At 50.6% G+C, this 60,948-nt stretch overlaps 1 protein-coding gene across 1 annotated transcript; it reads left to right on the top strand.

Moving 5' to 3' along the window:
* The first annotated feature begins 522 nt into the window (after window positions 1–522).
* Window positions 523–41,040, top strand: CD6 (CD6 molecule). The gene is made up of 13 exons (XM_060104588.1): window positions 523–583; window positions 28,997–29,065; window positions 29,983–30,333; window positions 30,978–31,289; window positions 32,034–32,336; window positions 33,511–33,576; window positions 36,060–36,200; window positions 36,541–36,639; window positions 37,723–37,845; window positions 39,526–39,597; window positions 39,816–40,076; window positions 40,368–40,472; window positions 40,976–41,040. Exons 1-13 carry the CDS (start codon window positions 523–525, stop codon window positions 41,038–41,040), a joined length of 2,028 nt encoding a protein of 675 aa, XP_059960571.1.
* The last annotated feature ends 19,908 nt before the right edge of the window (window positions 41,041–60,948 follow it).

The raw sequence follows: 60,948 nt of genomic DNA, 5'->3' as shown, positions 1-60,948 counted from the left end.
GCACCTGAGAACAAGGTAAAGCTTGGGATTCAATCCCATGAGAGCCAGATCCCATGGACTAGGACAGAAATGGGTCACTCATTCACCCTTCTAATATGTACTGATGGAGCGTTCTACTTACTATGTACCAGGTCTCCAGAAATGAGGCATGCCCCCCCTGCTTCCCTCTTCCTTAGGAGACCCTTGAGGCCCCTGTGTGTGTCTGTGTGTGTGTGTCTCACTCTGCGACCCTTGGGGTTCAGCCAGGCTTGGGGGGCTCACAGTCGAGGCAGCTGGGTTCTCACCTATATTACCAGCCTTGCTTCCTGGAGACCAAAACCACAAGTAGAGCACAGAGGCGTGAGAGACACTCACAGGCTGGGTTTGGCCGCATGCGTGCAAAGGGGAGCTGTCTCCTGCAGAGAGAGATACACAAACGGGAGCAGCTAAGGGCAGAGCAGCTGCGAGGGGCACTTGGTAGCCTGCCCACCTTCTGGCCCTAGGATGGTGCTTCCCACTGGCGGGCATGCATAGCGGTCGGAGATGACACCAGACATAATGCTCTTCTTCGTGGTTGCTGGATTGCTGACGGCAGCTCTCTCAGGTAGCCCTCTCCCCACCTCCTGTGGCTCCTGTAGGAGCGCCTGGGACCTGCCCTCCTGGCCCCTTTTCTGCTTGTTTTCTCACGCTCACCTGTCTGGAGCCTTTTAGCCAAGACTATACTCTGGTACCAGGATGGTCCCAGCTGTGTCAACAGCATTAGGGGCCCAGAGAGGGTACAGGGACCCCCGTGAGGGGCTGAGGCTGTGCCTGGGCAGTGCTAAGAGGACCCTGAGGGTCAGATAATGTGGGTCGCATGTCGGGTGTCTTACCAACGGGCTCCCAGGCTCGGAGGAGGGAGACACCTCCCACCCACAGGCTCAGGAACCCCTGCATCCCTATTTCTTGCCAACTCTCAGGAAGGAACCGTTTGCCTTCCAGAGAACTAGGACCACTGACGATCGTATTTTCAACCCCAAAGCTGAGGCCCTGGGTTCACCAAGCTTGTACCGCTCACAGCAGAGCTGTCCTGAAACAGAATTCGGGAAGCTAAGCAGAGCTGGGGACAGCTGGCCGCTGGTTGCTCCACTGGGGGTAGTTTAGGTCACAAATGAACAGAAAGGCTCTTGAGGCTCCGATCCTTCCTGATCTTGAGCTCCGCCTGGGTGCCAAAACACCCTTGAAACCTGGGCCAGGCATCGGGTGGCAAGAAGTTTTGGGCGCTGGGCTGTGCTCATCGGATGCTTGTTGGCCCCTGTGGAGTGCAGGGTCCAAAGTGGCAGAAGCTGAGCAGGAGATGCTGTTGCTCTGGGCCCTCCTACTGGGGGATAAGGAGGTGGGTACTGAAACAGAATCCTGGGCCTGGGGGTCTGGGTCCACCTGGCAGCAGAGATGCTAAATGCTTTGAGTGTGGTGTTAGGGAGACCCAGGAAGGCCCCATCAGGAAGGCTGGAGCATTCGGGGAGCCATGGGGGGCTCTTCTCCCTGCCTCTGTCTATCTAGAGGCACGTGCTCCCAACCTCCTGAGCTCACACTGGTTCAAGGAAAGCCGTTTAGCTCTGGGATCAGGAATAGGTGCTCCTTCGGCCCCATAGGGGCCCCGGAAGAGAGGCTTTGCCTGTCTCACTCTACCAGGAGCCCCTGGAGCTTGGCCACTTTCTGCCCCCGAGCTGAACAGACAGATGGTCCGAGAGTGGGGCCGTCGCTCTGCGTCTCCATCCTCTGTTCTCCATGAGCTGCTGGCCTCGGCTCAGAATTAAGTCTGGGTCTGAGAGGTCTGCGGACCGGCCCCTGGGCCCTGGGATCTGGCCTTGAACAGTGCCTGAGGGAGGTGGGAACCTGGGCTGGGCAGAGCCCAGGAAGATGAAGCGGAGGGTCCCTTGGGGCCCAGTTCCTCACACATCACCTTGTCCCTGCCCGGCCCACTCCACTCTCAGGATAGTTATTTACTTACTTCGTGTTTTCAAAACTGTACTTATAGTCAGTTGACTCACTTGTTACGAATACAAGTTCAGTTTTGAAAGGAAACTTTATGTCGCAATTATAAATGGAAAACTGACATCATTTGCCACAAATAAGAGGTAAAGGTAAGCATAAAAATAAATGGCGGTGAGGGCTTCCCTGGTGGCGCAGTGGTTGAGAGTCCGCCTGCCGATGCAGGTGACACGGGTTCGTGCCCCGGTCTGGCAGGATCCCACATGCCGCAGAGCGGCTGGGCCCGTGAGCCATGGCCGCTGAGCCTGCGCGTCCGGAGCCTGTGCTCCACAAAGGGAGAGGCCACAGCAGTGAGAGGCCTGCGTACCGCAAAAAAATAAATAAATAAATAAATAAATGGCAGTGAAAACCAGTTCCTCTGATGTGTTAGTGAAAAGTTAAAAGAATGTAACAGCCCTTGAGCCTGAAGCCTTTGCCAGCCCTCTTTGTTAAAGGGAAGATGAGGGGATGATAAAGACATCCTGCCTCCAAATTGTTATTTTCTTCTTGACTTTTCAGGGAGTCTGAAAGCCCTTTGGGCGGGAATAGTCTCCTCGCTATACGATTTAATGGCATTAAACGCTGCTCCCTTCGACCCTCCTGAGGGTGCGCAGTGGTATAGGTCCTAGTGCTGGGAAATAGGGCCTGGCAGGAGGGGCACTCCAGGCAGAAGGGAACGTGAGAAAAGAAAAGGAAAGAAAAACAACGGGGAAGAGGGGGGAAGGAAAGGGAGCTGGGAGAATGAGGTCCCTAAGGGAGCTCCAGGGCATCACCCCGAGGGCTGAACGTGGCCTGCGCGGGTTACCAGGCTGTGCCCTCAGACCACAGGCACGTGGAGTCTGGCCCTCCTGGGTCCTGGTAGACCCGGCCTCCCCTTTCCTACTTCCCTTTGCAGTCCCACCTCCAGGCTCCATCCTGGGCCTCACACAGCTGTTTCTCTGGCCAGGCTGGTCTGGATTCTGGGCCGGCTTCTCGGCAGGCCTTGGTTTGTGCTGATGAATGACCAGGGCCTAGAGAGCCATGCTTCCGAATGCTCTGCTGGTGCTCCATGGAGGCCTGGGTCCAGGACCTCTTTGTCCACTTATCCTCCAGTTCTGCCTCAGTTTTCAGATCAGCCAAGTGGTGATGGAGAGGTGGAGAGAATGAACTAGAAGTCCCTGACCGGGGAGGTTGGAGGAGAGGGGAGTCAGGAGACCAGCCGATTGCTGCCACCCTGCCTTTAATTCACCTTGTGACGGTGCTTCTCGGCTCTGGACCTCAGTTTGGGTGGAATGGGGCTCTTTGGGCAGATGAGCCTTAAGAGCTTGGTCAGATCTGACACTCTGCATTAGATGCAGGAACAAAAGACCCGGCCATGCCCACCAGGGCTGAGCAGAGGTCAGTGACTCAAATTCCACCCGGACCATGGTTGGCGAGGTCCTCAAGGGCTGCTGTTGTGCACTTGAAAAGGCTATTTGTGGTTTTACTTTAAAAAATAGTTTCTTTTTTTTTTTTTGCGGTACGCGGGCCTCTCATTGTTGTGGTCTCTCCCGTTGCGGAGCACAGGCTCCGGACGTGCAGGCTCAGCGGCCATGGCCGCTCCGCGGCACGTGGGATCTTCCCGTCCTGGGGCACGAACCCGTGTCCCCTGCATCGGCAGGCAGACTCTCAACCACTGCGCCACCAGGGAAACCCCTAAAAAATAGTTTCTTAAATTAACACATTTAAAAATCTATTTTTCCTTACCTTGTAAATTCAATACACAGATCTCATATTTTTTGCAAGTCCAGTAGTTTTTAACAATGGCTCTCAAGGGGCCTTTGTTTAATATTTCAGCAAGTCAGGTTAACAGAGTAAGCCTCCTTAAATAATAAATACCACTGACAAATGTAGCTAATTGAGTTCCCTTAGGTCTGTGATGTCTAATCTAGCTGCTATTAGAATGTGCCATTTGGAATGTGTTCGTCTGAATGGAGATGTGTTAGGAATATAAAATACACAGCAGAGTTTAAAGATGTGTTCAAAAAACGAATTGTAAAATATCTCATTAGTAACTTTTATATGATTACATTGAAATGATAATATTTTGGATATGTTGGGTTAAATAAGTGTTACTGTTACAATTAAGTTTACCTATTCCTTTTTCCTTCTTAAAAATGTGCCTCCTAGAAAATTTAAAATGACATATGGAGCTCACCTTACATTTATACTGGCTAGCACCACCTTAGATACTCTACACTACATTTATAAATTTAATGAATTTGATTTTCTTATAAATGCTTCAAATACCTCTAAGAAACACAACCTTCCCAAGGATTTAAAAGAATGCTTATAGATCTGAAAAAATAACTTATTAAGAAAGTGAATATTAAGTTCTCTTAAGTAGTCTAATCAAGTTTACAGATTTCAACTTAAGTCAGTTACTCAGTCACAAACATGAGAAACTCTATGGCCAAAAGTTCTTAAACATTAAAATACAGGATTTTATACACCAACATACAGAACTTGACCCAACATAAACTTAACAGAAAGGTACAGATACTATGGGTTTTTGTTTATTTCACACCTCTATTTTTTAAATTCTAATATTCCTGGGCTTAAAAATCACTTACCAAGGAGAAAAGAATCATACCATTGCATGTAACTTGGCTTATCCCGAGCAGGTTGGAGTTTCCATCTCAGTGGACTGAGATGAGGATAGCTTTTTTGTTGTTTTGCCAAAATATAAGATATGATTCTCTTGTGCTGCTGATGGATAGCCCATGACCTCTGATTGGGCTGGTTGCTCGACCCACAATCCAGGTTTCAAAATCCTAGTTCTCTCTGTCTCCCCCCAGCCCAGGGAGTTTTACCACTTGGTTGGATTAAATTAAACAAATGTTTACTATTCTTTTTTCCCCCCCATGTTCTTCCTGCCTGGCAAGACTCCAATTCATAGATCTATAAATAACATATGACAGACATCTGCATACTTCTCCTAGCTTAGTCTGGCTCTCTGGTCATATGACTGGTGGGGACAGTTAGCATGGCCGTGACCATGGTGGTAATGTGAGACAAGGCAGCTCCTAGGGCGTTGGGTCTGGCATATTTAGCCAAACATAGATGATTCCAGAGGGATCTAGAATGAGTGAGAAACGCTGCCTACAGCCTCCTTCGTTCAGCTCGCATTTATTGAGGCCTGCTCCGAGCCAGCCTCATTTCTCACAGGAATGCTCGAAAATTAAATTGGGCCCCCAGCTGTCAGATTCTGAGGCTGAAGCATCAGCCGTCCCCCTGGGACAGGGAGGGGTAAGCAGGTGGCTCCAGCTGAGGCTTTGGGACAGGGACCTGGAGGAAAATACCCCCCTGGCATGGGGCCCACCCTCCCCCTGCCTGGATCACAACTAAATCCCATGCCAGATGCTCAGCCCTGCGCTGAACAGACGCTGGTGGGGCTGGAATGCCTGGGTCGCTTGCCTGCCCCAGTCTCAGTGTCCTCCAGACCATCCATCCCACCCTCAGCACTGGCCTCCCATCGGCCAGGTCAGGGCGAGGTGTGTCCGAGGAGCAGCATTTCCTGGGGGCCCTCATTCCTTCCCTTCCCGGTGATTCCTAAGGCTGCCATCCTACCTGACAATTTGCTTGATACTCTTAATGGATGTTTTAAAGTAAAAGGACATTTATTTTTAGAAAAATCTTTATATTGCTGCCTTCAATATAAAGCCATTGTAAATCACCTAATGGTAACAATGGTGAAAATAAACATCATGGAAACAATGTTATTCATTTCTGGCCAGACATGTGGCATTTAATACCCTGTCAGTGACCACCTAAATGTGAGCTTATAAATGTTACCCAGACAGGACAAAGATCTCTTATACGTAAATACAGGATTTAGGGGTTAACATGATGCCATTTGCACAATAAACTCATTTACCCAAGTGACAACTCCATGGTGTAGGTGAGGAAACCGGGGGTTAGCAAGGCTGAGGCCTGTCCAGAGTCTGGAGCTAAGATGTGCCAACGCTTGAGCTGAGGTGTCCTGACGGGAAAGAGTGGCCCGGCCTGTCTCCTGGCTGGCTGCCCTCGGGGTTCCCTCTGAGGATGAGGCATCTCCCCAAGGTGTTGTACCCTCCCGGGTTTGCAGCCTCAACATTGCATCCAGGGACAGCCCCAAGGGGCCTCTGGGGTCCTGGGACCCCATGGAAGACTTCTCAGGATCGGATGGGAGCAAATGGGCTGCCTCTTTCAGCAAAGCCCAGCCTTCATGGGTTTGCTGTGTACTTACCCTGCCCACCCAGGCCAGGAATGAATGAAGTGAAGCTGAAGAGACACAGTGAGCCAAAGGAAAGATTGCCTGGCAGGGGCTCCATCTACCCACAATTTATTTAACACCTGCTATGTGCCAGGTCCGGGGCTGGCACTGAGAATATGAAGGTTTGACCTTGAACATATTAAATGTTGAGGAAGGTGGCAAAACATACAAGGGTCATTCTGGGATAGATGTGACAACAGGTGCAATCCGATGACAGCCATAACCACCATCCACTGCAGGGGACTTACATTCTCCAAGCGCCAGCCATGCTTATCCTGTCCTACATTGACACTGGGGCACTCGTCTCCATTTTACAGGTGGGGAAATGGAGGCTCAGAAAGTTCTGTATTTTAGCCCAAGCTACTGTCTGATGCTGAGTTTAAATCCATGTCTGTAGATCTCCAACACCCATGTTCTCCATCACTGGGCTGCACTATTTCTGGGAGCCAGGAGTCAGAACAGGGAGAGCTTGAGCTTCCCAGAGAGGGGGACATCACTGTCCCAGAGGGGCTGGACACGGGGGATAAGAAGGCTTTTGCATACAAAAGAAAGATGGCAAAAACATCCTAGGCACGAAGACATTTTTTTAAATGTGTTCATGCAAAGGCTCGTGAGATAGTCGTGTTGTGCCAGTATCAACTTCCTGGTTTTGGTAATTTACTGTAGTTACGGAATAGGTCACTGTCAGGGGAAGCTGGAAGACGAGTGCATGGGACTTCTCTGTGCTATTTTGGCAACTTCTTGTGAGTCTATCATTTCAAAATAAAAAGTTAAAGGGGAAAAAAAGGCATTTCAGGCAAAAGGGCCCATTTGAGCAGAATCTGGAGAGCATGGTCTAAGGCCTATTGGGTAGGTAGGGCCCCAATTCCCAGAGGAGCTGGGCTCCAGGCTCTTTTTCTGCTGACTCATCCAGACTGCTGTGCCATGAGGATGCAGTGAGCATGCCAGGCACAGACACCGGCCCAGAGAAGGCCCACACAAACCGTACATTTACATTTACATTCGCCAGGCCAACAGATGTAAATTCATATACCTGTCTTCTCCTCATCACAGCCCTGTGAAGTATGAGTTATTGCCCCCATTTTACTGATTAAGCAACTGAGGCTCAGAGAGGTGAAGTGACTTTTCCTGGATGGCACAGTAAATAGACTGTTAAAAGATAAACTGAGGCATATTAAAATTCTTAAACTGAGCAAAAATCGATTCAAAAAGGCGGCATACGATCTAGCAGATAGAAAGGACAGGTATAAAAGGGGACTTTTATACGCAGAAGGGAGTAGGAACAAGAAAGTTATACTAGGCACAAAAGCAGACTGGTTACTGCAAAGTTACTTTGTTTTTGTCGTTTATCGTTATTTTAATTTTATTTTTTTTAATTGAAGTATAGTTGATTTACAATCTTGAATTAGTTTCAGGTGTACAGCAGAGTGATTTAGTTATACATACATATATATTTATTTTTTTTCAGATTCTTTTCCCTTATAGGTTGTTACAAAATATTGAGTATAGTTCCCTGTGCTGTCCTTGCTGGTTATCTCAAAGTTACCTTCTTTTAGGGGATGGCGGGGTCTAGCAGGCAGATGACCTAACTAGTGCTGGTCAGGTGATTCCTGATTGACTGGTTTAAGATTCCATTTCTGGGAGAGCTGAAACCATAATTAAGTCTCGGCTTGGTGATGTGGGGCTTTAGCATAAACAACTCCACTTGGGGCCTGTTGTCTTGTTTTTTGTTTTATGGTTTTTTTTGCGGTACGCGGGCCTCTCACCGTTGTGGCCTCTCCCGTGGTGGAGCACAGGCTCCGGACACACAGGCTCAGCGGCCATGGCTCACGGGCCCAGCCGCTCCGCGGCATGTGGGATCCTCCCGGACCGGGGCACAAACCCGTGTCCCCTGCATCAGCAGGCGGACTCTCAACCACTGCGCCACCAGGGAAGCCCTGTTGTCTTGTTTTTAACAAGACCCACAGCTAACTAATAGGCGCCAGATCTTTAACTTGACTTTATGACTCCAAATCCACTGTTCCCCAGCCCTGGAAGATGGGCGGGGTTTGGAACTCCAGCCACCTCAAGATTTTTATAGGAAAGGTCCCCCATTCTCTGGGGAGTTTTCACCTCAGCTACCAACAGCTGGGCTGTCATGGAACTTGGGTGAAAAAACCCGTGAAGGAACTTATGTGTCAGAAGCCACTTCCTGGCCAAGCTTCCACTCAGCCTCAGTTTCCCCAGCCATAAAGTGGGGTCAGTGGCAACCTCCAGAGCCCAGGGCTGGGATGAGGCTCCATGAGACAATGGCTGTGAAGTACTTGGGGAAACACGGGGCTTCTTGGGCGCCAAAGAGCCCCATGGCCACAGCTACTGTCAGGCCTGGGGACAGGGCAGGAGCTCGCGGAGGGAAGCCCGGGTTTCCGCCCACCATTTTGTAGACTCCTGTGGCCCAGCTGCCTCTGCCTGAAAGTGGCAGCTGAGACAGCCTCCAAGAAGCTGGGCAGGGAGGCAGGGCTGAGGGGCTGAGGAGGCGGCTGCGGAGCCCTTGGGAGATGCTGGATTAGGGTACCATAATGGGAAAGTGACCCCCTTACTTTCCCCTGCAAGGGGGTTGCCCCCGGATCTCCACTGAGTGTTAGAAGATGGCAGGGCACATTAGAAGTTCCAGCCTGTAAGTTTCCAGGACACCCCCGACCGCTCTATCATGACCCTGAGCTGGGCTGGGCTTTCCTGGCAGGGCCAGCAGAGCCCAGGGAGTCTGCACCCGGAGCTGGGGGCCAGGGCTGTGCAGGGACACAGGCTGTGTGAGTGAGGGGGGATCCTCAGAGCTGAGAGCTTCTCAAGGTGTCCTGGCGATCCCATCTGTGTGCCCCACTTCCAGTTTGGAAGTCACCTACTGAGCCCCGAGCCAGGGAGAGCACAGAGGTGAAATCACTGTGTCATCAGCCGTGTGCAAAGCCAAGCACAGCTCTGTCCATCTTGCAGAAGCACAAAGTGATGCTTGGAAAGCTGGAGCCACACAGCGAGTTGCCAACAGAACTGGGACCAGAGTCACTTTCTGGGCACCAACCAACCCATCCCCGCCAGCTGCCTCTGCCTAAATGGCGCTTGGGGAAAGATTTTCTCTACACTTCAATAAAATGTTTGCTAGGATGTTCATCTTTTCCAGAAGGGGTGCCTGGGACCTGGGCTGGGGCGGGGGCAGAGGTGGAGAAGCATGTCCCGGACAGGGAGGACATCTGCTCCCCATTCTGCTCAGCGAGACCACCTTCCTCTCTTTCCTTCAGCTAAACTAAGTAAACACACTTGCCAAATGAATCAAACTCCTTGGAGAGATGTGCTGCACTCTCCAGATGAGGTTCTAGAAATACCGCAGCAGTATCTGAGCTGGAAGACTCCATCCCCAGAGGGCTGCCAGTCATTGACATCTACCCATTTGTCAGAGGAGGAAACTGAGGTGCAAAATGGGGAGTGAGGCACCCAAGGTCAGGAGCAGGGGTGAGAAGGGTCTGCAGGCTCTGCCCGGGGCCCCTTCCCCACATTACCCAGAGGGTGTGGCGCTGGCCTGTGCCCACAGATGCGTCCTCAGCGCCCCCCGCCTCGATGTGGAGACGGCAGGAGAGGGCTGTGGTCTGACGTGGGTCTGAGGTGAGCACAGCTGACCCTGGGCTCTGATATATCAGCTCTGTGAGGCGAGGAGCTGGCTTCCTGCAGCCACTTTGCCTCCACCATCTCAACGGCTCCCCGACTGTTTTGTTTAGTTTTATTTAAAAAAAAATTATTTCAGCACAGTTTTAGACTTACTGAGAAGTTGCAAAAATATACAAAGATTTTCCATATGCTCTTTACTCAGATTCCAGACTAGTAATATTTTTATCATTTTCTCTATTTTTCTGTCTATTACATTTTTCTTGAACCATTTCAGAGTAGGTTGTAGACGTAACTTCCCTTTCTCCTAAATACTTCAACATGTCTTAAAAAAAAAATAAGGTCATTCCCTTATGTAACCACCGTACACATATCAAAATCAGATGATGAACATTGCTACAAAAATAATCTGTAGAACTTTTTCAGATTTTGCCAATTGTTCCAAAACAATTTGCCTTAGAGGCAAAAGAAAATTCCATTGAATGTGTTGCATTTCATTCTCTTTATTTTCCTTTAATCTAGACCAATTGCTCAGATTTTTTTCTTTCAAGATATTGATCACTTTGAAGAGTACAGGCCAGTTATTCTGTAAAATGTTCCTCAGCGGGGCTTGTCTGATGATTCCTCATGATTAGTTGGGTTGTTTCTAGCAGCAGTATCACAGAAGTGAAGTTGTGTCCTTCTCAGACATGGTATCAGCTTGTCCCATTACCCACGGTCTAACTCTGATTGCTTGGCTAAGGTGACGTCTGCTAGGTAAAGTCACTCTTCTCCTTTGTAATAAATATGTCTCTTGTGGGCAGATTCTTTGAGAATACGTAAATTTTTTGGTTCCCTTCAAACCTTTACCCACTCATAGTATTATGGCTGATTCTGGCCTGAATCAGTTATTATCATGATAGTTTCTTGATGGTGATGTTGTGACGCCATCATTGTTTTACAGATACAGTGGCCGACTCAGCTTTCTCTGCTGGCTCAGTGAGTGGGAACCAGCTGGCTCAGTGTCTTGAAGGCTGGTGCTGATAGGGCCAAGAGTGAGCTCTCAGGCTGAGCCTCTGACGGCCGCCATCTTGCCTTGCTTCCTTGTGGAGCCTGGCGGGGCTCCTCCCTGCTCCCCGGCCCGTCCTCCCTCCACCTTCACAGCTTCCTGCCATTCATTTGTGGAGCTCCTATTACGTGCTGGGCACTGTTTTTAGCCACTGAGAATGTAAGACAGAGTCCCAGAATTCAAGGAGCTTATATTCTAGTGGAGAAAACAGACAAATGAATAAACGTTTAAAAAATAGTATCGTTTCAAAGCAGAAATAGAGACACAGACGTAGAAGACAAATGTATGGATACCAAGGGGGAAAGGCCGGGGGGAATGGGAGGAATTGGGAGATTGGGATTGACACCTATACACTATTGATACTATGTATAAAATAGATAACTAATGAGAACCTACTGTATAGCACAGGGAACTCTACTTAACGCACTCTGGTGACCTAAATGGGAAGGAAATCCAAAAAAGAGGGGAAATATGTACATGCATAGCTGATTCATTTTGCCATACAGTAGGAACTAACACAACATTGTAAAGCAACTATCCTCCAATAAAAATTAATTTAAAAAAATGACTACCAAAAAAATATAGTATCATTTCAGAGAGGAATATGTGCAACAAGGGATATAGAGCAAAGGAAGGAAGACAGAGAGACTGGAATGGGGATCCAGGTAAGGCCTCTGATGACACGTGAGCAGAGATCTGATTGATGGGATGAGCTGGGTGTGCCAAGATCAGGGAGCAGGACATTCCAGGCAGAGGGCATGGCAGGTGCAAAGGCCCTGAAGCAGGAGTGAATTTCACATGCTGGAGGAGATTACAGAGGGAAGGGGAGAGTGGAGGAGATGGAGATGGAGAGGTTGACACGTGTCAGGGAAAACAGATCACGTACGGGCTTGGAATTAATCCAAAGGAAATGGGAAATCATCAGAGAGTTTTAAGTATAAAAGGATGTGATTTGATTTGCCCTTATGTATATACAATTATTTAACAAATATTTTTTTATAAAATCAACTTTGTATGTAAGCCTAAGTAAGTTTATTTAAACCTAGACATCTTCTAGGTTTCATATATCTCAGACCAGTGTTGCTTCAATAAATTGAATATATCTATATAAACAGATAAGACACTCAGAACAACTGCGTCATTCATTAGCCTGACAGCCAAACCCAAGTCAGCTCTCCCTTTGTTAAAGGCTTGTAATCCCCAGGACTGAAGAATTGGAAAAGGAATCATCTGCTTACTGTGTGATTCAATACTATTTAATCTTGGATCTTAAATTGGTCTGGTGTGGGATATACTGCGTTAACTGGTGGAAAGAGCAGTTTGGGGGGGGCAGTGGGGAGAGCGGGGCTGTGTTGTGAGGGAGGGAAGCAAGGTCTTCTTGGCAACCTCACATCAGGGGCTGTCGGAGGAGGGCAGAGGGGACAGGGACTCACCCAAGGTCATAGCAATGGCTGGTCTCAATTCTACCATCTCTCCTTGTCACTCCCACCTGGTTCCAGCTGAAAATTCAGACACGATGTAAACATTAGTCATCCTTACTGTAAGAATGTTATAACAGCCACATTAAAAGAGATCTCACCCAGCACGCGCACACAGTGAGGCCTTTCGTTCCTGAGGGAGGGAGTGTGTAGGTCTCTGTAGCGTCGTGGGCGTTTAGTCGCATCAGCGCAGAGGTGGGTGTGCTGAAGGGCACTGTGTTGGTTATGATGAATATTTGTCAGAACGGCTGTGAGAACGTGGATTCTGGGGTCTCGGAGACCAGCATGGGATCCCAGGCCGCACCACCTTCTCTGTGACTTTGGGCAAGTTTCCAAACCTCTCTGAGGGGAAATGGGTACAACCGGAACGTCAACTCCCCAATTCTCGCTCTCTAGATAGACTCTAGAGCCCCCCCGTGAAGATCTTTAGAGACCATTTTTCATCACCTGCATCTGTGGGGGCTGGCTCAGTTCCAGCCACGTGTCCATGTAGCCATGAAACTCAGTCCCACAAAGCACTTGTGGATTTTTTGACTCTGGCGATCTGGAAGTGAAGGCCAGCACATCGATCCGTCCTGCGGGTTCCCCTCCTCCTCTCTCCCAAGACTCCCTAGAAGCAGCTGTGGGCTCTTGCCAGCTTTTGCCTCCCAGAGGTGACCTTTGTTGCAGGTACGTGTGTGACTTAGTTTCCTAGGGCTGCAAAGTACTACAAAGGGGTGCATGAACAACAGAAATGTATTGTCTCACAATTCTGGAGGCTGAAAGTTCAAGATCAAGGTGTCAGCAGGGTGGGTTCCTTCTGAGGCTGTGAGGGAGAATCTGTTCCACGCCTCTCTCCTAGCTTCTGGTGGTTTGCTGACAATCTTTGGCATTTCTTGGCTTCTAGAAACAAATCCCCATCTCTGCCCTCCTATGTGCATACGTCTGCCTCCAAATTTCCCCTTTTTATGAGGACACCAGTCATACTGGATTAGAGCCCACACTAGTGACCTTATTTTAACTCTGGGAAGACCTGATCTCCAAACAAGGTTGCATTCTGAGGTGCTGGGAGGTATGGACTCCAACATATCTGTTTTGCTGGGACACGATTCAGCCCATAGTAGTGCACGCGCGTGTGTGTGTGTGTGTGTGCACATGACTCAGGAGTGGAATTTCTGGGTCACGACTATGGAAATGCTTTCTAGAGTGGTTGTGACGGCTTTGTTCCACGCACCCCCCCCAGCAATGTACAGAGTCCCTACTGTTCCCCATTCTCACCAACTCTCCATATTACCACCCTTCTTAATTGTCGACAATCTAGTGCCTGTGCAAGAGTCTCTCCCTGTGGCCTGACGTTGCTTTCCTCTGCGGCTGTGTGGCTGGGTGTTTTTCATATGTTCAAGGGCTCTGTGTGTTTCTTCTTCTGTGAAGGGCCTCTTCCTGCCTTTTGCCCATTATTCTATTGCTTGCCTTTTCCTCACTGGTTAATGGAAGAAGATTCTTTTCTGAGGAGGGTTTCCACTGGGGAAGGTGAGGAAAGGAGAAGATAAAGGGGGAAGTTAGGTCATCATTTCTGGCCTTAAATTTCAAGAACTCATCCACACAGCTGCTCCTTCAAGGGAAAGACAGGAAACCATTTCAGGCCCTGAGTCTCTTTCTGGAATCTCTGGGGCCAGGTTCAAATCAGAATCTAGAATGTTAGGATTTTAGAGAGGTGACATGTTTATGTTATGTAATGTCTCAGCAGGGGCCTGAGCAGCCCCTGTAACCAAATACCTTAACATTTCTGCAACAAAATATATGATTTTTCACACCATGTAGAATAAATAAAGACCACGGACAAGCCGGCATCATTTCAGGTCAGGAAGGCCACCCACAGAGTTATGAAAAATCCAGGGGTATCTGGGGCTTCAGAATTGCATTAAAGATTGTGCAAGCGTGTTGCCAAATAGCTATTAAGAGTCAGGCCCCATGACGATCATTTTCTCTTTTAATCTCCCAATAGCCCCAGGAGGTGGCTATGAACATCACCGCTTACGTGGACAAAGGTCACTGATGATACTAGAGTTTAGGAAAAAGAGTGCATATATGTATATGTAAAACTGATTCACTTTGCTGTACACCTTAAACTAACACAACATTGTAAATCAACTATATGCCAATAAAAATTTTTTTAAAAAGAAAAGAAATCCAGATCCTGGTATTAAGAGGAAGAGATGGGATTCAAACTCACATCTGTCTGACTCCAAAGCCCACCTGCTTCCAGCTCTGCCGTGCTGCCCCCAACCCTATGGAGGTGGCTGGCTTCTTGACTTCTCTGCTCCCCAGGACTCTGGAGTTTAGAAGCAGAGTCACCAGCCAGAGGGGTGGATTGGGAGGGCAGGATGCGGCAGGGAGGGAGTAGGTGGAAGGTCTGTTGGCTGAGCCAGACCCTCACCCCAAAGCAGTGGGTGCTGGTTGCCAGAGCTAGAATGCCCACCTCAAACCTCTGCAAAGCTTCCCAAGGGTCCATCATACTTTGGCATTGACCAAACATTCAGTTGGCTCTCTCCTTGCCCCAGTGTGAAGGCCTCCTTAGACACCGGAGGGGGAGACACTGACCAGAGATCTTACCTGTTGCTGGGGTTCAGGGACTGAGAAAGCAACAATGCCTTCCCAGCATTTAAGTCAGAGCTCGAGCACCTTTGCAAGGAAGGAGGGAAGCCCTGTGGTGTCAGGCCACTGGTGGGGAGAAAGGGTGGCATGGAGGGTGGTAGGTCACTGCCCCACATGACCTCTCCTCGGAGCCCGCTCACCCCCTGGAAAGGTACAAGTTAGATCTCCCAGGTTGTTTGGCAAAGGCTCGGATATTTCCTGTTCTCCATCATGTTCTCATCCTTGAGAACTCCTACTCATCCTCTAAGGCCCCTCCCAATTGTCAGAATGATTCCCTCTCACCTCTACTCTTCCCAGAGCACTTTATTCTGACCCCTGGGATAGCACTTCTACCTTGTCATAATCAACTCTGAGTATATCTTCGTCCTCTACCATGGCTTGGGGCCTGGCCCAGAGTCTGGCCAAGAATGAGGAACAAATGAATGAAGGAAGGAATGGCACCTCCCTGCCTAAGGGCTAAGATAGGCAGAAACGTGAAAGATTTTGAGTCACTTCAGAAGTGCCCTAGACGTGACTTATGGAGGGGAGTGTGGGGTGACCGTATCACCAGAGAGCTAAGAAGAGGGCTTGAATTTAGAGAGACCAGAAGTTGAATTCTGGTTCCGCATCTTAGTAACTGTGGCCTCGGGCAATTCGCTCAGGTTTCTTACCTGGAAAACTGAGACTTCAGTGGGCCCAACGGAGAGTCATAGGAGAGTGCGTGCTGTATGTAAAGCAGGGACACACACATGCTACCTCCTCCCAGGGAACCCAAATTTATTTCCTGAACATGAATTCATGGACCTGGTTGACCTTGTGGCCGTTGGCTGCTGCCGGCCTTCAGCTGCTAAGGACACAAGGTGGCCGTGGAGATTCAGGCTGAACATCCCCCATGCCTCCCCAGTTTCCCCTTTGAATCTGGATTTGGGCCTGGATTTGTTTAGAGAGAGGAGGTGGGTGGTGAGAGGGGAGGGGCCCCTTGGAGCTGATGGGCACGGCAGCTGAGCCAGGGTTGGTCCCTACGTCCCAGGAGTCATTCTGGTCCCAGCCTGCTTGGGAAGGGCTGTGTTTCCTTCCCAGGAGGGATGATGATGATGACTTCCAACAGCTGCTAGATGCCTGATATTAAGGGGGTCCTTCTCTTAAGGGGGCTTTCGGCCACCTCAGGAAGGTGTCAACATCACCCCTGAGAGCTGGGGGATTTTCACCCCTTGCCCACACTCAAGTTCATTCACCCAGAAACTGCTGCTCCAGCAGCTATCAGAGACTTCGAACCAGAGTCACTCCTGAGAGCCAGTGGGTGGGGACGGGCCCCCTGGAAAATCCTGCATGGCCCAGCAGAATTTCAGCTTCCACTGAAACCCAGAAACCCAGCCCTGCCCTTCGTACAGAGGCCAAACTCTGGGGGATTTTATTCTTGAATTTCACAGACTTGAGTTTCTAGCTTAACACAGCAGGCCCTGTCCTGCCTCCAGGCCTTTGCATGTGCTGTACCCACTACCCAAAATGCCCCTCTGCCTTCTCTCACTTGTGGAAGCTGCCCGACACAGTGGAAAGAGTGAATCTGGGGAACAGGCTTGGATTTGAATTCTGGCTCTTTCACCACCAAGCTCTGTGACCTTGGAGTAGTAACAATTTCTCTGAGCCTCTTTGTCAGTTAAATGGGTTTCATAATAGCACTTCCTCACAGGGTCATCATGATGCTTCTGAATGACGTCTATAAAACTCTCTGTTCAATAAATATGGATCTGCTCCCTCTGCCCCAATGAAATGTTCCTAGACCCCAAGCCCTGGCCCAAAGGTCACCTCTCTTGCAGTAACTTCCTGAACAGGTGTAATCAAGGCAGCCCAGGAAACCCTTTGTCTGGGTTCAAATCCTTCTTTGCCTTTATTTATTTATTGGCTGCATCTGGTCTTAGTTGTGGCATGCGGGATCTTTCGTTGCGACGCGTGGGCTTCTCTCTAGTTGTGGCGCAAAGGCTTCTTTCTAGTTGTGGCGAGTGGGTTCCAGAGCACATGGGCTCTGTAGTTGTGGCACTCGGGGTCTCTAGTTGTGACGCACAAGCTTCGTTGTCCCGTGGCATATGGGATCTTAGTTCTCCGACCAGCAATTGAACCTGCGTCCCCTGCATTGCAAGACAGATTCTCACTACTGAACCACCAGAGAAGTTCCCCTGCTTTGCCTCTTATGAGCCCTGTTGTTCTGGAAAGTTCCTCCACACCTCTTGGACCCTATATTTCCCCATTTTTAAAATGGGGATAATAATACCTTCCTCTGAGCATCATGATGGGGATGAAATAATTTAAAACTATTAAAAACCCATGTAAGCATACAAGACTCATTGGCAGGGAGCATTGGTATGATTCAAGCAATTTACAAAGGCTTTTTCACATATGTTGTCATTTAAAAAAACTGTTGTTTTCATTTTCAACACTAAAATTATATATAATGTAAATAGTACAGAATTTAGCAACTACAGGAAAACAAAGAAAGAAATTTACCTGTAATGGTAACTATTGTTACCACCCTGTTATAGAATCTTCCAGGCATTTTGTTAGAGAGAAATATTGAAAAACACACAGAAGTACAGAGAGTGTTTCAACAACTCCTAGGCATCCCCACCACTCAGATTTAAGAAATGTTTACATTTTTGCATATTTGCTCAGATCTATTTTAATAAGGAAGAAAACCATACAGATGCTGCTGAAATATTTCCTTATCCCTCCCTCCCCAGAGCACTCACGCTCCAAGGTGTGGTGTGTGTACCTTTCTTTTCCATGTTTTTATACTTTTATTACATAAATATATATCAATACCCAATAGATAGTACATGTGCCATATTTTCTATAAATGGTATCATATTGGATGTATTGTTCTACAGCTTACTTTACTTGCTCAATATGTTTCAAAGATCTATCCAACTGGATAGATATAGATCTAGTTCATTCTTTTAACAAAATAATTCAGTCTATAAATATAACACAGTATCATTAATTATTTCCTGATGATGAACTGTTAGATTACTTCTAATTTTCTTTGATTACATACAGTGCTGCAGTGACAATCCCTGTATATGTCTGCATGTGAACTTGCCAGCAAATATTTTTCTAAGCTATATATAGAAAAGTATCATTTTGGAGTCAAGATATCAGCATCCTCAACTTTATGAGGTCTCTTTGGCCATTTTTCTATGCATTGTATTTACAAGAATATGATCATCCTGTGTATCTTGTTTATAATCTTTTACTGCCTATTACTCATATGCACACACACATCTATCACATATATACATTTGTCCTTGTTGATTCTGCAGGATCTTCTTCGCTATTTACTGGGGCCAGGTATTGGATTTTTGTGTGATCTTGTTTCAGTCCTGTGAGGTTTTTATACCTGTGAGGTGAGGGAGACAAGTTGGGCATATGAAGAGATTTGCCCAAGGTTTCCATAGTAAGGAAGAAGCTGGTTTTCAGACCCAGGCTTGTTCAGTTCCAATCCCATGCTCTTTCTGCTGCCCAAGACCTGGTAGACGGTTTTACGCAATCCACATGCTAGGGCCCCATCCAAGACCTACTGAATCGGAATTCTAGAGGAGGAACCTGGATGTCCATCTCCTGCATGCAATGGTCTGAATCCTTACGGGAGATCAAGAAGATGGGGCTTGTAAAAGGCCAGTGTCTCTGGCCTGCTGAGCTCACTTGGAGCAACTCAATCATGAGTTGCTCATGATTCTCTATGCTTGATGGTATCCCATCTTACCATCTGGTTGCTGCAAAGAAGGTAGAGTCTGGCATGGGAACCTGAGCAAGCCTTGGGGCCAGGTCCACAGGAGCCTTTGCTTTTAGAGGAACTCCTGTTACCATGGCAACTTCAGTCCACATCTCATCTCTAGGAATGCTGGATGCCATGTTTGTAGAGCCAAGGAAGGGAATAGCGAGTTGTGAGTGTGAGGCGGCTCTGCTAAGCTTCCTAAGAAAGACAGGGAGGCAAGAGGAAAGAAGGCAGCTTTGGGAGAACTGGAATTGTCCCTTTGCAGAGAAAACTGAGGCACCCTCAGAGCCATCATTATGCCTGGGATGAATGAATAGATAGATAGTCAATGGCCAGCTGCCCTCCTATGTCTATTGGGGACTGAACAGAAGAAAGCAGGGTGGGGAGACATAATGGCAGTGGCCATGTACCACGTCCTAAGCATGTTACATATGTTATCCATGCACCCCCTCAAAGCGATCCAATGTGGCTTATGTATTATGCTCAGTGCCAGGTTAAAACTGAAGTCTAGCAGGGCTCAGTGACTTTGCCAAGGTCACACAGCTAGTGATCGACAGAGATGGGTTCGGATCACTATTCTGTCTGTCCCCAAAGTCTCCATTCTAAATCATGAAAAAAGAATTTCCTGTTTGTTTCCAGTTTGGCTATCACAGATAAGTTTATTATGAACATGTACATAACATTCTTTATACGAACATATGGTTTCTTGTTCTAAATGAATGACTGTACCCATTTGTATTCCCATCAAAAGTATGGGGACGGTCCAGTCCCCCTGTATTCCTCACCGGTTCTTGGTTGGTATGATCAGTACTTTGAATATTACCTGTTTTAAAAGTGTAGAGATGGGGCTTCCCTGGTGGCGCAGTGGTTGAGAGTCCGCCTGCCAATGCAGGGGACACAGATTCGTGCCCCGGTCTGGGAAGATCCCACATGCCGTGGAGCGGCTGGGCCCGTGAGCCATGGCCGCTGAGGCTGCACATCCGGAGCCTGTGCTCCACAACGGGAGAGGCCACAACAGTGAGAAGCCTGCGTACAGCAAAAAAAAAAAAAAAAAAAAAAAAAGTGTGGAGATGTATCTCACTATGGTTTGATTGCATTTCCCTAATGATTCATGACATTGAACATTTTTGTGTTCATTGGCCAGGTGTATGTCTTCTTTGGTTAAATGTCTGTTCTTTTATTAGTATCTGAGAAGACAACAAAAAAAACTTGAAAGTAAAAAAAAATTTCCCAGGAGTGGCAACTGTGAAGCTGATGCATTGGTGCTGGGAAGGCTGTGGACTCTCCTACTCCTGGGATCATCCCATTTACGCTTACTTCCCTAATACTTACTCCAGGCACCACCAAGTGGTACAAGTTCAGCAAGTGTTAATGGAATTGAATGCAGAACAGCCATAGACTCTTTTCTCAGCTTTCAGGAAAACGTCGCTCACACGCCCTCACTTTCCTGAGCATGAGAGTAGGCAGGGGAGTTCCAGAAGCAGATCGTACCCCAAAGCCAGTGGTGAACCTTGATTTGATCTTGGAGTTTCCTCTCACTGCAGATCATGAACTCTTGTCTGTTACCTCCCCTGGGTTTGGTGATGGAAAGGAGGGGAATTCAATCTGGCATGTAGGGAGGATGTCATGCAGGTGAGCATCCTCTGTTACATAATATGGTGACACATACAAGCTAAAAAGTCTGGATTTCTCTGACCTGAGTGACTGAGGACCTTTGGGGCTGGGACTCTTGAAGCCTTTGTCATCACTTTTCTCTGTCAATCACGTGCTGCTTTAGCTTGGGCTGCTATAGCAAAATACCATAGACTGGGTGGTTTAAATGTTTGTGGCTTAAACAACAAACGTTTGTTTCTCACGTTTCTGGAGGCTAAGAAGTCCAAGATCAAGGTGCCAGCAGCTTCTGTGTCTGGTAAGGGCCTCTTCCTGGTCTGCAGACAGCCACCTTCTTGCTGTATCCTCACACAATAGAGAGATCTTATGTCTCTTGCCTTTTTTTTTTTTTTTCCATCACGAGGGCTCCATCTTTATAACCTCATCTACCCCAAATTATCTCTCAAAGCCCCCACTTCCTAACGCCATCACAGTGGAGATTAGGGCTTCGAATATGAATTTATTCATATATTAATAAACTATGAATTTTTAGGAAGACATACACATTCAGTCCATAGCCTGTGCATTGAGTTTTCCTTGTGTCCCTAAGCCCTTCCTAGGTATGATGAGAGAGAATGAAAACAAACAAACAAAAATCCTGTAAAATAAGTTCAATAAGCCTAAGACACCAAGTTGCTGACTTTCTCTTGGGTTCCCAGGGGGAAGAAGTCAGCCCAACCTTCCTGGGTTTCGAAAGTCCCCAGTGGGTACAGCCTGGTCTAGTCACATAGACATTGATGCCGGTCACCTCTGGAAGTGAGGACCACAGTGTCCAATCAAGCCCCCAGGACAGCTTCAGTCTCTGCGACAAAATAAACTCCACCTAACCTCTCCAAGTCCCTTCAAAGACAGGACACTGCTGTTCCCTCTGAATCAAGTCATAAGTTATCTGTGCGAGCCAGCGCTCTGCTTCTTTCCAATTTTAATGGAATTATAGACTGTTTGTCTTTTCTTTCCAGTTGTTTTAACAATTGCTCTCCATCGAGTTTCGGACTGCTTGTACGGACTGCTCTATTTAAAATAGATAACCAACAAGGACCTATGGTAGAGCACAGGGAACTCTGCTCAATACTCTGTAATAACCTAAACCGGAAAAGAATTTGAAAAGGAATAGATATATGTATATGTATAACTGAATCACTTGGCTGTACACCTGAAACTAACACAACATTGTTAATCAACTATATTCCAATATAAAATAAAAATTAAAAACCAAAAAGCATTTCAGAGGTTTACTGTTCCACTAAAGATCACTAGCTATTAGTAAATAAAACTAGTATTTTTTTTTGCTGTACGAGGGCCTCTCACTGCTGTGGCCTCTCCCGTTGCAGAGCACAGGCTCCGGACACGCAGGGTCAGCGGCCATGGCTCACGGGGATCCCGGACCGGGTCACGAACCCGTGTCACCTGCATCGGCAGGCGGACTCTCAACCACTGCGCCACCACCGAAGCCCCCAAAACTAGTATTAAGCTTAAAAAACAATTGCTCTCCATCAACAACCTCAAGAGGGTCTTTCAAAGAAAAACATTTGCTGTAGGCCCAGCACCCGCCCACTCGGGGCTCCTCCCCCTAAACTCCCTGGGGCTATTAGTCCTTGACTCTTCCAAGTAACCCGTTTCTCCTCTGGCCTCAGAATTGAAACAAGCGGCTTCAGGGAGTGCCGGAGCCAGCCTGTGTGGGAGAGTCGGTGGGGAAGGGACGGAGCAGCTCATGGCTGGGCTGCCAGGCCTCATCTTGTCCTTGTTGTGGGGTGGCGGGCAGAATGCCATCTCAGGGGATCCTGACCTAGGGAAGGACAGCTTCCTCATGGCTGCGCATCTTTAGAGTCAGGGCCCTTTTGGGAATTGGTCCCTGGGGCTTGACTGAGTGCTGAGTTGTATCACTCTTGGAGGTGGGCTATCTAAGTTCGGGGCTGGCTGAGTGTGGTAGAGCTGGAAGGAGTTTGGAAGACCACCCGGGTTGTCAGAGCTCCCTGCCCCTCGCCTTTGGCATGGTCAGCCACTGAACCAGAAACCAGGATGTTGGATTCCAACCCAGTGGAGTACAGTGGTTAAGAGTGTGGGTTCTTGAACCATGCAGCCTGGGTTCGAATCCTAGCTTTGCCATTTTCTTGCTGTGCCATCTTGAGCAAATTACTGCTAAACTGTTTTGCACCTTGGTTTCCCCACTTTGTGGACTTGCTGTGAGAATTAAACTGGTTAATTCATCTAAAGTATTTTGAAAAGGCCTGGTATGTGCAAGTACTGAATACATGTCAGCTATATCGCTGAGCTGTGCCAGGAAGTTGTGGTGGGTACCTGGCATGTCTTGGGGCCTCCCCTTTCCCCATCAGAGCAATGGGAAGAATCACAAAGTCCTTCCCTTATCTCTCTACATTTCGGACTCAAGATGCCTGAGATGGGTAACGGCTCCCATCGGTGTGGAATGGAAATAGGACACTAGTTACCCATCTGGTTGTCTCCCAAATGCCTGTCTGCAAACTGGGAGTGGCAGTCCAGTGCCCACCCAGTGAATCTCAGGACTAGGGGCCAGTGGATGTTTCTGGACAGCGGCCCTCTTTGAATATCTGGGCCCCAAGCTAGAGCCTGGGAGGCAGGTCCTCCTGGGTTCAACTAGTCTTCGTCATCCTTGCTCAGGACACGAAAGGCTGGTCTGCATGAACACAATTCGTGGTGGTCTCCCAGCCAACAGTCCCATGGCACTCCAAAAACTTGTGGGCACTGCAGTTCCTGGGGCCTGGTCCCAATCCTGGAGAGGGGCACACCCCACTCCCGGCCCGACAGTGCCCTGGAGCAGCAGCCGGGCCAACTTGGGAGACCACTGCACTGGGAGTCTGTGGGACTTGGGGTACACATGGGACTGTGTGTATTCAGAATTCAGTGGGACTGACAGCCACAAAACTGCTCATAAATAAAATACGTAATCACCTGTGGCTGGGGTCACAGAGGAAAAGCCCAGGGTATGATGAGAAGCTAGAACGAGGCATTGAACTTGGGTGCCTCTGGGTCCTGGAAGACCTTCAGAAGCTTAAAGCCAAGGCTGGGGGGGGAGCCCTGGGGAGAGAGAACTGTGTATCCTGCTTCCATCACTGAACCTGGCAACATGGTCTCCCCCTCACATCCTTAAAAACTCTTGGTAAATTTTTTTTTTGCAAATAATTTTAATATGCTGTGTTTCCCTAACCAATCCTTTGATCCCTTTTAGACAATTCAGTTGTCTCCTTGTCTCCAGTTTTGTTTTTGTTTTTTAACTATTAGAAGCCACATGGCCGCAGGCTTTTTGTCTAACAAGGCAGCCACTCAGGGCGCCCCGGCTACACCATCTCTCTCTTTTTTTTTGTGGTACGCGGGCCTCTCACTGTTGTGGCCTCTCCCGTTGCAGAGCGCAGGCTCCGGACGCACAGGCTCAGTAGCCATGGCTCACGGGCCCAGCCGCTCCGCGGCATGTGGGATCCTCCCGGACCGGAGCACGAACCTGCGTCCCCTGCATTGGCAGGTGGACTCTCAACCACTGCGCCACGAGAGAAGCCCTACACCATCTCTCTTAATCCTCATGGCGAGCCCGCAACATGGGTGCTTGTTGCTCCCGTTTTACAGGAGGGCCACCGAGGCTCAGAGAGGTCAATGATTTGCCTGAGTCACACAGTTAGAAAGGGGCTCAGCTAGCAAAAAGAATCGAGAACTTCCCAATTCCGATGCGTGGACACTAACCGCTGTGTAGTGTGGTATTCTGGACCGTTTCTTTAGGATAGGTTCCCAGAAGTGGAATTACCAGATCCAAAGGGGCTGGTTTGTTCCTTTTTGTTTTTAAGGCTGTTGACACACGTGCTCACAGACGCTTTGCACTGATATTAAGGAGAGAAAGATGAGCTTCTGGCCAATGCTGCCTGCCATGCTCCCCCCACTGGTTCTTTTTGTGGGTTCCTCCCCCCATAGTTCTGTAGCCCTGCTCCACCGTGCCTTCCCCTCTATACAGCATCTCTGCATCCATCGTCCACTGGGTGAGCATTTACTACGCGCCTACGTGTTCCTCGGCACACCTGATGGAGCCAGGGCCGAGGGTGCCCTCAGCCGTAGCTGATGTTTATCTCACCCCGCTATGGGTGTGTGGCCAGGCTGGCATTCCACAGCCCCTACAGGGACCGGAAACTCTCCGTGCCAGCCTTGCTCTGACACTGGGCTGGCCAGCTGGGGCCTTGGCTGGGAGAACACCTCCCTTTCCTTCAGTGTCTGGCCTCCCTCCCTGTGTCGCTCACCTTCCAAAAGCTAGAGGGAAATCCCATGGGCCTGGGTGACCCAGGAAGGGGACGAGAGGCCCATTTTCTCGGGTTCCTGGCAAGGTGGCTCTGCAGTGCTTTCGTTTGCCCCGGGACGAGTGGTCCATTTTCTCGGGTTCCTGGCAAGGTGGCTCTGCAGGGCTTTCATTTTCCCCGGGACGAGTGGTCCATTTTCTCGGGTTCCTGGCAAGGTGGCTCTGCAGTGCTTTCCTTTGCCCCACGCTCTGTATCCTTCACTTCATCCCCCCCTGGAATCTTCCTCTTGCTGCCCTAGCCAACATCCTGCCCCACTCTGCTTGGGACCAGCCTAAAAAAGCTGTCACCTTCCTTGGGGGTGCTGGGTAGCTCTCCCAACTTTTTTCGCCTCCCAGTCAGAAACCCTCCCCTCCCTCCCTTATCCCCCTTGGTCCATAACTTTCCAGAATGTGAAGCTCAGCCCAAGATGGTTTTCTGGGCACACAGGAGAATTTCAAGTGGTAAATGAACTGAGCATTACATAACACCGAACAAAGTGGTAAAAAAGGTATTTAATTATTTTATTTTCAATGCTCTGTCATCCTCAGAGATCAGCTGATCTCCTCAAAGAGTCTCTATTTGATGACAACATGTCTTTCAATATTTCTAACTTGGCTTTATTTCTAGTATACTTATTTTTACAATTCCCTTGTATTTTAGGCAAGCAATACAAAAAGCCCATTTATCTTGTTATCTTTCCTAGTTTTTCTGCATATCTACTCTGTACCTAATCTTATATAGATTGAATCTATATAAAATGATGTATAATCATCTGTATATGTGATTTTTCTTAGTACAGCCTTTCATCTCTTTCTTGCACCACTTGTTTCTTCTCTCTCTCCCGCCTCTTTTCTCCTGGTGGCATGACTCACCCCCAGGACCAGCAACATAATTTGCAGGGCCCAGTGCAGTATGAAAATGTAGGACCCTTTGTTCCAAAATTATTAAGAATTTCAAGATGGAAACGGCGGAGCATTAAACCAAGTCCAGGACACTTAAGTGCAGGTCACACGGCCACGGAGCTGGCCCTGCTCTGTCCTTCCCTTGAAGCCCTCCTTTTCTTTGGGGGGTTGCCATCTTTTGGCTTGCAGGAAATTTGTTCCCCGACCAGGGATTGAACCCATCCCCTTAGCAATGAAAGCACAAAGTCCTAACCAGTGGACCGCCAGGGAATTCCCACCCACCTTTCTAATTTACCCATTTTCATAACTTGGTCTGTGTTCTTCCATACTTCCCTCCATGTTCACATAGTCATACCAGTTCATAAGAGTGGTTTTTTGGCCATTGTTTTACAAAAGATGTATCATATTGTATTTTCTTCTTCGTATCTTGCTTCCTTACTCAACAGAGTGTGGAAATCTCTCCAACTGGTATAAGCCTATTTCATTCTTTATAAAGGCTGCATAAGATGCCAGGCTGTAAATAGACCATATTTATTCTGCAACTTTCCCAACAGATGGGCATTCACTCTTTCCAATTGTTTGCTGTTCAAAAAACTGCAATGTATACTTTTACGTTTGGGCATCTTTGCATTGTAAAATAAATTCACAGGATAGGGTGAAGGCTCCTTTTCAAATAAATTTGTTGCAGCAAAAACGAGAATTAAATTTATAGAAAAGTCTGAAGCACAGGGCCAGGCAAAGGCAGTAACAAGGTTTGGGAAGTGCCGGTCCTGCTCTGGGTTCTCTGTGAACCGAGGCCTGGATGGAAGGAGGCTGAGAGGTAACTTCTGTTCCTGTGCACAGAAGTCAAAACACAGAAGCCAGTCTCCCTTGTTGGGATAGGGGACAGGAAAATGCCTGTGACACAGAAAACAAACCCTTGAGTATATCTGGTATCAATGAGCTGCCTCGGCAATGGCTGTCCTTGGAGCTGGCGGCCCCTGCTCACTCTTTCACTCATTCAGTCAATCAGCAAACACTGTGCTGGGCACTCTGGAGGTATGGGGCTGACCCAGCCTTTGGCCCTGCCCTCCAGGGTTTTCTGATCTAGCAGAAAACATGTGTGCCTTTATGCATGAGAAATAGTTTCTCAGACCAGAGATAAGTATACAGAGGCATGTAGAGAGCCCCCACAGACACATAGGCAGTCACAACCACATACACACTCACATATACACGCAGAGACATACACATAATGGTACACACGCCGTCACAACCACATACACACACACACACCACAATCACACACACACGCACCGCAGCCAGCATCCCAGTCCCATCCCCCTCCCCACCCCAGCACATGTAGAAATAATAACAACTTCACAGGAGCACCAGGACCGTTGCTGTGGGAACCGGGATTCTGAAATCCTAACTTGGGAGCATTTGAATCCTTGCTCTATGACATTAGCTGCAGAGTTTGTGCTCTGAATTCTGAGTCATTTCCCATTCAGGGGGTCAGGCTGGGCAGCCAACCGGGGAGTTGGTGAGGACAGGCAATTAAATGCTTGATTACTTCTGTCTGAGTGATGGAGTAGCCCAGTTGGATGCTTGTAGGAGAGCTGTGTCTGCAGGGGTGTGTGTGTGTGTGTGTGTGTGTGTGTGTGTGTGTGTACGCTCATCTAGGTGTGAGTCCATGGAATATTCTCAGGTGAGGCTGGGAATGCATAGCAGTCGTGCCTGAATCTTCAGCCCCTGCAGCAGTCAGGCCAGGTCAGGCTAGGCTGTGATAATAAGTACATCTCAAAATCTTCATGGCTTAACACTAGAAAGGCTCACTTCTTGCACAAAATTCAAGGTGGGTCAATGTCCCCCTCCACCTTGTCTTTGCATCGGGAACCCAGGGCCTCTAATTTGGCCACAACAGAGCAGGAAGAGATGGAAGAGGCTCACTGCCTCTTATCTACCTTGGTCCAGCAGTGGGTACACGTCCTTCTGCCTAGAGGTCAATGGCTCCAACCTAAGGGCAGGAGAACCCAGAAGTGTAGAGTAGCTCCATTATGAGCACTACGGTCCTAGCCATATCCCTCCTTTTATGTTTCTGCCAACCGAAATATCCCTGCCAGGCAGGGATCCAATTCCTCGGAGACAGTTCAAATCCTGGCTTGCTAGCTTGCTAGCTGGGCACTTGCTAGCTGGGTGACTTCAGGCCATGTATCAGCCAGGGTCCCAACAGGAAACAGGTGGCACGCTCAAAATAGGAGTTTGAAGGGGTCTCATTTAGAAAAGGACTATTTAGAAAGGCTAATGCAGTAACCAGGAGCTCAGAGCAGCTGAGCTGTCATCACCCTTAGCCTGAGCAGACAAGACCACAGAGTGGTCACTGAGACCCAGAAGGAGAAATTCAAGGAGAAGTGACCCCGTGGAGAGGACCAATGACCTTCAGATGAGGGACACAACCTGCCCAAGGGATCCCACCGGGAGGGAACCAGGAGGATAAACACCACGACTTCACTCTCTTCCTTCCCTCCTCTCTCTGCTGGGACTCCCCATTGGCTGAGCCCAACAGAAGCCCAAGTGCCCTGGAAGATGCTGATTTAGTCGAAACAGGTCAGCCTCCCAGGGCAAAGTGGACAGAGGCTCTGGAGGGACAAATGGACACAATCTGGCACAGTCAATTGATTTCTATTCTCTGGACCTCCCTTTCCTAATTTCTAAAAAGTGGATGCTAATACCTACCTCACTGTGTTGTTGAAGGAAAATGGAATAACATATGCAAAGACCTGGCATATACTCGGTCCTCAGCAAATGTTAGTTTCTTAGTGTCTGAAAGTACTTCATAGTCCAGTGGTTCCCCGCTCAGTATGCTCCAATTACCCTAAAGTCTGGTATGAATTTCTCAGACAAATTTTCCAAACCGAAAACGTTTTTCCTGATAATAACTCCCATTTTTGAGCTTCTTCTGTATGTGAAGTATTTTACAGGTATTGCCTCCTTTTAGACTCACTAAACTTTTGTAAGTGCTATTGTCAACAAATTGGGACTCTGGCTGAGAGCAGTTAGTAGCCCCTCCATGGTCACTCAGCCAGTAAGTGGGTCTGGCCCCAAAGCCACAGCTGTTCCTCTCTGTTCTCCTCTGATTTCTGAGGATGCGTGCACGATTAGTAGATGAAGTGCAGGATGCTGCAACTCCAAAGCTTGAGAATTTCCCTACCCTGAAAGGAGGTAAGTGCACCCAAGGTCGAGGACCCTGTCCTACCAGAGGCCCCATGTAGCCACAGAAGGACCCAGAAAGTGCCCCCTACCTTTCAAGGCACCTGTGTGCCCTCCAGGCCTGAGCTCACTCGCGGCTGTTGCTGGTTAATTTCAGGTCACCCAAGTCCAGCCCCATCTGGCCAGCCCAACACCACCAGTGAAGAGAGCCAGCTCTTGGAGCCAGGTGAGGAAACAATCTTGCAGGGCTCACAGTCAACTTTCTGAGACCAAGTAGGTGGTCTGTTGGGGTGATGGGAAAGGGAAATGGGTTTTTATGGTACCAGGGAGGCTCCCCGACTTCAGACAACACTTCTCCTTCCTGACCCAATGCCTGAAGCTCCACCACTAGATTCCCTTTGAGATCTTCGAGCTACCATCTTTGGGAGGCCACTGATGAAAAGTCATGCACATGTGGGCAAGGTATTCAGCGGGCATTTAAAGGGGATTTGTTGAGAACAAGCTAAAGGACACTTGGTAGGAGTGGTGGGGTCCATCAGATGGGTCCTCAATTAACTCAACAGATATTTAAGGACCTTCTCTGTGCAAAGTTGTGTGCAACCCTGGGCAAAAACAGGAGATGATTCCCCCAGGAGGGGCTCTGGGGAAGGGGGGACCACCATCCACTGAGGCCGCCCATCTTCAACCCCATCACCAACCCCATGTCCATCCTCCAAGGTTCTGGTGTCACAATGGTAGTACCCTCAGAACAGCGGAGGGGCCTGGGAGGGGAAGCATGGCACCCACAGTAGCGGGGGAGAGGGACTCTCAACCCAGAACCCTGCCCTCCTTTCACACAAGAGTGACTCTGGAGACAGAGGCAAGAAAGAAGAGTGGACACCCCAGGGCTAACCCATCCTAACCTCCAGTCACCTTCGGCCCTACCTTCTCCTGTCTCTAAGGAGGACCAAAGGGTCAGGGGATGAGGCAGCCCAGCCCCATTTGGCAGACTGGAAGGCTGAGGCTCAGAGCGGGTAGGGTATGGTCCAGGGTCACGCAGCAGGTCAGGGGTGGGACCCTTGGCAGCTGTCTGCCTTCACCTCCATCCCTGAGGTCGGCAGAATCCGAATCAGCCGAGGCTCAGCTAGGGTCTGGCCCTTCCAGGGGAGCGACTCCAGGTCCGCCTGATGAACGGGAGCAGCCGCTGCAACGGGACGGTGGAGGTCTGGTTCCGGCAGTCCTGGGAGCCCGCGTGCGGGGCACTCTGGGACCTCCGCGCCTCCGAGGCCGTGTGCCGCTCGCTGGGCTGCGGCTGGGCGGAGCCGCTGGAACAGCCCGTCCCGCCGACCCCGGCGCTGCCGCCTGGTGCAGCCGTGGGAAACGCCAGCTGGGCCCCGAATACCACTTGGGCCCTGGCGCCCACCGTCCAGTGCAGCGGCCCCGAATGGCAGCTCTGCAAGGTGGTGGAGCACGCGTGCAGCAGCGACGAGAGGCTGGTCCAGGTCACCTGTGCAGGTACGAGCGGACCAACCCGCTCCCGCCGCCGGCCTCCTCCCTGTCCTACCTCCCAGTCCTTTGGCCACTGCCCCGCCTCCTGTCCCCAGCCCTGGCCACCGGACCCAAGTCTTGCCCTCCGGACTTCTATCCCGACCTACCACCGACGCGAATACAATTGGTTCCCTCACCGGAGGGCTGCAGCGCCTCTACCCCCTGGTACAGAAATATGCCAGGTTCCCAGGATCTCTTAGCGCTGCCACTCCCCAGCCCCGAGACCTGCTCTTCAGGCCCCGCCCACCCGGTCTCTTGCCCCACCCACTAGTCTGCCGCTCAGCCTATCCCGCCCGCAGCCCTGAGCCGATTCCTCAGCACCGCCCACCAGGTTGCTAGCCCCTCCCAAAAGGCTCCCAGCCCCTCCCACTAGGTATCCAGCACTGCCCCTGGGTCCCCAGTCTTGACCAGTTCCCCACCTCCTCCCCACCCCAGGTCCCCAGCCCAGACAGGCAGTGTTCCCCAGTCTTGCCCACTGGGTTACCCGCCCTTCTCACTGGGTCCACAGCCCCAGACACAACTCTCCTGCCCAGTCCCAACAATCCTCCCCCTGACTTCCCTTTCTTTCCTCCTTCCTCACATCCACAAACCCCTTCTCCTCCTATCGCCAGAAAACCTCGATTTGAAATTGGTGGGTGGTGGCAGCCCGTGCGAGGGCCGCGTGGAGATGCTGGAGCACGGACAGTGGGGTTCGGTGTGTGATGACACGTGGGACCTGGACGATGCCCACGTGGTGTGCCGGCAACTGAGCTGCGGCTGGGCAGTCCAGGCCCTGCCCGGCTTGCACTTTGCCCCTGGCCAAGGACGCATCCACCGGGACCAAGTGAACTGTTCTGGGTCGGAGACCTACCTGTGGGACTGCCTGGGGCTGCCGGGAAACGGCTACTGTGGCCACAAGGAGGACGCCGGCGTGGTGTGCTCAGGTCAGTGGGCGATGCTGAACCACAGTTATCCAACACTTACTGTGGGCCTGCTGGGCGCCAGGCCTGCAGTTAGTGCTGGAGAGATGGTCCCTGCCCATGGGAGGTCATAGTCCAAGAGGGAAGATGAGACCCAGACAAACATAATCCAGGAGAGAGAGTGGCAAATGCCTTAAGAAAGGAAGCCAGGTGGAGTTAAGAGACAGCAGGCAATCCAGAGCTGGAGGGCTAAGCCTGCCCACCTCCTGGAGTAGGTGACATTAGAGGTGAGGTTTTTTCTGAGTGGGAGTTGGTCACCTGCTTCAGAACAGCAAGAGGAGATGGAGGCTAGGAGGCCCTGTGGAGGCTGTCGGCAGCCCAGATGAGGACAGGAAGTTCTGGTCCAGCCAGTGCTTCTCTTAATGTGCCCAAGAATGGGGAGGGAGGCAGGTCTCGTCCAACGTACATGCTGATTCAGTAGGTCTGAGGCAGGGCTTGAAATTCTGCATTTCTAACAAGATCCCAGGTGATACGGAAGCTGCTGGTCCAAGGACCACATTTGAGCAGCCGGGATGTAGACAGCAGCAGGGCCAGCTGGAGCAGGTGGGGGCAGATGAGAGGAGGGGTGCAGAGGCAGGAGGGAGAGTACACAAGATCTGGAGACCGATTGGCTCAGGGGAGTTTGCATTTGTGGGTCGGGGGCTGGTGAGGGTTTCTGCCCAAAGGATCCTGACCTGACTCTGACCCCCCCACCCCCACCCCCTGCAGAGCACCAGTCCTGGCGCCTGACCGGGGGCGCTGACCCCTGCGAGGGGCAGGTGGAGGTGTACTTCCGAGGGGTCTGGAACACAGTGTGTGACAGTACGTGGTACGAACCAGAGGCCAAGGTGCTCTGCCGGGACTTGGGCTGTGGGACTCTGGCCCGGGTGCCCAAGGGGCTGCCACACTCCCTGTCGGGCAAGATGTACTACTCATGCGAGGGAGGGGAGCCCACGCTCTCCGAGTGCTTCTGGCGGTTCAATAACTCCAACCTCTGCAGACAATCACAGGCAGCCAGGGTCCTCTGCTCAGGTATCCCTCCTCCCACCCACCCTACTCCCCCCACCCCCAGATTTGGACTAGGAATTGCATCTGAATCCATAGCCTAAGAACTTATAGCCCAAGGACTACAGCTTGGGCTAGATCAGGAATGGCAAATACTGGCATAAGGGGGACCGTTGCCCTTACCCTGCCCAGGCAGACATTACTAATTAATCAGGGAATTCTTTTCCCCAGATCCTTGACTCAGTCCCAGAATCATGGATCCAATCTTTATTAAGGCATTCTTATATGCGAAGCAGTGTTCCCTATTGACTGGAGCCGGCTCAGGAGATAAAACCAATTTGCCGTCCCAGGGCTGGTGATCATAATAAAAAGAATATTAGGAGACACTAATAATATTAGCCACAGTGTCTGGAGCCCTAATCAGGTGCCAGGCATTGCTGGGCACTCAGTATATATTTCAGCAGAGCCTCCCATCTGCTCTATGAATTCGGTTTCACGAAGTCTAAGATGGCATTGATGATAAGTCACACTGTTAGTATTTTATGTACCATAAAGGACAAAAATGCTGCCAAAATAAACTCTTGAGGTGCCATCAGTTGTAACGATAGATGTCATCACCCCGATTTCTGAGGTGTTAAAAAGTGAAAAAGCAAGAGTGTTACACAAACACAGCGTTAGCATCTCTATGGAGTTCAGACACCAGGCTATGAATTCCAGCTCTGCCAGTTACCAGCTGGGAGGCTTCGTCTTGTGAATATGTGGATGCTGATACCAGGCACTTCACAGGGTAGCAGGGAAGTCAGATAATATCCACCAAGGGACGTGGTAAGCCCCATCCCTTACCAGTCAAATGATTGTGATAGTGATGAGACTGTCAGATTCCCACCTCCTGAGGCAGGTGTGAAGACCAAATCCAATACTAGATGGAAAAGGGAAATACTCGTGTTCTATAGCAGATTATACAGAAGGAAGGGCTAATTCTTTCATTAGCCCTTTATTTAAACCAAAAAGCCTTCCTGGCATTTAATCCATGAGATCCTCCTTATTGTGGGGTGTGGGAAAGACTCAGCCATGGGCCCCGGTGGGAACACACCCCCAGGTGCAGGCCACTTGTCTGTCTTGTCCAGTTTCTAGCACAAGGCCTGGCCACAGTAGGTGCTCGGGCACGTGTGCTGAGTGAATGAACAGTGCTTTCTGACAGGTGCCCGGAGCCTGCTCAACCTGTCCACTTCTGAAATCCCTGCAACTGGTCAGCCGGTCACTGTGGGTGAGTGTCCCTGGGGATGCAGTTTCTCAGGGCTCAGGTACATGCGTGTGTGTGTGTGTGTCTCTGCGGGAGGGGTCTGACGGTTTGTCCCCCATCCCCTACCTCCAGACAGTGAACTTGACTCCCCCCCACCATCCCCGGGGCTCTCTGGCTGCTTCGTGCTCCTTTCACCTCTCCTGCCTCTATCATGTCAGCTCCACAGCTCCCTGAAGCCTGATATTTCTTGGACAGGAGTCCTCTCCCCACTCTCTGTGAGCTCCTGTAGGGCAGAGGATAGAGCTGTAGAGAACTGGAGCTGATCCGACACCAGCCAGGGGGTTGGGGACACCGAGGGCAACAGCCAGTGTGTTTATAATGTTCTGGGCACCTGCCAGTGCTTTATAGTCATTATTTCCCAACCCTTTAATCTTCCCGGCAGCCCCCTGGGGGAGGTCTTCCCACCACCCTTACATAGAGGAAGAAGGTCAGGCTCAGAGGGTGAGGTGATGGCCAGCAGTGTCGGCTGGAATTTACCTGCAAGGCTCTGAACTCTGAATCCACACTTGGTCTGTCCTCCACTTGTGTGTAGCCAACTCCTGGGGCCCAGCCCCCAGCTGTGCCTCTTGCTAGCTGTATAATGTTGGGCAATTCTTAACCTCTCTGAGCCTCAGATCCCTTGACTATAAAATGAGGATGATAGGGGCTTCCCTGGTGGTGCAGCGGTTGAGAGTCTGCCTGCCGATGCAGGGGACACGGGTTCGTGCCCCGGTCCTGGAAGATCCCACATGCCGCGGAGCGGCTGGGCCCGTGAGCCATGGCCGCTGAGGCTGCGCGTCCGGAGCCTGTGCTCCGCAATGGGAGAGGCCACAGCAGTGAGAGGCCCGCGTACCGCAAAAAAAAAAAAAAAAAAAAAAAAAAAAAACGAAGATGATAATCCTAGTACTTCTCTCCTAGCATTGTTGTGAGTCTCCAGTAAATTAATTTTTATAAAGTACTTACAACAGGGCTTAGTACATAGTAGCACTGTCTGGGCCTCAGTTATTCTTATTTATTGATTATTTAGTCCAGGCAGGGAGCCCCGTGGCAGCCCCGAGACAACCACAGGGGCTGGCCCGGATTCACAGGCTTACCCCTTCCCCTGGCTCCTGGCTCCCTCTCTCAGACCCTCTCCAGAGGTGGGTGGGCGGCTTGGGGAGGAGACAGAGGGGCACCAAGTCCTGCCAGGGAACCTGGCAATGGTTGAGGGCACGGAGAGGGTATGAAATGCTGGGGACTGTGCAGGCTGCAGGGCGAGCTCCTGCCAGGACCCACACACCCTCGCATACTCTCAGTTGCTGAGGTCAGGGTGGGGAGCCATGTCGCCCTCAGAAGAGCAGAGCTGTTATGGAGAGCCGGTCTCCAAGGAGCACACTCCAGCCCTTGGTTCTGCAGCCCCTCCCTCGGCCCCTGACCCTCTTGGCCCACATTCACGGGTCTCCCCATAGACCCCCACAGTCCCGTCTCTCCCTTGCATCTGCTTGCTGCTGCTAAAGCCAGTTCCTACCCCAGCCCAGTCTGCCCCATTTGCAAACAGAAAGGGAGGGGGGAGAAAATGGGGATGGGGGGTGGGGGTAATCTCCCAGCGGGAGCAGACACTGCCACCAGCCAGGGGGTCTGGGTGACCTCATCCCGCCAACCTCCTGCGTTACTGTCACTACCTTTGCTCCAGCTCTGTGGCCTGCGCACCCCAGGCTTTCTGTGCTGAGCAGGAGACGGTTCGTGTCTCTGGGATGATGAGGGTTAGGGCCTCATTGCAGCTTCCATCCATTCTCTGCTTTGGGTTCTTTTCAGCAGGGGTGAGGCTAAGAGGGAGGGGAAGGCAAGAAGTCACACCAGGGCTGCAGAGCTGGGAGGTCTGGAATCATGGCCCTCAGCCCCGCCCTCAGGGTGCATGTCTGGTGAGAAGGATGCATCTGGGGCAAGGAAAGGAGATCTCGCTCTCCTGATGGTCTGTTCCCTGCCAGCAGATGCTCAGAGCCACCTTCTCTGGGGATCCAGCCTTGGTCTTCCCTGTAGAGAATCAGGTGCCCCTTGGAGGGCCGCACTCCTGTCTATACCTTCATCACAGCAGGAAACACACTGAATTGGATTGAGTCAGCTTGTCAATCTTCCCACTAGACAGAGACCCTCAAGGCCTGTGACACTGCCATCACATTTGTCTCCCCAGGTCTAGTGCCTGGCACACACTGGGTGCTCAATAATTGTTGAGCAGAGACAGATATTCTGGCTTCGTGGCCAGGAGAAAGTTTCATTCAGTCAGTTATTCATTCAATATGCATTTCTCAGACACCTACTATATACCAGGCACCTAAAAGCAGATGGGGAAATTCAAAAAAAAGAAGGGAGGAGGAGGATATGTGCAAAAGGGAAGTGGGTCAGATGCAGAGAAGAAGGAGAGGTGAGAATGGCAAGGAGAAGTCCATGTCCCTTCCTTTTTCTCCCTGATTTGGGGTTCTTGCTTCCAGAATCTTCTGTGACGGTGAAAATGAAGGACTGGGAATCCCGAGAGCTAATGCTCCTCATCCCTTGCATCATTCTGGGAATTCTCCTTCTTGTCTCACTCAGTTTCATAGCCATCATCCTCTTGAGAATTAAAGGAAAATACGGTAGGTGCAGAGTCCCAGGAGACACGGGAAAGGCCCAAGGATGAAAAGAAGCAGACCTGAGGCACAGTCCTCCCAGGGGGACATGAGCCATGGGGAACCTCAGCAGGAATGACAGTAATCCAGCAATGGCCACCCAGCCCTGGCCCCAAGAAGCACCTCCTGATGGGAAGGATTTTCCCAGCATGCCCCCCATAAGTTGTCCACAAGAGGACCAGATTGTGTGTGTGTGTGTGTGAGGGCGTTTGGGGATGGGGGAGGTGAGGAGGGAGGTGTCCCCATGAGATCAGAGCCAGGAAGACGCAAAAAATGACTTGTAGGATCTCTGCCTCCCCTTCCTCAGCCCTCCCCGCTATGGTGAACCACCAGCACCTACCCACCACCACCCCAGCGGGGACCACACGCTATCAAGAGGTTCCCATCACCATCGCCAAAGAAGAAAGTAGGATGTCACCCACCCTGGGGGTGAGGAGGGCGGGGGAGGACAAGAAGGGGATATTTTCCGGAGGGTCAGTACTGCTTAGGTCAAAGCAGTGCCCCAGCTGGAGATGAGACCTGGGCCAGCCCACGAGTGGCTGTGGGACCTTGAGCAGCTTCAGCCTCAGTCTGGGCCTTGATAGGCCGATGACTTTCCAGTGCACTCATTCTAGAACTCTAAGCTTTTGAATTCTGGACCAAAACAGGCCCAGGGCATTTTAGACCTTGGTTCTCAAAGGAAAGCTCTGTTTTGCTAATTGGCCAGTTGGTTTGTAACACCACTGCCTCTTCCAATGGTCTGCCCAATCAGCCTCCCTGCAAAACCCCATCAAGATTTTCCTGGAACATAATTTTATTTCATATTTTCCGAGTCAAAAAAAATGGGATCAGTCGTCCAGCTTTAATGATACATCAATGCATTACCTCTTGAGAGTCTTGTGAAGAAGTTTGAGTTTAATCACACTGCATTATGAATATATTAAATCGCCTTTATTTGAAAGAGTTCAGGGACAAGAAAACCAATACAAAACTCAGCCATATGTTATAAAGATTCTTTGCACACAGGATATCCATATATTTGAGAAGAGAGTATGAACACAGACCTAGCACAAGAGTAGGCACAGAGCAGCCGCTCACTGAATATTATGGTCTAGAGGTTAAGAGCCACATTGCCTGCTTCTCTAGGCAATGTGAGAATCTGTCTGTGCCTCAGTTTCCCCAGCTATAAAATGGGGACACTAACCTAGCTACCTCACAGAGCTCTTATGAGCATTAACTGAGGTAATATTTATAAATGTTGGAATAGTGCCTGGCCTGCAGGGACTACTATGTGTTTGTTAAGTAAATAAATGTTATTTAGTTCCCCGTGTTTGAAATGGATGCGGGGGAGCTTGGAAAACCCAGGCCCGACGGTCTTGTACAAGATGGGCTGCCTGGCACACTCCCTGCCCCTCTGTCTCCGGTCCCCACCGTTCACGCTCTCTGCTGCCTCTCTCTGCAGCTTTCTGCCCCCTGCCTTGCCATGCTCCCCACTCTGTTCTCTCCCCAGTTCCCAAGCTGCCCATCCAGGTCCAGGCTCCGCCCCCTGAAGACTCGAACTCCAGCTCGGACTCAGACTATGAGCACTATGACTTCAGCAGCCAGCCTCCTATGGCCCTGACCACCTTCTACAGTGAGTGCCTGGGCCCGGACTCCCAAGGGCCCACCGGCCTGCACCAGGGAGAGGGCCAAGCTGGCTGGGGGACCTGCACTCGTTTCCCCCCTCGGTGACCCCTGCATGATGAGAGTGGCATCTCCCTTGCTGTGACCACTGGACTGACTCTCAATGGTCCCGCACTGAAGTTTTCAAAGTGCTTTGTGACCCTGGAGACATCTCAAGTTATTTCCCCTTGGACCACCTTCTCTCCCATGCTTGTCTGTGGTCATGCAGGTCTCAAGATCAGTCCCCTGACAGTCATCTAACTGTGGCTGCGTCTGTGTCTGACGCGAGGCACTCCAGTTCAGATGGCTTCTCGCGTGCTCTCACCCCTTCTGTGTCCCGTCCTGCTCCGTCAATCTCACCTCCTTGTCCACCTCCACCACGAGCCCAGCTCGCACTTCTCATCCGGCTTCTCCAGCTCTGCTCTCTGCCTGTTGGGGATATAGAAGGAGGAAAGCCAGTGCTCAGGCAGGGCCCAGGCGAGGCCGGGAGGTCGGACGAGAGCAGAGACTCTCACATCTATTGTGAAATCCCTTGGGAGCTCATCGAAACTTCCTGAGCCCCACCCGGGACCTCCTTTATAAGCTAGGATGAGAGTTTGGCTGTGTGTGACACAGATTCCAAATGACATCATCCGGAGAAGTTGGAGGGGGCCCGGGCTCCTTTCTTGCTACTCTGCAGTCCCTAAGACGTTGCCCGGTCCACATGGTCCAGAGTGGCTCACCACCATGTCTGCATTCTAGGCCGCCGGAAGGGGGAAGGTGAGGCGTGCCCTGCCCTGTATGGCAGGACGCCAGGGATGCCCACACAGCTCCCACACACTTTCCACCCGTCAGAACTTAAACCCAGCAGCTGCGAGAGAGACGGGGAGACAAAGCCTCTGTCCTGGGCAGCTGTGTGTCCAGATAAAGCCCAGAGGTCTCCTAGTACCGGGGGCGGGGCAGTAGGATGGGTACTGGGGACAGCAGCCATCTTTGCCCCACCTGCTGAAGCAGGGCCTCTGGGGGGCAGTGTGGATGATTCCACTCTGCGGGGGCCATGGTCCAGCATTTGGGAACCACAGAGATGAGTGTCCTTAGAACCTGAGATTCTGAGTCCAGGCATGTAAGATGCAAGACCGGGAGTCCCAAATCCTGTGACACAGAAACTAAAAGTCAGCAGTAACACATTCAAAAAGCTGACTCCCAGATTCCAGACACAAGTTCTTAGGATGCTATGAATCTGCACCACTCTGATTCTGAAACAGAGGTACCGCAGAGCCCAGGATACAAAGATTCCAGACCCTCAGCTTCACTCTGGGAAGGCTCCTCAGGGGCAACATCTAGCCTTTTCCTGCCCTGAGCTGCCCAAGCAGAAGAACTCCCCGTGTTCCCTTACGTGGCAGGAGGGACGGCTGGGCCTGGGGAGGTACAGGGCACTAGGGTTTCTGGCCAGAAGCAGCCTGTCCCCAGGCCGGTTTCAGATTGAGGCTCGGGGTCTGCCTGGACTAGGACTTGAGCCTGGGATCTGATGAAAAAGACGAAGCCATCAGGGTTGTCCTCCTGCCCTGTTCAGCCTCCCGAATCCCACAGAACACCAGCCTCTGCTCCGGACTCCCCGGACAAGGAGGTGGAGCCTACCCACCTCCTTCCTCACCGCCATCTCTGCTTGTAGATTCCCAGCGGCACCGCTTCACAGATGAAGAGGTCCAGCAGAACAGGTTCCAGATGCCCCCCTTGGAGGAAGGTGAGTCAGGCTGGGGAGGGACGTGGAGGGTGGTGATTAGGATGCCAGCCCTGCCTCCAGACTTAGCAGGTCACTCGCCTTGAGAAGCATCAGCGCAAACTCCCTCAACAGGTCTTTCCTGACTTTAACAATTCCCCTTGGCAGTAAGTTCTTTCTCAAGTTTAACTTGAAGCCCTCTTGCTGCACTGCATCTTCTTTATCATGATTCTCTCTTTCAGGCCCAGGACTCGAAGAGGTGCATGCCTCCCAGGTCCCACCTGCCAACCCTGAACACTGCATTGCAGACCCCCGCTCCACGGGCCCTCAGCGCCACCCAAGGAGCAAGGGTGGCTCCAGCACATCTTCGGGGGAGGGGTACTGTAATAGCCCCAGCAGCAGGCTACCTCCGTGGAACTCTCAAGTGTTTTCTTCAGAGAGGAACCCCCTGCTGGGGCAGCCCCCGAACTTGGAGCTGGCTGGCTCCCAGGCAACTTTTCCAGGTAAGGTGGGCCCAGGAGGATTGTGTGCCTGCTCCAGCCTCCCATCCTATAGCCGACCTGGCCAGAGGAAGCGTAAAGCTGGGAGCCCTGAGCCAGTCTGAGTTCAGGACTCTAGTTCCAGCTCGGCAGCCACGTGCTGTGTGACCTTGGACAAGCCTCCTCCCCTCTCTGGGCCTTCATTTCCTCAGGTGTCAAGCTAAGGACCTGACTCTACTGAGTCTTGAGGGCCTCCCAGCTCTGGCACTCTGCGAACTAGCCTGGCAGAGGGTGACTGGCTCTGGGGGTTTCCAGCAGGGCCCTCGGCTGATAACAGCTCCAGCACCTCCTCTGGAGAGTGGTACCAGAACTTCAAGCCACCGCCCCAGCTCCCATCTGCTGAGCAGTTTGGATGTCCAGGTGCCAGGGGCAGGGGAGGGGGATCTGGGAGGGGGCACGGAGAGGGACTGGAGGGTGGATGAGTGGGGTAACTCTGGATGCATTGGCCCACAGGGGAAAAAAGAGAAGTAACGGGATTTTTAAAAGCAAACAAGAATATAGGGAGGTAGGGAAAATGGATGTAGGTGGAGCAGAGAAAGATTCGAAGAGAATGCCTTGAGAGGAAGTGAGCTCCCCATCAGTGGAGGCATTCAAGCAGAAGCAGCCAGAGGGCCCCTTGGGGGAGATGGTGGCAGCAGAGAGGCTCCCAGCACTCGGGGACTATAGCCCTGAACTACACAGACAAGGCTCTGCCTTCAGAACTGACATTCTAGCGAAGGAGGTAGCCATGAACAAGATTATGAGATGGTCTCACACAGCATCCCAGGGGAGAGGAATGTGGACCCAGACCTGCTCAGCTCTGTCCCTGCTCAGCAGGCACAATGACTGGGCCTCTCACTGACCTGAGTCTCCCGGCCACACAGGGTCCCTCACTCCCCAGCCTGACTCCTCCTCCAATGAAGACTATGATGACATTGGAGCAGCCTAGCCTGGGCCCGGCGTGGCTCTGTGTGGGCTGTGTGTGCTCCCTGTCTCCGGACTCTGGCTTTGCCGACTCCCCCTGCCCTCCCCCCACCCTCCCCCTCCTGCCCCAGGAGCTGAGAGTCCTCCCCTGGAGACGCGAAAGGAACCTCCACACCTAATGTGGCCCAGCCACCATCCATCGACAGAACCTGCCAGCACAGCCCTCCCCCAGCCCCAAGGAAGAGGTGCTGCCTCTGAAAGGGGCCGAGCTCTCCGCCTCAGGGGTGAACAGGCAGAGTCTAGGCCACTGCTCGGCAGGCCGCGTGGAAGGTTTGAACTGGAAGATTCCTGAGGCCCCTTCCGACCCTCATGAGTCTGAGGCTTTGGTTGCCTGAGTCTCTGACAGCTCAGGGCCCAGAGGTACTCTGCGAGGGGCAGGGAGGCCCCATGTGCAGGGGCCGTTGGACTGCTGTTGCTCTGACAGGTGGGTGCTAGGGCTGGTAGGGGGAGCCGCCAGCTGACCCAGGCTAAGCTCAGGTTGGCACCTGCACCCGGCAGGGAGTCCAGCCTTCCTGGGCACAGCCCAAGATGGAACAGGGAGCAGGATGGCTGCCCCTCCTCAACCACCCGGGGCCTGAGGCCAGCCCTGCCTCTAGAGAGCCTCGGAGCCCACCAGAGACACAGCCCTGATCTGCAGTGACCATTCCTGGGCAGCAATCCTTATTCTGAGCTTCCAAAGGTTTACAAAGATGGTCCCATCCAGCCCCGCCAGAGACCCAGAGTGGGGCTCAGGCCCCGTGGGGCAGAAGCACAGAGATGTCTTCTAGGAGGGGCCCAGAGGCTGCACTAAGCCCCGAGTCCCCATCTGTCTGCTTGGATGGATGGGATCCTCCCCGACGAACACACAAATATCAGTGTCACTCCTATAGCCGTAAATGTGTCCAAGGCAGCCTCCAGGGAGAGGCCTGAGGGCTCAGGGCCAGCTTCTGGTGTCCTGCTCTGAGTATCCCAAGATTAAACCAATTGCGGAATGAAACCGGGGGTGGAGTGATAAGTCTTTGAACTCACAGAACCCAGGCTCTGCCTCTGTGTGTGTGTGTGTGTGTGTGTGTCTATGTGTGTGTTGGGTTGGAGGCAGCTCTATCCATCGAGGTGCAAATGTCAGGGTGAATTGGAAATGTATTGAATACTGTGGCCCGGCACCATGGAAAATGCTGGGGATGCAGCAACAAGAAGACACAGGGCCTGCCCTCCTGGAGGTGATGGACAGATGCCTGTGAGTTCAGCACCCCCTTCCTGATCTGCCAATGAGCCCTGGATCAGTGAGGCCAGGCTTGCTGCACTGAATGCATTTTGACCTGGGCCTCCAAAAGCTTCTGAGGCAGGGGAGGGTGAGTAGATTTTATCTCAGACCTGCCTGGAAAAGGCATTGATCCCAGGTTGCTCAGAGGCTGGGGTTTTAGCCCAGCTGCACCAGCCAAAGCCCAGCTCTGCCTTCAGGGAGAAGGCTGGGGGTCAGGTTTCCTCTGAGCCCTCCCAGAGCCAGGGATGGTGGAGAAGGCCACTCAGTGGATCTTGCCCTGAGCGGCTGAGCAGGGCCTGTTTTCCGTTCACCTCTCCCAGAGGTGCAAAGAAAGCTGGCACTCCCCAGGGCAACCGTCACAGGATGTGGTTGCCCTGTGATGGGGCCCCCTCCTCTGGCCCTCTGAACCCTCCTGGGGGTGCGGGGGATTCCTAGGGGAGGAGCTAGTGCTGGGGTGGGCGGGATCAGACTCCCAGGGTCTGTGGGATTTGTGGAAAGCCCTTTTATCCAGACAGCCAGGGTTCAAATCCCAGCTCCACCCTGTCCTGGCTGTGTGGTCTCCGGCAAGTCACTCTACATCTCTGAGCCTTTGCTATAAAGTCTGTCTGTAAAGTGCACACAGCAGTGGGTTAGAGGCTTGGCAATAAGTGTTCCCTCTCATTGGTAGATGAATCAGTGGAGGCAAGAGCTCTCCGTAAAAGGAGAAAAGGGAGAAGAGAAGACAGCAATTCATGGGGTCTTAGCACATTGATGCTGGAGGAGGTTTGTCTCACTCTCATTTTACAGAGGAGGACGCTGAGCCCTGGCAGGGAAAAGGACTTGTCCAAGGTCACTCAGAGAGTTAGTAGCCAATTCACAATTTGGCCCTACCCCTCCCCACCTTTGCCCCTTGGGAGTCAGACAGGGAGATGGTGACACCCTCTGAGTTCTCCCTCACTTCTCACCAGAGCCACCTCCCCATCCCTGGGCCCCTCTGTTCCATACACACTGAGAGAAATCGAGGAAACTCTGAGACATGTCTCCCTTGCTCCCTCCCAGCCCCCAGGCAGCCTGGGACCACCAGGGTCACACATGGCAGGGGACTTTCTGAGGGCTGGCATCCTGAACCACAAGGTCTCCTGCCAGAGCTATCCTCCTGGGCCTGGTGATGGGAGCTGCTCCCAGGAAAGACCTTCCCCCCATCTCTATGCTTCCAGAGCACTCAGACCATGCCTTACAGAGCCAGGCCCTGAGCTGGGACTGGAGAGGCTGGGTTGAATGACATCCCTGTGACCTGAAGGAACGGAAGCCGGTCAGGGGAGTTACAATCATAAGCGGTGCGCTTACCCTCCACTCTTTAGAGACCTTGCATTATATATGCCTCAGTGATCTGGGAGAGGAAACACAAAGATGTTAAATGGATGTGGCAGCTGAACCCCGATTTCAGAAACACTGGTATGGGGGAGGGGCTGTATCTGAAATGAAGGCGCTCCAGCAATTTTCCGGCTCTGCGAGTGCAGTGAGAGAACGAAGCACAGGGAATGCATGGGGCCCACAAGAGCCCCTGACCCTGCTGGAGGCAGGCCATCCTGGAAGGCTTCCTGAGGAGGTGATGCCTGAGCTGGGTCGTAAAGGATAGGTAGGAGTTAGCTATGGGAGTGGAGAAGGATGGGCATTCCAAGTTGAAGGAATAGCATAAGCAAAGACAGAGCAAGAAACCAGGTGTCTTTCAAGGTAAAGGGTGGTCCAGCCTGAGAAGAGGCTGAGGACAGCCAATGCTCATACCAACTCTATTTCATATGCGAGAAAACTGAGGCTCAACGCAGTTAAGTAAAATGTCCAAGTCACACAGCTGAAAAGCAGCAACACTGGGATTTTTTTTGTTTGTTTGTTTGTTTTTTTTAGTGGTACGCGGGCCTCTCCCTGTTGTGGCCTCTTCCGTTGTGGAGCACAGGCTCCGGACGCGCAGGCTCAGCGGCCATGGCTCACGGGCCCAGCTGCTCCACGGAATGTGGGATCTTCCCGGACCGGGGCACGAACCCGTGTCCCCTGCATCAGCAGGCAGACTCTCAACCACTGTGCCACCAGGGAAGCCCAACACTGGGATTTTAATATGTGCCGTCTGGCTTCAGAGTCTGAGCGTAAACCATAGCACTTCCAGTGGAAACCCATCCCTGTCCCTGTGCCCACTGGAGCTACACTGCTGGGTACAGAGCCCCAGCCAGCTCTGAGATCTGGAGACACCAGCCTGTCTGTCCACGACAGCACAGGCACCTTCTGGGTGCTCAGATGCTAAATTCAGGGATGGGATAACTCACTGCCTGGGCACTCATATGTGGCCAGGCTCTATGCTGGCCCTGGGGCATGGAGAGGAATGAAACCTGGCCCTTCCCTGCAGGAGACAAATACAAAGACCAGTAACTGCAATATTCCATGGGTGTGGTGGTGACCATAGTGGTGAAAATGATGACAGTGAGTGGCAATTACTATGTGCCAGGCACGTATTATTTCTTGTAATCCACAAAAGAGCCCTCTGAGAAGTTAGTATCCTCCCTAATTTATAAATAAGGAAACTGAGGCCCAGAGAGGTTAAGTGACGAGCCAGAGGTCACACAGCCTGGCAAGTAGTACAACTTTTCTACCTAACTCCAAAGCCCAATGTGAAACCACCACACTGAACGATGGGGGCGCGTCATGGGCATATTTAAACCACAGGAACTTAAGTGTATCTACTCAGCCTCAAAAGAGAAAGAAAAAGAACAACTGAGCCCATCATACCCCTCAGTGAACAAACACCCGGGAAGAGAGACGAGAGATGGGAGCTGGGACTCTGTTCCCTCAGAACCTGAGAACCATTCACTGAGTGGGCATCTTACCACACCAGATGGGACCTTGGTTATTAATGATTCACATTTTTCATATGTGATGGGCTTGAAACACAAGCCCGTTGCTTCATCTGGCTGCTCTAACGTTGGAGGGAGAAACATCTGGTTGGAGGCAGCGCAGGACAGACTCAAATACAGGAGACTTCAGAAGGAGCTTGCATTTTCTTTTCCTTCCTTCCTTCCTTTCCTTTCCTTCCTTCCTCCCACCCTTCCTCCCTTCTTTTAAATAGTAAACATGTTCACATGCTTCAAAACTCCAAACAACATACAAATGTATATCATTAAAATCTTGTTACCCACCCATCTACCCTCTCCCCTCTCTTCCCCATCCCCAAGTAAACACTTATTTCTCTGATGCAAACACCAGCAAATAGGAATACCTCTTGCTTCCCGACCACCCATCCTTATACAAAAAAGGGCATTCTATCCACATTCCTAGGCGCCTTGCTTCTTTTCACCTCTCAAGGGATTTTCAAAAGTAATATTGACCGTATTCAAATTTTGTCCCATGTGCTACCCAAGCACGTAACCTCTGCCTCATTCAGGACTCCAGAACATTGTAGAGAGTGCTGTGTGGACAGAGGGGAAGAAGCCACCAACTGCCAGAGTTTGTTGGAGATAGCATGACAAAGAGGGAACAAATGAATAGGCTATTGAAGGATGTATAGGAGTTTGCTGAACAGTTGTGTGGTGCATGTTGGCTGAAGCCTGGGGCTGGGAAGGGAGTGCATAAGTGGGAAAGGTCACTGCAGAGCATCTCAGAGGGTCTGTGAAACTTTCCCAGGAGTTTGGTTATTGTTCTAGAGGCACTGGGGAGTCATGAGTAGTTTCTAAGGCAGGGAATTGATCTGATGAGATGGATGCTCTAGAAAGATCGCTGCTGCAAAGTGGAGGTGGGTTTGAGGAAGGCTACCTGGGAGGTGGCCATGGAGCACTAGCGGCCAGGACTGGAGAATGGGGAAGGAGTCCAAGATTTGGAGAGTGATCACATACATGGGAGGTGATTTCCCAACACAGCAGCCTCCAGCCACGATGGTAATAGGACAGTGACATTAATAATAGCTTCCATCCCTGAGTACCTACAACGCATCAGGCACCGTTCTGGGCATAACACAGATACTGACTCATTTGTGCTCACAACAGCCCTGTGAGGTGTTATTATTATCCTCATCTTATGGTGGAGAAAACTGAGGCTCGGGATGCTTCTGAGTTTTTCCCATAGCCGCCAGCTCATCATGGTGTGGCTGGGCCCTGCTGCTACTCCACGTGGCCTCCTGAAGTGGTCAGGTCCACACTAAAGCCTCGTTTCTGTGCTTACAAATCGGAATGCCTAGCCGAGCATCTTATTGCTCACAGTTCTTCTGTGTCCTCCAGATCTGGCTCAGCCAGGGATGAGGCCAGTAGGAGACTTGGGCAGGATACCCCACTAGGGTCTCCGGCTCCTGTCTGCTCTTTGGGCCGCACTGACGTGGTTCCAAGTCTCTGAGACCACTCCCAGGGGCACAGGCTCAGGCTTCCCAGCCCTGGCTGGGCATCGCCTACTGGTACCTTTTCCACTAGAAACCTCACCTCCGAAGCACATCTGCCAAGCCGCCGCTCAGCTCCCCATCCCTCCCTATCACCCCACCTGTGGTTTCCACTGCCGCCCCTCCCTGAGACCCTCTCGGAGGTTCTGGAGACGGGCAGAGGGGACTGGAGCCCTGTGTGGCCACTCGGCGTGGATGCCTCTTGGCCGTGGCCCCAGGCCCTTGTCCCCACTTCGCAAAGATGGGACGGAGTCTCCAAAGCGGGGAGGAGCTGGGGAGACCCATCAAGGAAGGGATGAGTTCAAAGCAGCCTCAGTGGAAAGTTCATCTCCCACCACATCCTTCAGCTGTTTACCAGTTTGACGGGGTTCTGCATCCTGACATGAAAAGAGGCTCATCCCTCACCGCCAGCATCGAGGAAGGACCAAAATAGCAACAGAGGAAGACAAAGAAGACAGAGACAGAGAGGAGAGGGAGTGTGTGTAATGAGACAGAGGCGGGTAAGAGGAGGCAATGCTGGTCTGAGCAGACAATGGAACAGACAGCAAGGCCCCACCAAGCTGCCTTCCTCCTTTATCTGTGCTTCCCCCGAGCCAGGCGCTGTCCAGCATCCCTCACGCCTGTGGCCCCAGTTAATCCTCACACCCTCCTAGGACAGTGAGGTATCCTAATTTCCATTGTTTTCCAGGTGAGAAAAGTGTAGCCCAGAGAAGTCAAGGAACTAGTTCAAGGTCACCCAGCTGCGGCTTGGGAGCCAGATTCTCAGCCAGTCAGCAGGGCTCCACACAGCACGCAAGAAGAGGAACAGAAAAGAAAATGGGAAGGTCAATGCTGGACAGCAACGGGGATAGGATGGAGGCCGAGGGAGGATCGAGATGCACCCTTCCTTGGGGAAGGATTCCTCCCCCACCCCGCCCCAAGGACCGCAGCCCATCCTGGCTGAAGGCAGGTGCCCCTTCCTGGCTCCCTTTCCCCCGGCCCACACACCCGGCCACCCACAAGTGCAGAAGGAGGGGCAGCTGCCCCCCAGGGCCATGGTTCTGCTGGAGATTCAGCTTCCTTCTGGGGGACTGGTTCCCAAGCACCCTCCCTGCCTGTGGGGTCTCCTGCCCTCCAGGCTGAGCAGAGCTAGGCCCACAGTCTCCCCTCCACCCTCACACGGCGGGCAGAGAAAAATGATCCACGTCCTGCACTCACGAGCACGCTGTCCCCCACGGCCCCCCAGGCCGTGCATTGCTCTCCCTCCGGAATACACGAGCATCCAGCGAATCCCGGTCTCCCCTCTGGGGTATGGCCACCCCTCCCCTGGGCTTCACTCAGACTCCCAAGCCCCACATGGAGGCCAGTGGAGGTGGCTCTCATCTGAGGATGAGATGCTGAAACACCCAGGGGTCAATAACCACCACTACCCCAGCTCTCCTGCGCAACCTGGACACAGTGACACCCTTTGTGTCACCCTTGTGACGGTCACCCTCTTCTCCCCCAGCACCGTGGCCCCTTCTGTGGCAGGCCCTGACTTCCCAAAGTTTGCTGTGTCCTGCTCTTGCCCTCGTGCATTAGAGGCACCCAGCAGCCCCAAGACGTAGTAGGCCTGGCTCCCTGTGGACCAGCCGGCTCATGCCCACACTTACCCTCTGGCAAGAGCAGCCCATCCCTCGAGAAGGCCCTTGTGGGGTCCAGGGCCACAGAAGACCATCCTGGCCGTCAGTTCCCAGGCCACCTATCCTGGGCATAGGGCCAGAGATAGGCCAGTCACCCTGCATCTCCGGCTGTGGGGAACCTCCCAGAGCGTATGGGTGACGGCCACAGCATGGACTCTGGAGCCCTACCCAGTAAAGATCCTGAGATTCCCCCACTTCCGGTTCCAGGAAACTCACCTCTTCTCCTGTCCACACACGAGTCTTCCAGCTGCTTTGTCAGGCTTTCTTCTCCATCCCTGACTTTATGGCCTGTTCTCTGGTGACCTACACAGCTGGGATTTGCATGCACTGTGGACCCACACGACAGCACACCTTCCTCCCAGCCACTCACCAGCACCCAGGAGAAAGCCCAGCACCCGATCCCTTCCCCACTAGGGTGAGCTCACGCCCAGAGTCTGGAACAGCCTTTGTCCCACGCTTTACCCACCGTCCTTTACCCAGAGTGCCAGCCCTGACCACTCCAGAATGAAGTTGATTTAAACCAGTAGTTCTCAAACCTCGGTTTTCTGTGTGTTTGTGTGTTTTTCTTTTCTTTATCTGTGAAAGATTTGTTCTCTTGCTTACTTAATAGTTTTTCTTTAAGTAGAGTCATGTTTTTTAAACTTTATTTATAAAGAAATCTTAGCCATTTTATAAAATATCTAGCATGCACTTCAAAAATGCTATTATCACAAAATACAAAGACTCAAGAACTGTTTCAGATTAAAGGAGCAAAAGAGACACAGCAGCTGAATGCAAGGCATGAGCTGGGATTCTTTTTTTTGCTATGAAGGACATTACTGAGACAGATGGTAAAATAGGAATGAGGTCTGCAGATCAGATAATAGTATTGTATCAGTGTTAAGTGTACTATAGCTATGTAAGAAAATATTCTTGCTTTTAGGAATTACAACTGAAGTATGAAAGTATTTAAGAGTGAAGGAACAGCCTTTTTTTTTTTTCTTTTCTTTTCTTTTCTTTTCTTTTTTTTTTTTTTTTGCAGCACGCGGGCCTCTCACTGTTGTGGCCTCTCCCGTTGCGGAGCACAGGCTCCGGAAGCGCAGGCTCAGCGGCCATGGCTCACGGGCCCAGCGACTCTGTGGCATGTGGGATCTTCTCGGACCGGGGCACGAACCCATGTCCCCTGCATCGGCAGGCGGACTCTCAACCACTGCACCACCAGGGAAGCCCGACAGCCTATTTTTAAATGGTTTAAAAAAATAATCCGTGTGGGGCCGGGGTTGGGGGGAGGGGAGAGAGCCAGGTAGACAGACAAGTGAGACAGAGAGTGGGAAAAGCAGTAAAACATTAACTCTAGGGGAATCTGGATGAAGGGCATCCAAGAATTCTTTGTATTATTCTTTCAACTTTTCTCTAAGTATGAAATTGTATTAAAATTTAAAACACATTTAAAGGAAACTTTATCGTTGCGATTTTAAATGGAAAACCAGTATCACTTGCTACAAATTGAAGGCAATTCTAAAATAAAGCAACGCTCTTACTCTTGCTAGATACATTGGTTTGCTGAATCTGAGCCTAAGACCCACCTGTTCTTGGTTACATGTGGGGATGGGCAAGGGTGCGAGTGAGACGTTCTCCTTGATGTCAGAGAAAGGCTGGCACAGAGTTTAAAAGAGCATCACTTTCTCACTATGTGATCTGATGGTGTTTGGAGTCCTGTCTCACGGCTATGAGCTCAAGGATGTTCATTTCATGACATTTTAACGGGCACCCTTGGGGCCAGGTCCATGAGGGAGCCCTGGAACCAAGAAAGGACGGGGTCCCTGCCTTCAGGAGGCTCACAAGCTGGGCAGAGACAGTTACAGGGGAACCTGGCATGGAAGTGTGTCCGGGCAGAGCTCACGTCTTGAATTCCCAACATTCCTGGGCTCCCTGGAGTCCAGAGGTGGCGACCCAGGGCTAGCAGGTGCCCAGGAGCAGGCACACAGCAGGGGCAGCTCAGGCTGGTGAAAACAGAAGAACATCATCAGTGTGAGAGAAAGGAGGTGGCAGGACCCAGCCCCCAGTCTATCACACCCAGGAAGACGGAGCCAACTCAGGCTTTAGCGTCTGTGCTGATTGCTCCTGGTCCTCAGGTCTGGCCTGCTCTCTGCTCAGATTACAAGCAAGGCTTCTTCCCATTCTTCTTATGGCATATTTCATTTTTAAAAATTAACTTTTTATTTTAGAATAGTTTAGATTTACAGAAAGATTGCATCGATAGTACAGAGTTCTACACCCCACACTCAGTTTTCCCTCTTATTAACCCCTTACATTAGCATGCCAAATGTATCACAATTAATGAGCTGATATTGATACATTATTATTAACTAAAGTCCGCATGAGGACGGACTTTAATTTTTCTTTAATTTAATTTCTTAATTTTTAATCTTTCTTTAAATTTTTCTTTTAAAATCTTTTCTTTTAATTTTTAATCTTTCTTTTAATTTTAATTTTTTCTTTTAATCTTTTAATTTTTAACCTTTCTTTAATTTTTACCTAATGTCCTTTTTCTGTTCCAGGACCCCATCCAAGATACCAAATGACATGGAACCAACATGTCTCCTTAGACTCCTCTCGGCTCTCACAGTTTCTCAGACTTTGTTTTTGATAACAATGACAGTTTTGAATACCGGCCAGGTACTTTGTAAAATGACCCTCAATTGTGGTTTTTCATTTTTCTCATGCTTAGAGTGGGGTTATGGGTTTGGGGGAAGAAGACCACAGAGGTAAAGGGCCGTGTGCAGCCCACTCCATCAATGGTCCATCTGTCATCATGACTGTTATCACTGCTGATATTGACCTTGATCACCTGGCTGAAGCAGTATTTGTCAGGTTTCTCCATGTAAAGTTCTTCTTTCCCCCCCTTTCCATACCATCCTCTTTGGAAGGAAGTTTCTATGCACAGCCCACATTTAAGGAATAGGGAGTAATGATTCACCCCCTTGAGGAGGAAGTATCTACATAAATTATGTGGAAGCTTTCTGCATGGGAGATTTGTCTGTTTTCCTCTATTTATTTACTCAATCATTTATTTATGTCAGTGTGGGTTCATGGGCTTTTTACTTTGGGCTCTAATCCAACACTGCTTTATTTTGTTGGTCAAAGTTGCCAGCTTTGGCCATTGGGGGCTCTTTCCACTGGGTCCAGGACCACTTCACTGACCCCATCATGGTATGTTTCTTTGCCTGTTGAACACTTCCTCCCTTTTGGCTATAAGATGCTCCAGGCTCATCTGGTATAATCCCTGCACCAGTCCTAGAATCAGCCATTTCACTAAGGAGCTCTGGTTCCTCTTGTTGGAGAATAATCTTAGAAACCAAGATATGCACTGGCTACTAGGTGTACTCGCTGCCCCTGGAGCATAGATGTCTCTAGGCCCACGTAGCTGACAGAGCAAGGAAACTGTATGTGTGTGTACTAACCTGTGTGCATATACAAATCCATAAACCCAGCCACCTGCAGCCACCTGCATGCATATGAAGGTAAGCACGAGCTCACACGAATGCCTCCAACTCTAATCCAGTACCACGTGGATACTCCAGCCTCCTCCTGTTCACCCATAACCTGCCTCTCCAGCAGGAAGAAACCAGTCCCCACCACCCACTATCCATTTACTTTATTGTTCGATTCTGTATATTATTTTACTTTCTTATTTTTTCATATTTTCTCCATCAAGATGATAAGTTCATGCTGTATACCTGAAACTTACACAATATTGTAAATCAACTATACTTCAGTAAAAAAATTCTTTTAAAGGTTATAAGTTCCTCAAGCTGTTTTTTTCTTCTGTCTTCACTGCCCCACCCCCGACCAATGTCTTTATATATATATATATATATATATATATATATATATATATATGTATGTATGTATATACATATATAAAAAATTAATATTTTATGAGTGTCCACTATGGGTCATTTTCTCTGCCCGTCTCTAGGGATGCAAAGACGGGTAGGACATTGTGCTGACTCTCCAGTTGCTCCTGGTGCTAATAAATACTTGTTAAACATTCAGTGAAAGATCTGGAATGACGAGACTTACACATCACAAGCAGAGGACCATACAGAGAGGAGAGGCAGGCTGGAATGGCAGCCCCACGTGGGCAGGGATATTTTTGCCTACTTTGTTCACTGTTGTATCCTCAGTACCCAGAAGAGAGTCTGGCAGGTAGTAGCTGCTCAATAAATGTTTGAGGAAGGGAAGGAGGGAGGGATGGAGGGAGGGAGGGACGGAGCGGTCACTTCAACTTTTGTCCGAGTGCCTTTCAGGCCCTCTGCGCTTGCATTCCTTGTCCACAGACATCTCTAAACATCCTCTCTGGTGCTGAATCTGAATCACCCACGTCAGTGGATGAATGAGCATTGGAGCTACCACTGCCTGCCACCCACCTTCCTAGCGTGGTGGGCTTGTGCCGTTCTTTGATACTTTATAAAGCATTACTCTGTCAAGATGAATGGAAAATGGAAACACAAAAGGGCCAGCTGTAGTGAAAAGAGTAGGTCTCACTAATCTAATACATTTAAGGCAAAGTGGAAACGCTCCGGGCCCCTTGCTCTGGGAAGATCCTTGAAATGGGTCCTGAGTCCCCCTGTTCCCATGGCGTGGTTTCTCCCTGTCCTGGGGAGGGGCTGGAATGAAGAGGCCCCGCCCAGCTTTTGGCCCTTGGAGAAATGGAACTGGCAGCCTTTATACGGCATCAGAAGGTCTTTGGTTCATCATCTGTCTGAGAAGATGTCTTGCTCATTCCTTTGACGTGCGTTTCTATAGCTTATGCAGCAATCCGAACATCTGTGCCCCCAAAAGTTTTTTTTTTAAGTTGTAAAAAGTTGTCACCATCATCCTTCCTTTCTGCCCCAATTTAAAGCAATGAGAAGACTCCTGCCCCACCCACTCCAGCACACCCCGTCACACCCCCATCAGACCTGCTAGGGCTCCTGAGGGTCCCAGCCCAGCCCCGGGTTGTTTTGGCTTGTCAGTGAGCCCAGGCCCTGCCCATGGGGCGAGGAGGCCACCCACTCAGGCACAGAGCCCTGGGTGGGATGTGAGTGTCACTCCTGAATGCCATATCCCTCAGTATATTACTTCTTAGTGAAGCAAGATGAGAAGAAGAAACACAATTAGAAAGCAAGTCCGTGGGGCATGGCATTAGAACTCAACATATTCTGAGAGCAGAGATAAATCATTCTCGTACAACCCAGGGTTTAGAACAAATGTTCCTCCTCATTCATTTGTTTTTGCTTTCATTCCATTGGCAAATCTTTATCCTGTTCCTGTTCCAAAGGCTGTCCTTCCACATGCCCACTCCATGCAAGCACTTTACCTACATGATGGCATTTAATCCTAACAGCCCCATGTGACAGCTACTGTTATGATCTCGTTTCTACGGATGGAAAATATTTAGAAGCTCGGGGAACAACCGACGACTAGCAGAATGAATCCAAAAGTCCAATCGTGGGGTCCAAGGCCTTGCTCTACGCCCACACCCGCTAGGTTCTCGTGATCAGGCCCCGAGCCAGGGGCTGCAGGCCTTTCCTCCGGACGGCCTCACACTGGTTAGGGCACCCTCAGCAGGGAAGAGCCGACTCAAGGACATTGAATTTTCCTCTAAGGGGAAAACGCCCACATGGAAACCGGAAAGCAGTCTGTGTGCCGGAGCAACGAGGTTATCAGCGCTATCTCAGCAGCCAACCCCTCCCCAGGGTCTCAATCAGGGAGATTTAGATCATCTCTGGTCTGAGAGGCTTCCTTGGGTGGGGGGAGGGCTGCCAGACAGGCCTTTGCAGCACCTGCAAGGGCAAAATGAGACGGCCAGCTGGCACCTTGCCCTGGTAAGTCTAGCTCTTCCTTCCAGAAGCCACGAGTAACAGAGCGGTGGGCAGAGCCTCAAACCCACCAGATCACCGGCCCCAGCTTCACTTCTCTTGTCATCAGGAAACACTGGCAAGTTTCCCACTCAGGAAAGGAAGGACAGTCATGAGGCCTTCCACACACACGTGTGACCCTCCCACTGCAGGGGGTGCTACCTCAGGAAATGCCTGCAAAGTCCGGGACCATGATCCCACTTTGGAGATGAGAAAGAAGATGCTTTGGTGACAGGACCATGGGCCGCACTGTCAGTGCCAGGCTGAGACAGGAGTCCCAGCTCCTGAGTCCAAAGCTTCAGATTTTCCTTCTTAAATTCTCAAACCAGCAGCCTGAAACCCAAATTCGACCTACAGATGTGCTTTTTGAGGCCAGCCTGGTGTTTTTAATTTTTTGGAAACGAACTGCCAACATTTGAAGATCAGGAGATTTCACATAGGATTCTAGATTTCTGATTTCTTTTGAAAAATCAGAAACTTTTGCCATGCCAGGCCTGGAACCTCAACAGCCAGCTACAATCGGCTGGGGATGCAGCAAGGAGACGTGGCCCTCTGTGATGGGGTAGGGCCACTTGTCACTCAACTTGTCACCTTCTTGGCACTAGGTGCACCCCCCCCCCACCCCCCGATTCCTCAGGGCTTCTCCCTCCACAAAAGCCGGCGTGGCCACATTTGATACGTGGGCAAGCAGAGCATGGCTGGTGCCCTGGCCAGAGGAAGTCGGGGGGAGGCAGAGGGAGACTCTGAACACCCAGCCATCGCCCCTTTCTGTTTATTGCACCTCCCTCTGGCCAAGACCTCAGTGCACATCTCACTGGAGTGGGTGGGGTGTTGTACAGTATGCTTCCTGGGGACCTGGAGCAACAGGGCCTGCCAGGTGTGGTGCATCCCTGGTCTGCCTGTAACTCACGAGGCACCTCCCACCGCTCCTTGCAAGCCTGCTCAAGAGGGGAGCTTCCCATAGACAGAGCCCATCCTGCCACCTAGCCTGGCACCAGAGCAGGGGCCAGCTAGAGCTCAGCGCTGTTTCTGGTCTATTCTGTGCCTGGTCTTCCCTAAGGCATCTACAGGGCCCGGGAAATTTACAGGCTGGACCAGGATTGGTCTCTGGGGAAGGTGGCAAGTGTTTGTAACTGGGCAGATTGATTTGTTTTGTTCACAGCAAGCACTGAAATCCAGTGATGCTGAAAGGATCCCCTTTACCAACATCACCACCACCAACCCATGGTGCCTGAAATCCTGACATTAACACTTTATCCCTTTGGGTTAAGGTCTCTTCAGGTGTAAAGGCAAGTCCTCCTGGGAAGTATCAGTCATTAACACTTGAGTGTGAATTGCTCTCCCAGACTCTCTTGAATTTTTAGAGCTGGAAGAGAACTCAGAGACCATTGTCCAAGCAGCACATTTTTTTTTTTTTCAGATGAGAAGCCTGAGGATCGAAGGGGTGAAATGATTTATCCACGGTTAGGAGCAGAGCTGGAGTTACAATGAGGCTTTCCTGAATCCATGGTCTAGGGCAGCAGTTCACAAACTTTTCTGTAAATGGTCAGATAGTAAATATTTGAGGATTTGCTGGCCACATGGTCTCTGTCGCAAATGCTCCACTCTGCCGAGGGATGGGAAAGCAGCCACAGACCAGACATAGATGAATGAGCATGAATTAGCATGAATGAGCTAAAATGTGAATTTCATATCATTTTTATGTATCACAAAATATTCTTCTTTTGAATTTTTTTCACCCACTTAAAAATGTAAAAACCATTCTTAGCATTCAGGCCATACAGAAACAAGCACCGGGTCAGATTTAGCCCAAGGGTGGGAGTTTGCTCACCCCCCCACCCCACCCTTGTGAAATGTTTTTAAGAAAGCTGCATCACGGGCCCGCACACATTTTTAAGTCATTTTCTAAAATGTTTCACCCAAAGTCTGATGAAGCAGGATGTGACTCACATTTCATATTCAATGTCACATTTTAAATACTGACATTTTAAAAGAAAACTGTTACATCGTCCTTTTAAATGAACCTAGCGTTGATATCCACCATCACCTTTTTTTTTTTCAAATTTTTAATTGTGGTAAAAGAGACTGAACACAAAATTTACCGTCTTAACCATTTTTAAGTGTACAGTTCAGTAGTATTAAACACATTCATAACATTGTGCAGCCATCACCACCATCCGTCTCCATAGCTCTTTTCATCTTGTAAAATTGAAACTCTAAACCCATTAAACGATAACTCTCCATCCCCTCTCCCTCCAGCCCCTGGAAACCACCATTCTACTTTCTGTCTCTATGGTTTTAACTACTCTAAGTATCTCATATAAAGGGCATCATACAGCATTTGTCTTTTTGTGACTGGCTTATTTCACTCAGCATAATGCCTCAAGGTTCATCTGTGTTGTAGCGTGAGACAGAATCGCCTTCGTTTTTAAGGCTGGATAGTATTCCATCGTATGGATGGACCATACTTTGCTTATCAGTTCACATCCATCAATGGATTGCTTCTCCATTTTAGGTATTGTGATAAAGTTGCTGTGAACGTGGGGGGTGAAGGGTGGCAGAATATTCCACCCCCAAATATGCCACTTTGGTGTAAGAATTATTTTGAGTTAAAGGCACTTGAAAAACAATAAATACAAGAAAAGCACTCTGACCTTCCTTCTTTTTCATAAAATCAGAAGATGAAACTCCCATATGAAAGATGTCCTCCTACTCCAGAAGGAAAGTAACGCACTTATCATGTCAAGGACAAGAAGATGAGACCGAGAGAATTCTATACAAACAGATCTTGTTAAAATACTGTAATTCTTACCTTCCTTCCTCTCCCATAGAGTTTAGTTCCTTTTCCACAATTACCTCCCTTTGTTCAAACTACTATAGAAGCATGTAGGTAGGGACTTCCCCGGTGGTGCAGTGGTTAAGAATCCGCCTGCCAATGCAGGGGACACGGGTTCGAGCCCTGGTCCGAGAAGATCCCACATGCTGTGGAGCAACTAAGCTTGTGCACCACAACTACTGAGCCTGCACTCTAGAGCCCACGAACCACCACTACTGAGCCCGCGTGCCACAACTACTGAAGCCCGAGTGCCTAGAGCCCATGCTCTGCAACAAGAGAAGCCCACGCACCACAACAAAGTGTAGCCCCTGCTCGCCACAACTAGAGAAAGCTCGCGCAGAGCACCAAAGACCCAAAACAGCCATAAATAAATAAATATAAATAAATAAATAAATGTATCTCTCTCTTAGTGAGGTGTGTAAATTTTTTCCCTCTCATTGAGCTAAAGTATCCACGGATGGATATTATTTATTGCTCAAACAAGACAGGCATCAGCGTGCTGTTTTTCATTTTTATAGGTGCGAGTGCTGACTGGATGGAACTAAAAGGAAATTTTTTAATGACGCCACTCAATCCTTTCAACTGTGTCCAAGTTAGATGCCAAACATTGCAAAGCAATCTAGCATCATATTACTTCTTAATTGTTAAGATGCTGTTGAAAATAAAAACTAGAAACCATGTGACTTGTAAGATGATGTGTTATCTGTCTTAGAGTCATTTACTTCCTTGTCACCAGCACCGATGCTTCAAATTGTCCCTTTGTCGGTGCCCCAGTGGTTTTTCCCCACCGGAGGATCTGGAAAGGTGGGGTCTGCATGGTTTTAGTAAAGTGGAAGAAAAACAATTATGAAAGGGGATGGGAAGGACTCGGACTGGGAGGGGTACAGGACATGAGGGACCTGGAAATCGTTTCCCCTACAACCACCTGGGTCCCTTCCCATCTGAAGGCCACCAGCCTAGCACAAAGGTGAAGGAAGAAAAATCCTCTGTGTTAAGAACTTCAAAAACTCACAGCATGAACTACTAGGTCCAAAGCCCTGCCCTAGGAGACTAGACCAGGGTCTAACATGGCTTCTAGAAGCCTAGCACCACATCCCTGGGATGACCCAGCCCCACTTTGAGTTCCTGTCTGGGAAAGCTCAAGGCTCCAAAAGAATTTACTGTTGGTTGTTACCGACCAGGGTTCTTGGCCTTCCCCAATGAATAGAAATTGACTAGAGGCCAGACAAGAAATTCAGGCAAGGCTTTATTGGGGCCCCTGCTGCAGCAGCGGGGGGAGAGAGAACAAACAACAGGTTCCCTTGCTTGCTCGCTCCCCAAGGGGGGCAAGCTTGCTTTTCATATGGGGTGAGGGTAGGGGTGTGTCCAGGGGTCGGGCCGGAGGGGTGGCTTAGGTGTTTTGCCCACCCCTCTGGTGGTATGGTGTGCAGGGGGCATGCGCAGTACCCAGCTTTTGCTCCCGACACCCTGTTTTTTTCTCCAGGCTCTTCAAAAGCGACAGTTGGGTTTTTTGGTCTCTTTGTATCTTTGGGGTTCAGAATTTGCCACAAATAACTGAGCATGCATGCAGTTATTTTTAGTCCCATACAGTTTCTTTGTATTTTGTTGCCCGAGGAGAGGCGTATCCAGGTGCAAGCACTGCAGCACTGCAGCAAAGGGTCCCAGGTCCCAGCCTGTCTCAGTTCCAGCCAACACCTGAGGATGGACCCCCAACCTCCCTTTCCATAGAGCATTTATTTTAAAAACCTACAACTGTAAATCCTTTCTCTGTCCCTTTGAGATGTGCACATATCTCCCGCCACCTTACAGTGTCTCTCTCAAGGACCAAGAGCCATTCCTTCAAATGTTATCATCAGGAAGGATGGGGCCTCTGTCTCCCTGTCTCTGGGGAGGAGGCAGAAACCTAACCATAACTGCCAGCTAGCAGACACAGCTGGCCTAATCACACAGACACTCACCCACCCTCTTACCTGCTGCGGGCATTTTTTCACTTCCCAGACTCTGCTATAGCCCCCCGAGTCCCCCCCAAGCTCCACCTCATTCTCCCTTTGAATCGCCCAGTCACCCTGGGCAAATCCACGTGGAGCCCAGTCAACACTGGACTCCCTCCCCAAGGCAGGATTCATCACCAAATAAAATCTTTATCACCATCAGTGTCCGGCTTTGCTTACGGCTGACAATGTACACGTCCCTTCCCGCAAAGAACCACTGATCAACTACAGTGATCACCACCGATCACCACTGTGGGGCAAGTTCTGGACCCAAAAGATACAAAGAGACCAGTGATCAGTGTTGAGGGACCTGAGTCCAGATGGGGCCTGAGATCCCTTCTCCGGAATGCTCTGGGCGGGTGGACACCGACCCACCCATCCAGCCCAGATCAGACAGCGGGTTTCACTGGTCAGTTGCTCCCACGAGAGCCCACCCCGCCCACCGGAGCCCCCTCCTCCTCCCAGCAGGACAGACTGAAGTCCTATGCTATGGAAAGTGCCTCCCGTTCTGGATGTGGAGAGCCAAGACCCTGACATTTTAGGACCTGGACCAAACCTCAGGGACCCTTAAAGATCACCTAGTGCAGGGATGTCATTGTTCAACAAAGGTGGACGCCAAGGATCAGGTGACTTTCCTGGGGCCATGAAGCCGATCAGAGGCCATCACTCACCTCCATTTCAAACAGCCCTGATGGTTGTAAACAAACGTTGGCCGATGTCCCTGCGCCCATCACTTCCTCTGACCCTGAGGGCTCGGCAGACCCTCAAAGCCAGTGGCAGGAGGCCGGAGAGGCTGTTGCCAGCAGGTGTGGGAACCAGCATCAAGCTGTATATGGTAAAAACACAGGTTGAGACTTCCCCTCTTTGAAATGTGGCCGTATCCCTCCCCAGTGAAGATCTAAGGCGGTCTTGTGGTAGATTCTGGAAATCCTGAGGCTGGGAACCCTTCCCAAGTGTGGCAGGGCTGCGGGAAATGCAGCGAATGTTTAGTGACAATCCTACCAGAGCAGAGGCATGGACTGCTTGACCCCCGGAACCTCATGGCAGCCTTGATTTCTAGCCTGGGGACTTCCTTCAAGGTCCCGGGAGGGACAAGGCATAGTTCGGGTGCAAGGGATCAGGTTCCACGGGCCCCTGGAGGGGGAGGGGTGGCAGAAGTCTCTGAGCTGAAGAACGCTGATTAGAGAGACCTACCCACTCTATTTAAAGTTCAAGAAAAAGAAAGCAGGAAGGGAAATGCAAAAGGCAATCTTTAGGCACGTCAGAGATGGTGTTCTATGTGGGGAGGGGCCCAGGCTACTGGGAAAAGGCCTAGAAATGTCTGTGTACAGAGGCCCATACTGTGTGGTGCCTGGGTGATGATACTGTGAAAAGTAGAAAAGATCCTAAAATGCTATCAAAAGGAGATGGCTCCTTCTGGCACACTCCACAGGGCAGTGCTCTCAGGAGTACGAGGTCCAGCTAGATTTATTGGCTGGAAGAGGTGACCTCAGCACATTACTGAGTTAGAAAATGAATTTTAAAAAGTGTTTGTAGGGGGGCTTCCCTGGTGGCGCAGTGGTTGAGAATGTGCCTGCTAATGCAGGGGGCACGGGTTCGAGCCCTGGGCTGGGAGGATCGCACATGTCGCGGAGCAACTAGGCCCGTGAGCCACAACTACTGAGCCTGCACGTCTGGAGCCTATGCTCCGCAACAAGAGAGGCCACGATAGTGAGAGGCCTGCGCGCTGTGATGAAAAGTGGCCCCCGCTTGCCACAACTAGAGAAAGCCCTCGCACAGAAACGAAGACCCAACACAGCCAAAATAAATAAATTAATAAATTAATAAACTCCTACCCCAACATCTTAAAAAAAAAAAAGTGTTTGTA

Source organism: Mesoplodon densirostris, chromosome 7 (genome assembly GCF_025265405.1).
Source record: "Mesoplodon densirostris isolate mMesDen1 chromosome 7, mMesDen1 primary haplotype, whole genome shotgun sequence".
Taxonomy (NCBI): domain Eukaryota; kingdom Metazoa; phylum Chordata; class Mammalia; order Artiodactyla; family Ziphiidae; genus Mesoplodon; species Mesoplodon densirostris.
This window is presented reverse-complemented; position numbering and strand designations above follow the sequence as displayed.

Coding starts and splice junctions, on each gene's coding strand:
- CD6 (XM_060104588.1), top strand. CDS start 523: ATGACACCAGACATAATGCTCTTCTTCGTGGTTGCTGGATTGCTGACG. Junction 36,201..36,540: donor GAGAATTAAAGGAAAATACG/GTAGGTGCAGAG, acceptor CCCCTTCCTCAG/CCCTCCCCGCTATGGTGAAC. Junction 39,598..39,815: donor GATGCCCCCCTTGGAGGAAG/GTGAGTCAGGCT, acceptor TCTCTCTTTCAG/GCCCAGGACTCGAAGAGGTG.